Source organism: Microtus oregoni, unplaced genomic scaffold (genome assembly GCF_018167655.1).
Source record: "Microtus oregoni isolate MIOR12 unplaced genomic scaffold, Mior012 000018F_ref0000195, whole genome shotgun sequence".
Classification (NCBI taxonomy): domain Eukaryota; kingdom Metazoa; phylum Chordata; class Mammalia; order Rodentia; family Cricetidae; genus Microtus; species Microtus oregoni.
This window is the reverse complement of record NW_024543077.1, coordinates 13,712,731-13,784,819: the sequence shown is the minus strand read 5'-3', so window position 1 is coordinate 13,784,819 and position 72,089 is coordinate 13,712,731.

Genomic DNA, 72,089 nt, shown 5'->3' with positions numbered 1-72,089 from the left:
AGAGGGTGTTCTCTGTGGGTGGTTAACAACCCATAGAGAAAACGCTTGCTGCATGAAGAGCAAGTGAATTCAGTAACATGCGTGTACTCTCCAATTCCAGAAAGAGTGCCCACTGTTACCATCAAGCTTTAATAAGTTCCTTTGTGGCTTTTGACAGCTGCCGGCCACATCTGAGTTTACGTCATATTCCCAGGCAATTTCTCACACAGTTTTATCTTCTGGAGTTCCTGGGGAAGAACAAACCTGCATCTTTGTAAGCACAACCGTTCTTTATCCCCTTCCCCATGTTTTCGAGAGCATTCTATTTTTGGAAAGCCAATGAACATTTTACTCTGTTTTCAAGTCATTACTACCCATTTGAACCCGGACTTCAGTAAAACTTCTAATGCTAACAGCTTCTAATTGTTTCTCATTACTTTTCACTCAAACTATCAAATTTAATATTTATTCTAAAAAGTTATCCCTTCCTTATTTCCATTTTGGGGATAAATACTGCCTCCTTGCTGCACTGTGTCATTTGTTCCACTCTGGATTGATTGTGGTTGACTTCCAACGTTCTGAAGTCCAAGCTAACATTACCATTGTACACTCTTAGGTAACCCTCCCAATTTGCAACATACACAAGATCCCTATCTGATGCTTTGTCTCATAAAGTGTTTCTCTTGTAGCTTCATAATAGTTCATATATTTGCCTGCAATCAGAAACATTGTTTTGCCACAGACTTTTGAAGGATTGTTCTAATTGTTGACTCATATTTAATATTGCTGGCTAAAATTCACAGGGAGGTTATTTCACTATTCTTTGAAAGTGATCCATTCATTTTTATCAGTGGTGGTTGACTTCTGAAAATTTTGTGCTATTCTTGGTGGTCTAAAAGTTTACAATAATATGTTCTGATGACCTTAAAAACAGAGTCTAGTTGAAACTCAGAATCCTGAAACTTCACAGTCCTTATTTCTTTTACTCTATAATGTCTTATCTTTCTTTCTTTAATTTTCTTAAGATATTTTTCTCATTTTGTCTTTCTGGAAGTATTGGTAATTGGACAACTGAACTATTAGATCAATTGGCCAGATCTCCAATATATATTCTCAATATTCATATATATATATATATATATCTACATATATAAATGTATTATATTACTTTATATTCACATATTCATATATAATATATATTATTTCATACGTGAAAATAGCTGTATTTATTTCTCAACTGGGTGTTTCATGGAGGGTTTATTAGCTGAGCTAATCAGGAATGTTAGCTTGGCCGCTTCTCAGGACCATGTTAGTTGCTGTAACTGCTCAGATAATTCCTGCTGTCCTTGGCATGTATACGTGTTCCTACCTGTGGAGGTTAGAAGTCAATGTCACATGTGTTTCAATTGCTTTCCACCTCAAGTTTTTGAGAAAGGGTTTCTCACTTAACTTGGAGCTCATGGATTGGTTAGAGCAGCTGACAACTGAGTTTTGGGGATCCATCTGTTGTTCTCCACACTTGCCTCACCCCCATGCTAGATTTGCAGATATGTGCACCATGAGTGGCTTTTACATGGGTGTTGGGCCTCCAAACTCAGGTCTTTACACTTGCAACAACAATTTTCCCAGAAACCTCATGTCTCCAATCTTTCATCATACATTTTGAGATTAGCCTACTACTATATATGTGGTGTGATGATATTTCTCCCATTGTCATTTGACCTTACAAAATATAGACTGTTTCTTTCAGTACACAGAAGGCATGGTAATATGAGCTCATGTTTTGCTTTTGGTTTTGTTTCTGATGCTGTTAGAGTTGTATATGTGAAACAGTTGTCAAGGACAATGCCTGGAAGATTTTTCATTTATGTTTTCTTCTTGAAAGCTTATAGTTTCAGGTCTTACATTAAAGACTTTGGTCCATTTTGAATTCATTTTGTTCTGCTTTTGGATGCCGCATTAGTTAGAGATTATTATTTATCCATTATTTGCTCTTGACAGGCTTTTCAAAGACCAATTGACCATATGTGAACTTATTTTGGTGCTCTCTCCTTTGCTTTCTTCATCTCTGTACATATGGAATGGCTGGCCTTGCTCCTGTGACTGCTGAGACAGCTCATGAGGCCTGAGAATACAGACATGTACCGTTATGCAAAGCTTGGATATACGTTTCTATCAAGTTGGATCCTTTCAGTTGCTGTTGTTCTCAGGGTTAAGGTCTCTTGTAGTTCTGTATTTTCTTAGATTAATCAGGCTGCTACAGCAAATGCCTCTACATGGGTACCTTAAGAAAACCATGAGTTGAGTTTTCAAAGTTATAGAGGCTAGAAATTGTTTGGTGGGGACTTGTCTGTTGCTTTAGAAGGGTGTGTTCCTGCTTCATCTAAAGATGCTGGGAGAGACAAGAGAGCTTTGCACCTCTTTTATGATATTGACTTATGTGTAAATGTCTACTTCCTGATCTAGCCATTTCCCCAAAGGCCCCACTTCCCAAATCCTTTACACTGGTAACTAGTATTAACATGAACTATGGGAGGACACAGACATTCAAACAAAAGCACATTTGATAGTGCTTTTTCTCTTTTTGCTTTCATATAAAATGTAACAGGGATTTTGACAGGAATTTCATGGATTCTGTCTGTTGCTTCAGAAGTGGGGACATTTTGGCAATATCAAATTTTTAAATTCATTAGTATGAAGTTTCTTTCCATTTGCTTTTTAAATTCTTTTTTATTTTTTGAGGTAAGACTATAAATGTATAATTTCTCTCTTCCCTTGCTTCACTTCAATCCTCTCATGTAACCACCTACCTCACTCTTGTCCAAATTCAAAGCCTCTTTTACTTTAATTATTGTTATAATTTTCATCAATGTTTTGTAATTTTTATAAGTTGCATGGCATCCCTTATCTGAAAATATAAATTTAAACTCATACACTCATATACACACAGAGAAATTGAATGTAAGCAGAGTACAACTTTTGAATATTTTCAGACTATGTAAAAAAGCAAATGTGAATAATAGATTTCTTACTTGTAATTGACATTCAACCCTAAGATAATCCATGATTGACATATAAATACTCTAAAATTCAGAAAATTTTAAAGCATTTCATGCATTTCAAACAAAGAATACTCACCATTATATTTCATATTAGTAGTTTCTAGTATTTTGTTTTATTTTTTTTGAAAATTGGATAGTTTTCTTCATTTTTTTTCCAGCTAGTTTATTGATACCTCGTGAAAACATATTTAACTTTCAAATGCCGACATTGCATCCTCTGCTGTGGTGAGTGATTCTTCAGAACTGTTTCTTAAAACTGCTCAAAGGAGATCCCATCTGTAAAGAAGATGATTTAACAAACATTTATAAACAATATTTGGAATTGTGGCTGTAGTTCTCTTCAAACTTCTTACTGCTTTTTTTTTTGGGTGAAGTAATTTTTTGAGGGGTGTTCAAGGCAACCTTTCAGGGGCTCTTGTTCCATCAAACCACATTAGCCTGGAATGAATCCACAGGTTCTCATCCTCTCTGGAAACAAAAGAAGAACCTCTTTTCCAAAGCAACATATCCTTAGATCCATATTTTGAAATCAAGATATATTTAACGTATATATGTTGAATTAGTTTAGCAATCCCCAGAATCAAATGTCTCTCTTCAGTCAAAAAATTCAAAGAAAACACAGTAATGTACATAATACAGACTTTCTTTGTATGTTCCAACTTTACATAGATTTTCTTACTCTATTACTTTTTAATATTTATTATCTTTACTCCTTTATTCTATGACTGTTTACTTCTTTTTATAACTCTCTATACTCCTTTTCTTCTCTCTTTCAAGCCTAAGTACATTTTTAAAACACACTGTGTCTCATTTAGAGGTCTTTTCATCTGAATTTGTCTTTATTGTGTATCTGTAATTATTTTCTGACCAGAAGTACTTCTTAAAATGCTAAGCCCTTCTTATAAATTTAAGCAGTGCAATTGCTAGGGGAATTATGGCACTGCCTGCTTGCCTCTCCCAATATAGCATGGCGGAGCTGTTTGTTGCCTCTGAGAGCCATGCTCACAGCCCAATTTTTAGGCCCACAGCCAATCTATGTTGCCATTAAGCAAGTTGTAGCTCTCTGTCCATAAAACTCATTTCAATGCTTGGCCTCCTGAAAGAGCTAGAGGTTGCACTGCAGCATAACCCAGAAAGCCAGCATTTCAATGGTGCAGCTTTTTTCTTCTATTACTGAATCAGGAAGACCTATCTTAAATGCAACATGATGTCAGCAAAAAAAAAAAAAAAAGCCCATCCAAAAAAAAAAAATGTGGCTAAACTGTTTTTTTTTTTTTTGTGTGTGTGTCTAGAATTTTTTTCATGTCCTCTCAGGTTTTACATGGATTTAGTCCACTACATTGGCATGCTGATTTGTTGTAAGAGACTTCTTGTTTGTTCCCAACTTCACAGCAGCTCAGACCAAAAATAATTACAGAGAAACTATATTACTTATATCACTGCTTGGCCCATTCGCTCTAGCTTCTTATTGGCTAACTTTTACATCTTAATTTAATCCATTTCTAGTAACTGTGTATCACCACAATGTAAAGCTCCGGCATCTGTGTCTGGTGGCTCCATGGCTTCTCCTGACTCTGCCTCCTTTCTCCCAGCATTCAGCGTTGTTTTCCCCTGCCTACCTAAGTTTTGCCCTATCAGAAGGCCAAGGAAGTTTCTTTATTAACCAATGTTATTCACAGCATACAGAGGGAAATCCCACATCATGTAATTTCTTTTTAAAATAAGGAAGCTCCCTGGAAATAAAATCAGTAGGAAATAATGTAGTTTAAAAATCCTATTTATAAAACCAGTCTCAGAAGATCTTTGTAGTAATTTACTCTATATCTAGTTCATACTTGTATATATTGAGCACATTAACCTTCTTTAGTATCAGATTCATAAACGTATCTTGGAGGCTACTTTGGGACTTTCAGATAGTCAACATAGCCTTCTAGTCTCATAGCTTAATCTCAAATGCATCTAACATTCTAGCTTAAGTATTATACCCTTCAAACATCATGTTACTATTATTAGAATTTGTAAATTTTCACAGGATTGTATTATACATCTTTAATTTTTTTAGGTTTAATTATTTTCAAGAATTTAATTTCTTTTGTTAACTAGACTTAAAACTGAGTTGATTTACTTAACACCATTGCTGCAATGTATTTATCAAAGCATTTTATTGTACTAATAAACTTCATATATGTATGCATATGTCTGCTCAAAATTCCTTATTTTCACTTGTAGAACTGCTCTTGTTATTTTAACATGAAATATTATAAAAGTAATGAATTTTCTGTTTTTTTTTGGAATGTAGAAATCTGTTGTATTTTTAATTTTGAAGGAATACTTTCCTGTTTGTAGTATTCTTGGTATGCAATGATTTTCCGTGAACACTTTGTTCATATCTAACACAATATTTCTGGAGATAAAACAGTGTTAATCTTATTGACATTTCCTTGAATATGAAAATCCCCCTCTCTTGATTCATTCAAATTACCCATTCTTCGTCTTTGGCTCAATGTGATGATAGTGTGCCTTAGTATGAATCTCTTTGAGTCCTTATTAACTGGGCTCTTCTATGCTTCTTGATTCTTTACACTTATTTTAGAGGAGGCAGATAATATTTCTTGCACATACATGCACATATACACGCACTCATACACACACATGGGCTCATACAGATGTTAACACTGTCATAGATGAATGTGTTTTTATATATGGCATGTAGGAGCCTTTCAATTGATTTCTAACATTGCTGCTAAACTAGTTTACATGTAAGGAGATAAAAGATACTGGGCTGCTTTCTCCACCATCGTGATCATGTGCAAAACATATTTTTTCAACCATACTGTAGATATCATTGGCTTCATTACAAAGTATTATTATTTGCCTTCTCTGTTGAGGCTCACGGGAGTACTGAATGCTTTTTAGACTTATCTTTTTGTGGATTATATATCCATTTCCTTCTGGAGCAATTTTCTTGCTCACTTAGCTTGTTGTCTGTTTCACGTCAAATACTCACCCCCATACCTTGAGATTCTTTTCTAGTTAAGGAATGTGTGAGTGAATAATGAGCTTTGTGTAGGTGGAAAATTTTGTGAAAAGGTAAGTTTTGCTTTATAATGTATTGTCTGTGGGATTCCTAAGCACTTAATATAGGGGGTGTCATTTAGGGATGAGATGCAGATGCATCACCCCTTTTTGATTTAATAATGTCCATCTATTTTTTTTTCATTTATCCAGGTGATGCAAAAATGACACAAATACATAAAGGTTACGACTTTAACAAAACAAAGTGTGTATAGGACATTTATGCAACATAAAAAAATTAGAGGCCATTATCTACAATTCTTAGGTTTTAGGCATAACCCATCAGTATCTTGTCTTTACACAAAGAATATACTTGCTCTCACACTAAGAGTTTCTAGTATAAGTGCAAGCTACCTTGGGAAACATGGTAAATGCATTTGAGTATTTATACCCCACTGGTAAGCATTATGGAGATTCTAATAGGGTTATGTTTATGTACCTGCAAATTGATCTATCTGCATAGCAAAGAACTCCCTGAACATGGCATCTCACCTTAACAATTGTTTTTATTTTTTGCTTTTTGATATGTTTTTTTTTTGCCTTGGTTGTTACTTTTTCTTCATCGTAGTTTTTCAGACTTCTGTTGAAACATCTGAATATTGGTAAACCAATGGTTATTAATTCATCTATTATATTTTAAATAGACCTATGAAGTTAGAAAAAATTGTGAATAATTCTTTTCATCTATATTTAGAATAGGAAATTGGTCTTTTTTCATAAAGGCATTTTATAATTTTGTATGTTGGTTTTATTTAGTAATAGAGAGAATTATATAGAAAAAAGTGAAATCTGCTTTAGAAGGCGATGCTGAATTCCTTCCTTCCTTCCTTCCTTCCTTCCTTTTTATTTTTGAGACAGAGTTTCTTTGTATAACCCTGGCTGTTCAGGAACTTGCTCTGTAGATGAGCCTGGCCCAAGCTCACTGAGATCCATCTGCCTCTGCCTACTGAGTGCTGGTACTAAAGGGGTGGACCATCACGTCCTGGGCTGATGATGAATTTTTAAAACTAAACGTTAAAATTCTTTTAGCGGTTCAGTAAGTTCCGTGTTTTAAAGTGTCATTTCTATTTCTTTGCAATCTTAGGATATGTTATATGTATTATTTTAGGCAGAGATCAAGAATCTAGTCAGGCTAGCCTTTAGTTGAATATATCATTATTTTAATTCAAAAAAGGGTGTAATTCAATTTCCAAAAACATGAGATTTACAAAAACAAGCATTTAGAGTAAAAACTTGCTGTTACAGTTCATTGAGTAAATTGATAATTAACCGAATTGCAAAATTATTCTAAATGAAAAATGATTGCTGCAATAGGCTGCCTAAGCAGAAATCACATTTATTTTATTTACTATGGAGCATCCTGACATTTGAAACTCATTATTAATTCATAAGAATCATAGCACTGCCAATGTATTTGAATTAGTGGTTCTTCAGATGAAACAATCTATATGTCCTTAAACTGACCTACATATTTTAAGAGTTCAATAAAGTTTACAATTGTTAAGGATTCACTGAGATTTTACTTTTTAAAGGTTTTACTCTTTTGCTTGATTGTATATTAAATAGACCTTAGTGAAAAAATACTATTTTATTGTTTTCATTAATGCAAGATATGAGGTGTCCTGGAAAAAACACAGTTATACTCTAGAGGTGACCAGTTTTTAAGACTTAAGTTTGCCACTTAAGCTGTTTTAGCTACTTTGTTCTGCTCATTTTAGATTGCATTCACACAGAGAGACCATCTGTATTCCATACCAGGCTCTAAATATTTAACAAAGGTTTCAATGTACTACTTAAAATGAAAAGCTGTATTTCTGTACAGATTTAGCTCATGATTGCTTTAGTCTTTTTTAATTACCTGAAATTCAGAAAGTGTTTTTGGAAAGAAATATCTGGCGTTGGGAATAATGGCTCACACTTGTCATCCTAGCAGGTAGAGATAGGCGACTTCAAATCTGAAGGTTGGTGGAATTCATAGGGAATCTATCTCTCCAAAGATAGATCTATATCTATACCTGTCCATCACAGCATCCAAGACTATAACAATAAAATATAGGGACACTCCTCTTTGTATAGATCTTGCAACAAACACAAGTTGTTATGCTTGGTGATGGAGAGATATTTTGGGGGTTAAGAGCACTTTGCAGCTCTTTCATAGGCACCAGGTCAGTTCCCAGCATTCAAGTCCTGTGGCTCAGAATTATCAATAACTCTGGGGGATCAAACTATTCTGGTCTCTGAAGGCACTGTTCTCATGTGTCACACAAACATACATAGCTTAAATACATAAATTAAAAAAATAAACCTTAAAACTTGCATTCTTGACAAACTATGTAGTAATAGTAAGAAGAGTGAAAATATATTTAAGCCAGTTCAAGTTCCTCTGGATATAAATTAGATGCAGAGTAATTAGTTTGCTTATGATAGTGTAGACAAAAATCAGTTCCATTTCTTAAAGGAAAATCTTTTTTAAAAAATATTTATTTATTTACTATGTAAACAATATTCTGTCTGTGTGTATGCCTGCAGGCCAGAAGAGGAGGTCACCAGACCTCATTACAGATGGTTGTGAGCCACCATGTGGTTGCTGGGAATTGAACTTAGGACCTTTGGTTGTGAGCCACCATGTGGTTGCTGGGAATTGAACTCAGGACCTTTGGAAGAACAGGCAATGTTCTTAACCTCTGAGCCATCTTTCCAGCCCCCTTAAAGGAAAATCTTCACAGAGCTCCTGACTCTAATTCTGTCACCTTGACAGTTTTGGTTTCTTATAGTCACCTAGTCCGGTGTGCACTAATAGGAACTTCGTATCCAACAGAGGCATCTCTTTTGAGGAAAAAGAGATTGCCAATGTACTGGTGGGTACCACCTTCGTAGGGATACTCCACAGGATTCATGGGCACACCCGTATACATGGCCAGAAGTTCTTTGTTATTTATAGTATTCAGGTCAGTCTTTAAAAACAAGTAAATATAATTTTATACTTCTTGAGTTTTTATGGGTACTTTTTTATTTTTTAACTTTTTATGTATATGAGTATTTTACCTGCATCTCTGGCTGTGTGTCATGTTCACACAGGGCCCATGGAAACCAGAAGAGGGCATTAGATCCCCTGGAACTAGAATTAGAGGCAGTTGTAAACTTCAGTGCTGGTCCTGGAATCAAACCTGGGTCTTCTGAAAGAACAGCAAGTGCTCTTTCCCACTGAGCCATCTCTCCATGCCCAACTTTCTGATATTTTTAAGGCTTATCTTATGCAAAATAGCTATCTTTTCACTATAAAATTAGCTTGATAATACTATTTTTATGGTTTTTTATTTGCTATAACTTAAACAAATTCATATTTTTGCATATTTATCTTCTTTTGCTTTTCAAACTTTTGTCAGGATATAATCCTTGTAATAAACCTGAAAATTTTAAAGTGGACAATATAATATATTATGACTTATGTTACTCCTGTGCCATCGTGATTACAATTAAAATATAGAATTCTGTTTACTAGACAGTTCTGCCATCTTAGCTTTAGCTTTTGTCTCCCACATTTTGTTGCTAACAACATCCTCAGGTAGCAATTGAACTTCTTTGGTCATTATAGATTGTTTTACATTTTATAGAAGTTTAATAAATGCCATTAGTCAGTATTTGATCCATTCTAATTTCTTCTTTTACCTGGATAACCAATTTAAGATAATTTTTATTTTTTATTGTCCTAATATTTTATTAATTTATGGGATATATAGTATGACAATTTTAAACAATATATAATGATCAACTAAAACATCAAACATTCTTCAAATATAATTTTATCTATTATAAAGTGCTACTTGGAAATGAAAAATTAATCGCTAATTACATGTTGATGATATGTTTCTTTTTTGAAAACAAAAGTTCATTTATTGATATAACATGTTTTGCTTATTTGTTTGTTTGTTTTGAAATCCACTCACACAATTTCATAATTTCATACATTTGAGTTACTTTCAGTTTTGATCCTTACAGATGCAATAGATAGAAACATTTGCTGCAGGTAATTGAATAAACATGTGTCTAGATTCTTTGAATCAACACTAGTTATAAATGTGATGTCTGGGCCTTACTGTGGATGAATATACTAATGTCTTTTATTTTTTATTGAAAATAGATTCTTTTCTCATACAATACAACCTGATCACAATTTCCCCCTCCTTCATTCCTCCCAGCTCCGTCAATCCCCAACTTCCTTCTTTCCCACATTCATTTCCCATCTGTTTCCCTTCAGAGAAAACCAGGTTTCCTGCAAAACAAGATTCAGTAAGAAAGGCAAAAGCCACTGTGTTTGTACCTTTGATAGCACTTAATATGCTCATTTGGCGGAAATATGTGTGGTGGTATATCATTTTGGTCTTATTTGAACGTCCCTACTCACTTATAAAGTTAAGCAAATTTTCATGTACTTACACGATGCTCAAATATCCTTCCTCTAAAAGTAAGCAAGCATTTTAGGAGTAGCTGTTATTTTTAACCAAAATGTTTGGTAGGATATTGACTGAGGGGTACAGCATCTTAGCTCAGTATTGGGGAAAGGTGAGTGGTAGTTATATATAAATGTACTTCATTTTTATCTAGCTACTCACCCTGCTTTGTTTGACTAGCTCTTACCCACAGACCACAGGATTTTCAATATAGATAATCAACCCTTTGTTAGTATTGACAGCTGTACTTTGTAGCAGCATTTCTAATCTGGATTATATTTTCTTAATTTTATACAAAGCAAGCTTTATCTTTTTGTTCATAATCTTAAAGAGGAAGGCTTATTCCTGATGGTTGGTATGATGTAAGTGTATGACGTAAGCAATATTTTTAAAAATATATTTCCCGATGGAGGAAATTTTCTTTTACTTCTAGTGCACAGGACTTTTTTCAAGACAGCTTCTAAGTTTTTGCCTAAAACTTTGTCTGTAATTTTTGAGATTATGACATGAATTTTTTTCTTTAAATTTGTTGATATGGTGAACCACATATTGATTAATTTCTAAATGAGACCAACTTTTCATTCCTTCATTCGTTATGGTAAATTGTTTTGTAATGTAGGTTTTAGAATTCCACATATGTACGCTGTATATACTTCACTTTCTCCTTCTTCCTCAAAATTCTGCATGCCAATTTAAGCCTCAGTTTTCCCATTAGTTTCCGTATTTCTATGTCAACTGCTTCAGATAATAACTGAAGGGAACAGCTTATTCTGGCTCCCAGGTCTGGAGGTTTTAGCTCATGGTTGGACTTGTGACAAGGTAGTATGTCCCAAATATGTAGCAGAGCCGACTGACTTCATGAACAATTTGTATATGAGTTTGAAGTGGCGACTGATCTCCCACAGGCCTTTTTAAAGTATGCTATCAATGACTTGAAGTCTTCAACTAGGCCCTAGCTATTAATGTTTCTGTTATTTCTGGGGAAACACATGGATATATCCCAAAATTTGAAAAAGAAATATGTTTGCTTAGAAAGGGTAGATTACTCCTTCCTGGGAAGCAAGCTTTTCCAATAAAGACCTTGAGGAATATTTAAAGTCTGTATTGTACTATGTATTACTGTGGCCAAAATACCTAATGCAACACCATAAAGGAGAAAGATTTATTTTTGCTCATTTTTTAGGAGGGCTCAGCCCATGGTTGCTTGGCCTTAACATACTCGACCAGAACATCATGGAGACAGTTGCTTGTGACAGAAAAGGGTCTCCTCAGAGGGCAGAAAGCAGAGTTGCAGGGAGGACTGGATCTGGAACAAGATGACTCCAAAGATTCTCTGCACCATCCTCTGCTGATCTCCTCGGAAAAGAGCCACACTAAAGTGGAGCCAACCTCCAGCGTATAAGCTATTTTCTGGTCACTTCACGTGTAAATCATATCAAGATCCAAACGAAACCATATGAAAATAATTGGTGTTAGTTTTGGGGTTAGTTTCCAGTGACTCACTATTTTCCTCATAAAGGGTCAAATATTTTGTTTTTGTTTTTTGTTTGTTTTTTTTTTTTTCACTGAACGGCAGGGATTTATAGAGTTCACTTTTTAGAGGGTATGTTCGTTAACATTATTGATGTTAATGAGCAAGGTTATGTTAACCGGGATGGGAAGACCAGGTTTGCAGTAAATGTGGGTAACATTGCATGTGCTCTGGTTTTGTGCTGAATATAGAAGAAAAGGCGATTTAAGCACTTTACTTTCATTTCTCTCTGCCATTTTCAGGTGGATTGAGGGTGTGATTAGCCACTCAAAGGTTCTACAGCTATTATTTCTTGCTACAATGGACTGTGTGTTTGAACTCTAAGCCAAAATAAACTCTACTTCACTAATCTGATTTTGTCAGATATTTTGTGACAGCAGCTCATGAAGTCACAAATAAAGGGGCATTTTTAATATTCAGAAGCACTTTGGATCTTTATTTTGGGGTAGAATTCTTTGTACACAGGTTGATCTATCGAAATCTATTTTTTTGATTGACATAATTTCCATATAATATTTTCTGATCATGGTTTCCTCTCACTCAACTTCTCCCAGATATCTCCCACCTCCCTATACACCTAACTCCATGCTCTTTCTTTCTCTCTCTCTCCAGAAAGCAAACAGACAAGGAAACAAACAAAAACCAGACCAGAATATTTTTAAAAAGAAAAACATAACACACATACACACACTCACTATTAAAACACAAATCAGAAGCCACAGTGTTCAAGCAAAAGACCAATAAGACCTTTAAAATAAGCCCCCCAAAAGTGATATGAATGAAAAAAGTGTATAAAAATACCGGTGTTTTCATTTTGTATTGGCCAACTAGAGCTGGGCATGAGACCTATTCTTAAATGAAGTTAATATTCCCAAGTGAGGTTCTATTGTAGAAAGCTAATTCTTTCTTTTCCAGAGGATGTCAAGTTCAGATAGACTCTTAGATGTGGGAGCTGGTGTCCTTGTCCACCTCTCAGTGCTGAGACTCCATGTGGCTTGAACCTCTGAAGGCTCTGTGCAACAGAGTCTCTTTGAGTTTCTATGTGTATCAGTCCTGTTGTGTTGGAAGACACAGTTTCGTTGGAGTTATAAATCCCACCCCACCTCTAGGTCTTACAATCTCTCTGCCTCCTCTCCTGCATAGCTCCCTGAATTCTGAGAGGGACATAGGTTTGATGGAATTATTCCATTTAAGACTACGTTTTCCAAAGTCCATTATTGCCTGCACATTGTCCAGTTGGGTTCTCTGTGTTAGTTCCCATTTACTGTGAAAGGAAGGTTTTGCAGCAGCTGAGCGAGGCACTGATGTATGGCTAGAGCAGAATGTTGTTGGAAGAGTCATTTCATTGCTATAGTCTGTACAATAGCAGAACAATAGTACTTGGGTTTTCCCTAGGCCAGTAGTTCTCAAGTAGTGGGTCATAACTCCTTTGGAAAACCTCTATCTCCAAAAAATAGTTACATGATGATTCATAACAGTAGCAAAATTACAGTTATGAAGTAGTAATTAAAATAATTTTATGGTTGGGAGACTGACAGAGCCATAACTGATGGGGATGGCAAAAGCCATAAAGCCAGCACAGCTGCTTGGCAAGGATCCACAAAGCTGAGCCGCAAGGTATCCATTGTGCTACCTTCGGTTTTCATCTCTACCTGTCGCATATTCGGGGGGGCTTTTAGTATTTGTATGATTTGGAGATAATGGATTGCTAAAAAATTCTTATGAAACATTTATGCCTTCTCCCAGGAATGGTGCTTCTAAGCTTCCCCAGGACAGTCCTGAACATATTATTCCCCCTACTTTAGGGAGATTTCCTTATCAACTTGAAGGTCTTCCTTATGCCTTTGAGGTTGTGACACACATAGAGAAGCCAGAGGTTTCTTTATGAGGCTATGGGACATTCTTGATACATTTATCTCTGTACTTATACAGGATCAAGATAATCAAAATAAAGCAAACCTAAGAAGGTCAGCAAGATTCGGTGGGCTTGAGGAGTTGACTGCAAGCCTCTCTCCACTATGCCCTCAGGCAATTATGTGGTATATACATCAGCAAAGTTAGATGAGCTGACATTACCTCTGTCCTACACAGGAACATATATTTATGAGCAAAGTAAGGACTAGAAAGATGATAAAAGAATGAGATGTTGGGACCTCCCTTTCTATTTATTTATTTACTTATTTGTTTATTATGTATACAATATTCTTTCTGCGTTATGCCTGAAGGCCAGAAGAGGGCACCAGACCTCATTACAGATGGTTGTGAGCCACCATGTGGTTGCTGGGAATTGAACTCAGGACCTTAAGAGCAGACAATGCTCTTAACCTCTGAGTCATCTCTCCAGCCCTTGGCCCTCCCTTTCTTAGAAAAGTCAGCACATGCAGACCCAGTGTGGTGTCATATGACCAAGGAACAACAGAATGCCAGGATTAGACATAGACACATTCTATAAAAATATAAAATATAAACATTGTATTATGCCAGAATTTCAGTAGTAACTGCAGCAGCTTTGGTCTGAGGATTTTTTCCCTGGCACTCTGACCATTAAGAGTTAATAATACACTGCTTGGGGACATGGCACTATGCCCGGACTGGCTTGAAGATTTTGTTTTACTCTTGTGTCCTTGAAGAAACCAGAGTTACCAGCCTGAGAACAGGCTATCATATGCCTCTAGATGTTTAAAAATTGGATTATGGGGTTAATGAGTAAGAATGATTATTAAAAGATGACTCTGTTTATCAATGTTGTCAAAACATGAGGGAAAATGATGATTGGAAACAATAACTCTGTTCTGTCACTGTTTATTAAGGATGACTAAAAGATGACCAAAAAGAATTGAAACACATATTCAAAAACAAAAATGACATGATCTATGTTTTGGAACAACATTAATGCATACCTGCTTACTAAATTCTGTATAAGTAAAGAAGTACTCTGGCTGTTAATCAGGCAGGCTGCAAGATTCTCCTGACCATCATGGCCTGGGTCATTTCTTTCCTGTGCCTACTCCTTATATCCTCTGATGAGACCTGTATTACCACCAGGGATGTGCTTCCTCTCTGTCCATCTGTCCTAAAACAAAACTAATAAGTGCCCTGTATTTTATTCCTCCCATCTCTGCTCTTGCATCTTCTCATCTTCAGACTCTTCTCTCATCCGGAGCTGGACTCCAGCAGGGGTCACTACATTGTGAGATATTCTGTTGGAGAGTCGCAGCGTGGGGAGAGTTGAGAACCACTGCCCTAGGCCCATAGCCTATCCAGTGTAAGATTCATGAACAACAGATAATGTTAGGCATGGATTTCACCTTGTGGCGTGGCCTTAAATACATTCAGAGTGGTTGGTCACTTCCACAATATTTATGTTACTATTGCACCAGTATGTCTTGCAAGCAGATTACAACTGTAGATCACAGGGTTTGAAGCTGCGTTGGTGTTGACATTTTATTGACCTGTGCAGATCTTGTCTGCTAGACCTGGGATCTGAGGACCTGAAAGAATAGGGCAGACTACAGTCTAGTGCTGCAGAGAACCTTCTTTCAGTCTCAGTGGACTTTTACACATGAATGAAACAAAGGAAGCAATGATCCACGGAAGGTTGTTTGAGTTCAGAAAAGTATGGCCAGGAAGATAGCATCAGAAAACCATGTAAATAAACACCAGCAAGCACATACTACATATTAACACAGCAGCCCTTTCCAAGAACTCAGTTCAGACCAATTTAAATACAATTGCCTGACTCACACTAGAGATTATATCTGGGAAGTTGAGAGCAAGGCAGAAGACCATCTCCAGATTCAGGATACACTGATCAGATTGGGTTCTATAGCTATGTCCTGACATCTAACAACAATAAACAAGTCATACAAACTGAATGTACATGTTTGTCCCAGGAAGCATGAAATCATGTCTAAGAACAATCCAGGGAATAAAAGATACGCACTTGAGGTATAAGGCCCTCTGCCTTTGTTTCCTGGAGACTCTCTCACAGTTTCCCAAGGTATTGTTCACCATGCATCTTTCCTTTGACCAAGTTCTGATAGATTGATGTTTATCTTTTTCCTCTGGTAGCACACAGAGTACATTCTAGTACCACACCAGCCAGTAGGGTGGGGGCTCTAGCTAAATAAGCACCAACTCAGCTTCTCTGTGTTCAGTGAGATATTGAAGTGTTGTCTTCAACAAAAGGAACTTGGTATTAGTTTGTGGATACAACCTTAGCAATATCCTGATATGTTTAGGGGTTTCTATGGGGCACCTTTGGTCAATGAATAGATGTAAGTCATTCCTGGCACTGGATGCTTGAGTTGGTGTCAAAAGACGTTTACTTGGGTCACTGGCTACCCGGTTGTTTGGTGAATCCATTTAGGTTTCTTCCCTACACGTACACATTTTAGTGAGCTTCTTTAGTATTAGGTTTCATTATGGACCCTCAAATAGTCCTTAGTGTTACTTGACCTTCACCATATTTCATAATTTACCTGTCTTATTCATCCCCTCTCCCCATTTAAGCCTCCCATTTCAGTCTTTCCTGTCTCTCCATAACTATATCTTCTACTTCCCATTGCTTAGGGAATCCTCATATACCACCCCTAGTACTTACTTATACCTAAACTGATACATGTGGACTTTAATATGCTTATCAAAAGCTGAAAAGTTACCATTCATACATAAGAGAAATCTTTTGATATTTGTTGTTTGGGGTCGGGATTATTTCATTCGGGATGATTTTTTTGTATCATTATCCATTTACCTGCAAATTTTACAAATTTCAAATTTTATCAGCTGACCTACTACTGACTATTAAAACCCTGCCTTAAATATTCTTAGGTAAAACTCTAAGCATCAATCTAAGGTTATTTTTCCTTTACTACAGAAATAAAACCTCTGATAATGCTATGTGTGTTGTTCCATGAAATGCTCTACTCTGTTGAGAACAGACATGATTTTCAGGTCCAGGGGTTTGCCAAGCAGCCATTTGCTGAATCCCTTTCAGGTGACTCTGGTTTCCTCCCCGCAGTCTACCCAACTCATCAGCACATCTTCAGGGCTCACTCCCTGAAGCCCTTTCCTCCTTATTATTATCATTCTGATCTGCAAACTCTACCCTCACTGATGGTACAGGACTCTAAGCTCTGTCTTTGGCACACTGTCAGATGATACTGGGCTTTCCTTCCAAGAATCATACAACGGAAAGTTACTGTGGGCAGGTTGGACCCCCCCACCCCCAACTCTCAGTGCTTTGCTTCCTTCTTAGTGTCTAATGTTTTGAAAATTTTTTCTTTATATATTTTTTTAGATTCTTTTTTTTTTAGATTCTTTTTTAATGCTGTGATTTGGTCATTTTTTTGTTGACTAAAAGCAAAATTTTTCCCTCCTTTAATATTTTAAAAATGTAGCTGTAGTACTTATGAAAAATTTTACTAAATATTGAATGACAAACTTTTAATCCGATTATTAATTGGTGAATAAAAATTGGATGGCTATATTTTAAAAATGACAATATGAAATTCATTTTTAAAATTTTCTCTTTTTTTGAGATTATAATTACATCATTTCCCCCTTTCCTTTCCTCTCTCCAAATTCTCCCATGTACCTATGTACTTTATCCTCTGGACCTCTTTCAAATTCGTGCCCTTTCTCCTTTCATTGTTGTTGTACACACAATCACACACACACACACATACACACTCACACACACACATGAATACACAAGTATACACACACTTCTAAATGATACTGTCAAGACAGCAAATTTTAACTATATTAACTTCATGTAAGAACTATAAAACCTTAAAGTGACAATTAAGAAATTATTAAGGTAATGTTTTAATGCCTTTCTCACAATTCTGAAGTCAGAAGAAACTATAACCAGGTATAAATGTTGTTATTTATTGAATTGCTTTAAAATTCATTCGCTTAAAATGCTTGAGCTCTAGTTATTGGGTGGCAATAACACACTCAGTGTTTGTTGAAAATGATATATAATATGAAAATTACATTGAGTAGTCATTTTATGTTTTATGTTAAATTCTGTATCTTTAATGAGTTCTCTTTTAAAATTTAAATTAAAACAAACAGAAGATACATTTTATATGAGACAAAATCACAATGACCTCCATAACTGTTCCAATCCTACATTTATTTGTGGGTATAATAATAATAATAGTAAAAAACCCCTTCAACACCAGAGGTTGACATGTACTTACTGGAAATAATAAACCCAATTTAGTATATCTATGGAAGTAGGTGTCATTTACTTAAAATTATTGTTTTTTCAATTGTCAGGAAATTTCATGGTGTAGGTAAACATTGTGTTTGTGAAGTTCTTTCCTTTTTGCACAAGGACACATTATACATAAGAGATCTTCTCACATGTACTGATAGTATGTAATAATAACTTCCACTTGGAATTCTTATTGATAATTTAAGGCAATATCAGAATTAAGCAGTAAGGAGGTTTGTTTGGTTAAAGATGTGCCCTTTCTCTAGAGAAACTTGGCAAGAAGGTGCGAGCCCAGGAGAAATGCTGCTGCCATGAGCCACACTTTATGATGGAAATGGTTCCCAGCCCCATGCTTCTCAACATAGAAACAATAGAGAAGAATTCTGAAGCTAAGTCTGCCTAACAGTTTTGTATTTCAGGTGAGTAACACCAATTTTGTTCAGTTTGCTGGAAGGGGGGAAAAAAAGTATAATACAAAATTTAAAACACATGATTTGTTTATAAAAGGAGTATTTCCACTTACTTGAAGTGTCATTAAAAGCTGTCAGCAGTACTTTATCATAATAACTATATACAAGCTTTATAGTGAATTTTGTTAAGTTTATCCATGAATGGTTTTGATTCTATCTTAAAATTTCAGTTCATTTCTATATAAATATAGAATATATAGTATATAAGTTACAGTTTGTATTTGTCTACTGCAGTCTACATCCTGCATGGTTCTGATAGTCAACCACTTCTTTAAGATTCTCCTTTCATTGTTGTTGTACACACAATCACACACACACACACATACACACTCACACTTCTTTAAGATTCATTCTCCACTTCTTTAAGATTCATTTGCATGTATGCTTTCTATGCCCATAATCCCACAGATGTGAACAATATTTCTCTATTTTTCAGCCATCTTTGCCTTTTCAGCTCCTCTTTAACTGGCAAAGAATATAATGCCACATTTGACAGCGGTGTCTAGATCAGACAGACTGCTCTCTAGATCCTAGAAATTTTACTTTTAGCAAGAAAAATGTAAATAGCCTTAGAATAATATTTGCAACAGTAACTCAAAACTTAGCTATTAACATTGCTGTTTTAGAAAAAAATTTCTAGAGCTGAAAATACAGCAAAAGAATTTAGGTAGGTGGGGATGGGAAACTTTCTGGGCTGTGGACCTTTTACACCTTTAAGCTGATCCACCTGGTAGGTATGGAGTTCGACCCCACATTGGGTGCCAGATGAAGAAGGACACTAAAGGAAATCCCACAGTAGCTCAGAATCAAGTATAATAAAAGGTTATTTACTTAGGAGTAGACTCACAGATCCCAATCCTATACTGAATTGGGGAACAAAAACTGAATCCCGCAGCCGAGAAAAAGAGGCTTGACATACACTTTACATTAGCATATATAGTATAAGAGGCCACACCCAAGTGGGCAAATCACTTAAAGGCTACTGGTGGTAGGAATTCCTACAGAAAAAGAGTCTTTATATAATATAAGCACATTAACTCTACATGTTTTTACCTGGATAGGAAAAGGAAACAAACATCACATTTTTATGGTGGTATTTTTTTCTTTGTGTCTTTTTGCTTTTCCAAGTACTCTGCTTTGAATTTTTAATTACGCGAAAATCCTATAATGTTCTGTTAAGAAGGAATTGTCAAGGACAACAAGAAATGTTGCATATAGCACAGAATGGAACACTAAGAAGTCCTCTGTCCTTGGAGGCTTGGCAAGTCTCTTGGGAAACTCCATGTCTATGTTGCCATTTAATTGGGGCTTCCTATCCTCCTTCTTCCCTACTTAATGAGGCATGGTAACTAGAGAAGAGTTAAGCTGTGAAATACACAGATGTCACACAATGTAATCATAAGTAAATCAAAATAGAAAAAGCCAATTATAATTGGAAGTGTCATTAAATTTTACAATGGTGATGAAAAGGATGGTTTATGTTTTGCAGGTGGTATTTTCTGTTTCCCAGACACAATAGGATACTTTGTGCTGGAGAACCAGGAACTAGAATTGTTGAATTGATGAGCAGAAATAAATTATTTTGGCTTGAGGCAAGTTGACTTGCCAGAGGAATGGAAACAAACAGAGGGTGTGTTCCACACCATACTTCATTTTCTATTTTTATCTGTACACATGTACAGTTCCTTAAGAAGTAATGTTCTATTGTGCACTTTATAGTCAACCATTATCATGAGAAATTGGAATTTAGTATTGATGACAGTAAGTTAGCTGTATTCTTTTGGATAAAATATATCAAAAAAATCCAGAAAATGATTCACATTTGAATGAGATATGCTAAGATACTTATCTTAATATACTCTGATATTTTGCATTTCCAGAATGTTACTTAGTACTTGATAGCCATTACAGGATGAGATATGATTCAATTAATACTTAAGTAGTGGTACAGCTTCTTTTCATATTAGGAGTAAATTAGAAACACTTATATTACAACAGAAAAAGAATTTATAGGAGAACTTAAATATGCACATAGCCCCTTCCACACACACAATTTGGCATTGCGTTATACCCTTATCAACATTAATGAATATTTTAAAAACACATTTTAAATGGAAACACAATATTCCTCTGAAGGAGAATACTCTCGCTCCCCCAACAGCAAATGTGTTGCCAATACATTCTTTGTCCCAGAATGGCCTAATATCATTAAGGTAATAAACTTCAAAAATAGGTTTATAGGCTCCAATTTAAGTGATTACACCATCAAGTTACAGCAGAAATAAATTTCTATGAAAATTCTATTTTCTTTTTAACTGAATATTGTGCCATTTAAATAACAGCATTTTAATTCTTATTTGCTAGAAGGTTAAAATATCATTGTAACCTGCCTCTCAAAGTTCTATTAATTTTTCTACAGGTAGCTCTGATGTTTGTAAAGCTAACTGAGCTTTCCTTACTTATGTTTCTTTGGAGATATGTTTGTGGGGAAAGTTACTATATAAATAAAACATGAGGATCACAACTATAAAATTATCAACCAGGAGGGAAATTCCCTGGCTGCTTTATCTCTAAAGTTTGGATAATTTTTCCCATGTTTTGGGATAGGGCCATAATCAGGTTTAAATTAGCTAATTTTTCTATTACAGTTGCCATGAAGAGGCCGGGGATGTAAGGTGTTTTTCTTTGAAGATAAATCCAGTAGGTACACATAAATTCCATTTTTCTTTAGATAACATGTTTATTTTAAGGAAGGACATTCTGAAATCAGTGTTTCACCTGTATTGACATTTTCTGTTGAGTCTGGATGTTTGTAAAATATATAACAGTCAGCAAGGAATCAGAAAATATTTAGTTCAAAATTATGTTGCATTTAGGAAATGGTAGGCTTGGACACACATACACAAATATGAATTTTACTATTAAGATATTTATATTAAAGGGACAGTAATACATGTTTAATGGTGTTTTGGCTTAGATCAGGAATTTCCTCCCAAGGTTCAGGTATTAAAGATTAGGGGAGATTCGGCCTAGTAGGATGTCTTCATGTTATTGGGGCACACTTGGGAATGTATAATGGGACCCTGATCCCTTTTGCCTTTTCTGTTTTTGCTTTTGGGCTATGATATGCATAATTTTGCTCTTCCAAGAGCTTGTCCTTCTCCAGGTATGAAACAGTGGAGTAACCGCCACAGAATGAAATCACTAAAATTGTGAGCAAGAAGGAATCTTTTTTTTTTTTCTTTTTTGTAAGCTGACTAGCTCAGCTGCCTGTGACAGGACTGCACATCTAATAAGGTGGTTTCCTTGCAATGCATTTACTGTGGAACTGTTTTGAGTATTCTCAGCTTTTAGACATGACAGATGGATCGTTTCTCAGCTATTCGGCCACGCAAACTGAGTGAACCTGGGGGGCTATGTGAAAGTTACAAATGAAAACGAAACCACAAAGAATACAATCTGTGAAGGGTAAAGTATGATGATAGTAAGGAATAAAGCAAAATTGCTCAAATACATCACATGCTTATTTCACTTTCGGCTGTAAATCCATGACGTGCTGGTGATGTGCTCCTGGGATTGGGCAGAAGAAATTCCTTCTGTACCAATTTTCTCAGGAATTTCAGGTTATGGGAGTAAATTATCCAAAGGCTATTCTTTCTGAAGTTTGATAAGGCTGTACACCGGTGAATGTGTACCTCATCAAAACCTGATACTAACAGACACAAATGGCAGACCAGAAAAAGGACTTTATTTAAGAAAACCTATAATTAATTAAACCTCACTGATTACTCATGAATAGTGTCCACCATTGGTCACTTTTGGAAAGGGTTTTAGGGATCATTTAAGGACCTTAATTTGGAATAAGAGCTTTTACATATACTTCAATGTGAAGAGACTGCTCAACAGAATATTTTACTAGATGTTAGGCATTTTTTGAGAACAAGTGAGTATTATAATTAAACAATAGCATCTACTAGGTGCAATGTAGCAATGCCATTTTAAATTATAAAGTTCATGTCAAGTATTAGTTTTCAATCTTTGAGGTAGTCACACATTAAAGTTTAGTCTTTTACTCATAACACAGACTAAAAAAGAAATGAAGCCACCAGTAGTGAATACACAAGTATTATGTAAGTCCTTATAATTTCACCTATATGCTTGGCAATCATCCTGATGCGAGTTCCTTGCTAATGCGCTACTGTATCTCTGCGTGTTTTCTTCCTACTAGGAATGGTGGTACATGAGGAATGACTAACTCTGGTTAAGGAAGACTCTAACTAATGGATATGCAGACAAACGAGGTAGCTGCATGAGGAAATATAGCATATAAGTTCTCAAGTGTTGCTTCGGATCGTTTCAGTTAGTTCTGTGATGTGGTATGAATCAAATATATAATAACACTTCTCTTCAGTCAGGTCTCTTTCCCTGCAGGTTACCACAAACAAACTATACACACAAATACTGTTACATATCTCCACAAATACAACATTAAGTGTAATCATAATTTCTTCAAAGGCCTTTCTTTATAGATATGAACTGTGGCATTTTTCATGATTAAGAATTTGAAAAGACACCTAGGTTTAAGTGTATTATAAAATTAGTAAATTCTATTCTCCAAACAGTGAGCTGTTCTTGGTTATTAATGAAAGAGTTTGCAATCTCATGAACACTTAACAGAAAGCTAAATATTCTTTAAAATATTTTATGCTTAAAAACTTTATTTAAAGTAAGCCCTGTTTATCTTTTAGCACACATTTGTGAGGTTTGTGGGATCATTGCTTTCTCTGAAGCAAAAGAGAGATGCATCTGTTTCTCTGTGGTGGGCTTTAGTCTGAGCTTGCAGATTCCTGAAAACCTTAAATAGCTCCAAGCACAAACTGCCGAATCCAAACCTGGGGACACTGGCAAAAGGCCTTCTGATTTAGAACTCTTAGACACACACATTTTCAGTTCCAAAGTAATGTCTGTAATCTGTGAGTGAAAGCTTTCAGAAATGATTGGGCCCATTAATCTTCCTCTTGGATTACCTCAACCCTGTCCTGCTCTCTCTCAGGGCTTTGCTCATTTTGGAAGTTTGGTTTTTATAGAACACTGATATATGTATGATGATATCTTGTATTGGTAGATACAAGAAAAATGTGTGATAAGTAGGCATATAATTCATAGTGTGTGGTTTTAATTTCTATGAGGAATTGGGTTGTAAATATTGTTTCTTCCTGAAATTACAAAAGAAACCCGCTGTCATATAAGTTAAGCCAAAATTTCTACGAATTTTCTTGTAATATATTTGAAAAGCAAGACCATGAAAAATGTCACTCCTAATGCATCCACCTCTAGTATTGCCAAAGAGTAGAGTCCTGTCTTTCAAGACTTTTATCTGCCTTTGTCATGTAGCTATGGCAGAGTGGTCAGAAACTGTCATCTTCAGTGACAAGTGAACAAAGTTAGAATTAGTGGAACCATTGTTAGAACAGGAAAACTCCTAGGGAATACTGGAATGCATCTTTGAGACAGGTTCCCATGTTGCCTAGGCTTGTCTCCATCTTTAGTGTAGCCAAGGGTGACCTTGAGCTTTTAATACTTCAACATCCTCATCCCAAAGTGATGGCTGTGTGCAATGCTGGGCCTTGAGCTCAGGACTTCAGACATTGTTAAGTTCTTGGCTTCACTGTGAAACTATAAACTCTGAGAATTTCACAATTGGCCCAAAAGCTATTTAACTAGAAGTTCCTATCGGCTATGTTTATTTGTAGAAGGTAATTAATTGGCAAAGGTCCACCTGATCTCAGATAAAATGTTCCATCAAATTATCTATTCCTCTCTGTTTTGACTCTCTAAGCTTCATAATTAATATGGCATTATAAATTTTAAATGATGAAAAGTTTATAGTTAATTTAGTATTCCAGATGTTTTTATTCTGAGACTGATGTGCTCTAATCTTAAAGGTTACCAGCCAGGGACTAATCAAATCTCTCCTGCAACTTATTTTTGTATATTTTATGAGATGAACTAAGAAATAGTTTTCACATGTTCAAATGGTTAAAAATTAAAGCAATAACATGTAAAATTTAAATTTCATCAAGCACACAAACACAGCATTCCACCCACAAGGGTTCTTTATTTGATGCTCTTATGCTGTAAAATGTGAAACTGAGCAGTTGTAATAGAGATCATATGATCTGCACAGTATTTGCTCTAATGTTTTACTGAAATATTGGCTGCTTTTTGCTGTAGTTTATCGCCTGTAATCTGTGAGTGTTCAGAAATGACTCCTTATCATCTTCTCCTGGAAATGGGACAGAAAATTGATAATGCAACATCTATAAGGTGAAAATTGCACGGGGAATAAATAGAGATAATAAACTGGTATAGAAGGGCAAAGTGCCACTATCTCCAGTGCTCTGAATTAGTTTTTGCTTTGTGACACCCTGACTGATTTAACCAGTACTAGACAACTCTTTCATCATCTAAAAACATTGCAACTCTACATTGTGAAATACAATTTTATTTCTATGAACTTAAAGTAGTAAGTTTTCTCAAATATGATATTGAAATATTAGCATTCGGCACATCCATAAGACATCACATGTGAGAACGTCTATGTCTAGTAAATAAAAATTTTGTTCCTAAAACTCAATTGAGGGAATGAGATAGTCGAGATGGAGGAAGGACAGAGAAGAGAGGAGGAAAAAGATATCTTGATTGAGGGAGCCATTATAGGGTTATCAGAAACCTGGCTCTAGAGAAATTACAAGGATGACCCCAGCTAAGACCCTAAGGAAGAGAGGAGAGGGGGCCTGATCTTGACTTGCCCTGTAGTCAGACTGATGGTTATCTTAAATATCACCGTAGATCCTTCATCCAACAACTGATGGAAACAGAGGCAGAGACCCACATTGGAGCACCATACTGAGCTCCCAAAGTCCAGTTGACGAGTGGGAAGATTGAGAATATGAGCAAAGAGGTCAAGACCATGATGGGTTCATCCAATGAAACAGTCTACCTGAGCTAATGGGAGCTTACCGACTCCAGATGGACTTGGAAGGAACAGGCATAGGACCAAACTAGTCCCTCTGAATGTGGTTGACAGTTGCATGGCTGGGGCAGACTGAGGGACCACTGGAAGTGGCACCAGGATTTATCCCTACTGCTTGTACTGGATTTTTGGGAACCTATTCTCTTTGGATGTATAACTTGTTCAGCCTAGATATAGTAGAGAGGGCCTTGGACCTTCCCCAAAGCATTGTGCCTTACTCTCTCTGATGAAGGTGGGGTGCGAGGGTATGTGGAGGGATTGGGATAAGGGGAGGGAGTAGGAACTTGGATTGGTATGTATAATGAAAAGAGATGGTTTGTTTTATTTTAAATAAATTTAGAAAATTATACACACACACACACAAACACAAATTCATTCTTTCATTTTCCATAGTGAGGAATAAATTCCCAGGCATCCATACTATCAGGTTTACCACTCTGAAAAATAAAATGATACCTAAAATTAAAGCTGGAGACCCCATTCCCCGAACTCCATACTAGTGCCCAAATACTGGGAGCTTTATTGGAGCTCAAGCTGGTCCTAGTGACCTACACAATTTAGAATTTCTATTGCTCTGAAGGGACACTATGATATAGCAACTCTTATAAGGGGAATATTTAATTGGGGTGGCTCACCTGCACTTTCAAAGGTTTAGCCCATTAACTTCAAAGTGGGTAGCATGGCACCATGTAGGTAGAAATGGTGCTGGCTACATGACAATCAAAAGACAGCAGGCAATAGACTGAGGTACTGGGCATGGCTTGGGCATATATGAGACCTCAATACCACCACCATGATGAAATGAATAAAATCCCTTAAAGGAATTGAGGAAAAGACAAAACAAAAACTTGGATAAAGCCAATAACTCCCCAAACAAATGCCAAGAAAGCCAAGAAAGAACAAACAGGTGAAAAAAATAGTTCAAGACCTGAAAATGTAAATAGAAGCAATAAAGAAAACATAAATTGAGGGAATCATGAAAGTGGAAAATCTAGCTAAGTGAATAAGAACCACAGATGCAAGCATCACCAGCAGAATACAAGAGAAAGAAAGGGGAATCTTGGTCATTAAAGTCACAATAGAGGAAATAAATTCATCAGCCAAAGAAAATTGTAAATCTAAAAAACCCTAACACAAAATATCCAGGATATCTGGGACACTATGAAATGACCAAAGAGAAGAATAATAGGACTAGAAGAAGGAGAAGAAACCCAGGTCAAAAACCAAGAGAATATATTTAACCAAATTACAGAAGAAAACTTTACCAACTTAAAGAATGACATGCCTATAAAAATACAAGAAACTTACAGAACACCAAATAGATTGGATCAGAAAAGAAAATCACCTCACCTTATAATAATCAAAACACTAAACATATGGAACAAAGAAAGAATATTAAAAGTAAGAAGGAAAAGGACCAAGTAACATATAAAGGCAGACCTATTAGAATCATGTCTGACATTTTATCTGAGATCCTGAAATCAAACTGAGCCTATAGTGATGTTCTACAGACTCTAAGAGACTCTGAATGCTATCCCAGACTGCTATACCCAGCAAAAACTGTCAATCACCATAGATGGGGAAAACAAGATATTTCATGACAAAGTCAAATTTAAACAATATATAAAAAATATAGCTCTATAGAAGGTACTAGAAGGAAGACTCCAACCCCAGGAAGTTAACTACACCCACCAAAACACAGACAACAGATAATCTCACACCAGCAAACTCCAAAGAAGGAAAACACCCCCCACTCCCACCCACCCACTATTACCACCACCCTCCACAACAACAACAAAATAACAGTAATTAACAATAATTGATTTTTAATTCTCTTCAATATCCATTGTCTCAATTCCCCATTAAAAAGATAAAGACTAACAGAATGGATACAAATATAGAAGCCATCACTCTGCTACCTACAAGAAAAACACTTCAACATCAAATATAGACGTTGTCTCAGAGTAAAATATTGGAAAAAAGATTTTCCAACCAAGCATACCTTAGAAGCAAGCTGGTGTAGCTGTTCTGATATCTAACAAAATAAACTTTCAACCAAAATTGATCAAAAGAGATAAAGGCATTTCGGGTACATCAAAGGAAATATCCACCAAAGTGATATCTCAGTTTTGAACATCTATTCCCAAAATGTAAAAGAAACACATTTGTAAATTGGTCTCCACTCTGATATGAGAATGATTTATGTCAGGGCTGGTCCCTGACAGTAAATAAGCATTGCTAAAGCTTAAATCACACACTAAACTCCATGCAATAATAGTGGGAGATTTAAACATCCCACTCTCACCAAATGAACAGATATTCCAGACAGAAGCTAAACAGACAAAAAAATGCAACTAACAGAAGTTATGACAGAAATGGACCTAATAGATACTACAGAATGTTTCTTCCAAATACAAAAGAACATTCTTTTTCAGCACCTCATGGAATCTTCTCCAAAACTGACCATATACTTGGTCACAAAGCAAGTGTCAAGAGATACAAGAAAATTGAAATAAGCTCCAGTATTTTATCTGATCACTGTGGATTAAAGCTGAATTTTAACAATTCAGAAAGCCTACAAACTCATGGAAACTAAGCAAATTTCTATTGAGTTACCACTGGGACAAGGAAGAAATAAAGAAATTGAAGACTTCCTATATTCCAATGAAAATGAATGTACAACATATCCAAACTTATGGGACACAAGTGCTAAGAGGAATATATATAGTACTAAGTGCCTTCATGAAGAATTTGGATAAATCTCATACTACTCAACTTAACAGCAGACCTAAAGCTCAAGAACAATAAGAAAACACACCCAAAAAGAATAGATGGCAAGAACTATTTGAACTGAGAATTAAAATCAATAAAATAGAAATAAAGAAAACCATACAAAGATTTAATGAAAAAAAGCTTATTCTTCAAGAAAATCAGCAAAATAGATAAACCCTAATGTAAACTAACTAAAAGGCAGAAAGAAAATATCCAAATTAACAAATTCAGAAAAGAAAAGTGGCATATAGCAACAAACTCCAAGGAAATCCAGCAAATCACTAGGTCATGCTTCAATAACTTGTATTGAAATGGACAAGTTTCTTGATAGATACCAATTACCAAAGCTAAATCAAGGTCATATAAACAATTTTGATAGACCTACAACCCTCAAGGTTAAAATTTTCCTAGCCAAAAAAGTCTAGGACCAGACAGTTTTAGCACAGAATTCTATCAAACTTTCAGAGAAGGCTAATATTAATATCAATACGCTTCTACTTATTTCACAAAACAGAAGAAACATTGCCAATTAATTTTATTAGACCACATTCACTCTAATACCCAAGCCACACAAGGCTCAATAAAGAGACGTACATACCAATTGTACTCATGAGCATTGATGCAAAAATACTCAACAAAATACTGGCAAATCAAATTCAAGAACACATCAAAAATGTCATCCATAAGGTCAAGTGGCTTTATTCTAGAGAGGTAGCAATGGTTCAAATATGAAAATCTGTCAATATAATTAGCAATAAACCACATAAACTGAAAAAACCCACATGACCATCTCATTAAATACTGAAAAGATCTTTGACAAAATCCAATACCCCTTCGTGATAAAAGTTTTGGAGATATCAGAGACACAAGTAGCATACTTAAACATAACAAAATCATTATTCTGCAAGTCAATTGCCAACATCAAATTAAATGAATAGAAACTCAAAGTAATTCCACTAAAATCAGGAACAAGACAAGGTTGTCCACTCTCTCCATACCTCTTCAGTATAGTATGTGAAGTTCTAGCTAGAGCAATAAGACAACTAAAAGAAAACAGGGAATATAAATAGGAAAAAAGAAGTCAAAGTATCATTATTTCTAGATGATATGATAATATACCAACCCCTAAAATTTCTACCAGGGAACTCCTATAACTGATAAACTTCTTTAGTCAAATGGATAGGTACAAGATTAACTCAAAAAATAAATAGCCATCATTTATACAAATGATAAATGGGTTGAGAAAGAAATCATGGACTCAGCGCTCTTTACAATAGCCTCAAGTAATATAAAATGCATTTAATAAAGCAAATAAAAGACCTGTATAATAATAACTTCAAATCTTTGTAGAAAGAAATTGGAGAAAGTATTAGACGATGGAAAAATCTCTCATGCTCATGGATTAGTAAGATTACTATAGTAAAAATAGCCAATTTACCAAAATTTATCTACAGATTAAATGCAATCCCCATTAAAATTCCAGCACAATTCTTTACAAACCCTGAAAGAACAATACTCAATTTCATTTGGAAAACCCCAGGACATCTAGAACAATTCTGTACAATTAAAGAACTTATGGAGGTACCACTGTCCCTGATTTCAAGCTCTACTATAGGGCTATAGTTACAAAAACCACATGGTATTGCCATAAAATCAGACAAGTGGATCAATAGAATCAAATCAAAGACTTAAATGAAAATCCACACCCATAGACACCTTTATATACCTGATTTTCAGCAAAGATACCAAAATTATACAATGGAAAAAAAAGCATCTTTAGCAAATTATGTTGGTCTAACTCAATGTTCACATGTAGAAGAATGCAAATAGATCCATATTTATCACCCTGCACAAAACCTAAGTCCAAGTGGATCAAAGACCTCAACATAAATCTAGATACACTGAACCCTATAAAAATGGGAAATAGCTTTGAATGTATTGGCACAGGAGACAACTTCTTTAACAGGACACTAATAGCACAGAGACTAAGATCAACAATTAATAAATGGGACCTCATGAAATTGAAAAGTTTCTGTAAGGCAAAGGAAACCCTCAATATAACAAAATGGCAGACTACAGATGGGAGGGCTGATTTTCAAAATATATAAAGAACTCAAGAAATTAGACATCAACAAACCGAACAATCCAACTAAAAATGGGGTCTAACAACAAATCTAAACAGAGAATTCTCAAATGGCTAAGAAACACTTAAAGGAATATTCAGTATCCTTAGTCATCAGGGAAATGAAAATGAAAATGACTCTGAGATTCTATCTGAGATTCTGCACCTGTCAGAATGGCTAAAATCAAAAGCATGAGTGACTACTCATGCTGGAGAGGATGTGGATTAAGGGGAACACCCCTCCTGCTACACTCCTCTACTGCTGGTGGGAGTGCAAACTTGTACAACCAGTTTGGAAATCAGTATGGCATTTTCTTAGAAAACTTGCAATCAATCTATCTCAAGACCAAGCTATACCACTCTTGGGTGTACCCAAAGGATGCTCAATCAAATCACAAGGACACTTGCTCAACTATGTTCAAAGCAATGTTATTCATAATATCCAGAAATTGGAAGCAGCCTAGATGCCTCTCATCCAAAGAATAAAGAAAAAGTGGTATATTTATATATTGGAGTATTATTCAGCTGTTAAAAACAAGGGCACCAGATAATAAAGGAAAATTGATAGAACTAGAAAAAAATAATCCTTATTGTGGTAATCCATCCAGAAGACATACAGGGTATGTACTCACTCATAATTGAATATTAGCTGTAAAATAAAGGATAACTATGCTATAATCCACAAACCCAGAGAGACTAGGTAACAAGGAACATTCAAGGAGTGACACCTAGATCTCCCTGGAAGGGGAAATAGATGAGAGTTCATGAGTTGACTGTGAGCAGATGGGGATGGGAACAGGAGAGATCAGGTTGGGGGCAGTTGGAAAAGAGAGTAACGGAAAGGGTCTTCATCTCAGTGTTAGGTAAAATTCTGGTGCAAGGGAATCTACAAGGGATCTACAAGGATGACCTTAGCTAAGACTCCTAGGAAAATGGATACATGGACTGAACTGGCCATCCCTTGTGACCAGGCAAAATATCAAGCAGAGGGAATAGGTAACCAACCCACACACATATCCTTTGAGCTAGCCGGGCGGTGGTGGCGCATGCCTTTAATCCCAGCACTCGGGAGGCAGAGGCAGGTGGATCTCTGTGAGTTCGAGGCCAGCCTGGCCTACAAGAGCTAGTTCCAGGACAGGAACCAAAAGCTACGGAGAAACCCTGTCTCAAAAATCAAAACCAAAACAAAACAAACAAACAAAAAAAAAACCCATAACCTTTGAGCTATAGTCTGTCTTGCATGTATGATGTACTGGGGAAAGGCTTACCTAGAGGTTGATGGAGTGGCCAATCAATGACTGTTCTGGCCTAAAACCCATGGCAGGAGAGTAAGAGTAAGGCCACCCAGATACTACCTATAACACCAGGACTCACAGGCTGGATGACCCAGACACCTAGCTTAGAATCAAACATGACTGGAGGAAAAAGTCAAAGTAATGATGCCTAACGATATTCTGCTATACTCTTAGATAGATTAGTGCCTAGCCCAATTATCATCAGAGAGGCATCCTCCAACTAATGGAACAGATGCAGAGACCTACAGTCAGATATTATGTAGGACAGAGAGAATCTTGCCGAAGGAGGGAGGAAGGACTGTAGGAGGCAAAGAGTTCATGAACACAACAAGAAAACCCACAAATCAACTGAATCGGTCTCAATGGAGCTTGTAGATTGAACCAACAACCAGGGATTCTGGGTCCTGCAATGCAGCTCACTGAAAATAGAATGGAAAGTGGTATGAGTCAGAGAACACTTTTTTTTTTTTTATTTTCTGCCAGAAACAGACATGGTGTTTTGCTACTCTGAGGCAAAAGAGCATCAAAGAGACAAAAAATAAATAAACAAAATAAAACCAACCAGCGATATATGAGGGTTTGCTATTGATATAATCAATTGCAGATGGAAAAAATGCAAATGAAATCATTATGTAGATACTGCTTTTGTGACTAAATTGTTGAGATTCCACGAGGATCTTTTCTTCATTAGGAATTGATGGGAGAGGATCCATCCCACTGTGGTTGGGGCCACACACGGGCTCTTGGTCCTAGGTTTTATAAAAAAGCTGGCTGAGCAAGCCAGGGGGAACAGGTCAGTAAGCAGCATTCTTTGATGGCCTCTGCATCAGGTCCATTCTCTAGCTCCCTGCCCTGTTTGAGCTCTTGTCCCTGACTTTTTTTTTTTATGATGAATGGTAATATGGAAGTGTAAGCTAAATAAGCTTGGTCATGATGTTTCATCAAACCAACAGTAATCTTTTCTTTTTTTTTGGATTTTTCGAGACAGGGTTTCTCCGTAGTTTTTGGTTCCTGTCACCAACAGTAATCTCAACTAGGACAAATGTTATACAGATTTCAACAGAGAAGATAGTGACAAATATGAATATGAAGAAATAGCAGAAGTAAATATATTTGTTTATTACAAAATGCATACTATGTCTTACTAAATTAGTAGTATCTATTATTTGTTATGGTGTAGATAAATACATTTTTTCCTCTTACACTTTGAATATTTGTGATGATGAAAGAATGGCATATAGAGGTTTCCTACCCATGGAATCATATATATTTTTGTCATCACATAATTTCTTATAATATGTATTCATTATTTAGAACTTTTATTTGAAATAAAACAATCTTATTTATATAATTATTAATATTTCTGAAATAAGTTTTTTAAACTGAAACCCAGGAATCCTTATAGCAGAAAGATATACTTCTATCTATCATTGAAATATGAGCTAAGAGTCAAATTTTTTTTCTTCAAAATGATTATATAAGTATTAAAATGTGATCTGTACCCAACGACGCTTTGTAAACAAGTATCTTTTACTTGTTTTGATAGTAATTATCAAGGAATCGCTGGTATAATGTTAGAACTGAATTCTGAACCGAAAGCTTATGGGTATGTGTATGGGTTCAAGGCCTTAAGGTTCCACATCCGGAGAAGTAGAAACATTTGACTCTAGGCCGAAATGGACAGAGACGTGGGACTCTAGGTGTTGTGTTTGGCAGCTCTAGCTTCGGTTGCTATCGGCCAAGCCCTCGGTAGACAGTATAATCCTTCCCTTTCAGCAGCCAGTGTCATCAGCAGTCGTCACCCCGTAGTGATGGCATGAAAGCCTTGGGTTGAAGGACCCAGCTGTGTAACAGCAACTGCTGTGAGAGCTCTGACATCTCAGGTGAAAAAGAACCGCTGGAGTAACATCATTGCTCTTGTCGTGTGTTTTAGGACCCTTGGCCCTGAAGGCTCTGGATAGTCTAGCTGCTCTTTTAATGACCAAAGCTCATAGTCTTACTGTTTGCTCTTTTTGCCATGGCTATAAGCTAGAACCCCTCAGTAAGCCTCTTGCCAAGCTGAGTGCTATCATTGCTATTGTCATAATCACAAGGTGGTAGTTTCCATTCCACAGTTTTCTTTTTGTTGTAACCCTAATATATTTATGATAAAACTTCAAAGGTAAGCAAAGAAAAGACCACGAGACAACCCTTCCATTAGGCAGAATATAGTAGCACAAGTAGGCGACACAGGAGGGTGTGTTTGACTTACTTGAAGGTGAGCTGAGGAGCTTGCTGACACACCCAGCGAAGCATTGCAAGTACTGGCACAAACCACCACACAATCCTTTCTATAAATGAATGGCCGTGTTTGTACTAACCATAGACCCTCTGCTGCATCAAAGGAGTCAGGTGTGAGAGGATAACTCTTCCTCGGGCTCGGATGAAAATAGCTCCAGTCAGTTAAGTTTCTCCTTGGCTTGTCTTCTTAGAGTCCTGATTTTTAAGCCGGAGTCCAGAATGGTAGCAAGTGCAGTGTATTTTCAGCTGAGGTTCTTGAGTGCCCAGTACAGGTGGGTGATTGCCAAGTGTGCCAAACTCCTGGCCTGTGATCTGGATAGTCTAGCTGGCTGCTGGTAAGGGGTGGCTTGGCTAATAGTTCCCTTACTCAAAACAGCCACGCATAAAGAGAAAAACCTGTCAAACAGCCCACTCTTGACAATTTTAGTCATTCAGAGGCAGCATTAAAATGGCATTTCTAATGAAAACTCAGTGCAGAGCTGTCAATGTCCTCATATTTTAGCACTGAAAAATCTGAGATAGCATTTAACCCCTTGTCGCTGATTTTTGAGCTGTCATTGCTCTTCTTTGAGCTCACTGATTACATGCATAGGGAATATTTTTTCATTTTTTATTGATTTTATTGAGCTATACATTTTTCTCTGCTCCCCTTCCTTCCTCTCCCATTGTCTCCATGCTCCCAATTTACTCAGGATATCTTGTCTTTTTTCTATTTTCCATGTAGATTAGATCCAAGTATGTCTCTTTTAGGGTCCTCATTGTTGTCTAGATTCTCTGTGAATTGTAGGCTGGTTTTCTTTGGTTTATGTCTAAAAGCCACTTATGAATGAGTACACATGATATTTGTCTTTCTGAGTCTGGGTTACCTTACTCAATATGATGTTTTCTATATTGATTATTTTGCCTGAGGATTTCAAGATGTCATTATTTATTTCTGCTATGTAGTACTCCATTATGTAAATGTACCACATTTTCCTTATCCATTCTTTTGTTGAGGGGCATTTAGGTTGTTTCCAGGTTCAGGTTATGACAAACAATGCTTGTATGAACAGAGCTGAACACATGTCCTTGTGGCACAATTGAACATTCTTTGGGTATTTACCCAAAAGTGGTATTGCTGGGTCTTCAGGAAGGTTGTTTCCTAATTTTCCGAGAAATCACCATACTGATATCCAAAGAGGCTGTACCAGGTTGCATTCCCACCAGCAATGCAGGAGTGTTCCCTCTACCCCACAACCTCTCCAGCATAAGTTTTCATCAGTATTTTGATCTTGGCCACTCTTGCATGTATAAGATGGAATCTCAGAGTTGTTATACTTTGCATTTCTCTGCTGGCTAATGATGTTGAATATTTCCTTTAGTGTCTTTCAGTCATTTTAGATTCCTCTGTTAGAATTCTCTGTTTAGGTCTGAACTCTATTTTTAATTGGATTTTTTTTGTTCCTTTGATGACTTATTTCTTGAGTTTGCTGTTTATTTTGGAGATCGGCCTTCTGCCTGATGCGGGGTTGGTGAAGATCTTTTCCCATTCTGTAGGCTGCCGTTTCCTCTTGTTGTCTTTTGCTTCACAGAAGCTTTTCAGTTTCAGGAAGTCTCATTTATTAATTGTTTTTCTCAGTGTCTGTGCTGCTGGGAGGAAGCGGCCTCTTGTGCCAATTTGTTCAAGTGTAGTTTCCACTTTCTCTTCTATGAGGTTCAAAGTGGTTGGGTTTATGTTGAGGTCTTTGAGTAAATTTAGACTTTAGCTTTGTGCATGGTGATAGACATGGATCTATTTTCATTCTTCTACATGTTTATATTCAGTTATGCCAGCACCATTTGTTAAGTTTGCTTTTCTTTTTCATTTTATAGATTTTCTTCTTTGTCAAGAATCAGGTGTTTGTAGATGTCTGGATTAATATCTACATCTTTAATTAGGTTTTATTGGTTTTCCTGTCTACTTTTATGCCAATACCAGGCTGTTTTCAATACTGTAGCTATGTAGTAGAATTTGAAGTCAGGGATTGTTGTACAGGAATGTTTTGGCTATCCTGGGTTTTCTTATTTTCCATATGATGTCGAGTATGGTTCTTTTGAGGTCTGTGAAGAATTTTGTTGGGATTTTGATGGTCATTGCATTGAATACGTAGATTGCTTTTGGTAAGATTGACTTTTTTACTTATGTAAAATGGGAGATCCTTCCACTTTCTGGTGTCTTCTTCAATTTCTTTTTTCAAACATTTAAAATTCTTGTCCTACAGGTCTTCCACTTGTTTAGTTAGAGTTACTCCGAGATATATTATTCTATTTGTGGCTATTGTGCAGGGTGATTTTTCTCTGACTTCTTTCTCAGCCCATTTATCATCTGTGTAAAGGAGGGCTACTGATTTTTTTTATTTAATCTTGTATCCTGCTATATTACTGAAAGTGTTTATGAGTTATAGAAGTTCCTTGGTAGAATTTTTGGGGTCGTTTATATAAACTATCATATCATCAGCAAATAGTGGGAGTTTGACTTCTTCTTTTTCGATTTGTATCACATTGATCTCCTTGTGTTGTCTTATTGCTCTAGCTAAGACCTCAAGAACTACATTAAATAGATATGGAGAGAGTGGACAACCTTGCCTTGTTCCTGATTTCAGTAAGATCACTGTGAGTTTCTCTTCCATTTAAATTGATGTGGGTTGTTGGCTTGCTGTATATTGCCTTTATTATGTTTAGGTATGTTCCTTGTATCCTTGCTCTCTCTAAGACCTTTATCATGAAGGAATGTTGTATTTTGTCTAAAGCTTTTTCAGCATCTAATGAGATGATCTTGTGCTTTTTATTTTTTAATTTTTTATATGGTGGATTATATGGACAGATACTCATGTGTTGAACCATCCCTGCATCTCTGGGATGAAGCCAACTCGATTATGGTTGATAATTTTTCTGATGTGTTCTTGGATTTGATTTGTCAATATTTTATTGAGTATTTTTCATCAAAGTTCATGAGTGAGATTGGTCTATAATTCTCTTTCTTAGTAATATCTTCATGTGGTTTGGTGTCAGGATAATTGTAGCCTCATTGGATTTTAGGAAGTCTTTAATTTCTTCCTTCATTTCTTCCTTGACCTATTGATGATTCAGGTGAGCATTGTTTAATTTCCATATGTTTGTGAGCATTCTGGAATTAGTGTTGCTGTTGAAGTCTAATTTTAATCCATGAGGATCCGATAAAATACATGTGGTTATCCAATTTTTTGTATCTGTTGAGGTTTGTTTTGCTACCTAGTATGTAGTCAGTTTTTGAGAAGGTTCCATGAGGTACTGAGAAGAAGTAGTAATATTTTATGTTTATATAGAATGTTCTATGAATGTCCGTTAAGTCCATTTGAGTCACAATATCTTTTAGTTCTCTTATTTCTCTGTTAAATTTTTTGCCTGACAGACATGTCCAAGGGTGAGAATGGAGTGTTGAAGTCTCCCATTATTAGTGTGTGGGGTTTAATGTGTGATTTAAGGTTTAGAAGTGTTTCCTTTACATATGAGGGTGCCCTTGTATTCAGGGCATAGATGTTCAGAATTGAGATTTCCTCTTAATGAGTTTTTCTGTGATTAATATGAAATGTCCTTCTAGGTCTTTTCTGATTGATTTTAGCTTAAAGTCTATTTTGTTAGATATTAGGATAGCTACACCAGCTTGTTTCTTAGGTCCATTAGATTGGACAATTTTTTTTCCCCAACCCTTTCCTCTGAGGCAACGTCTGTCTTTGAGGTTGAGGTGTGTTTCTTGTATGCAGCAGAAGAATCCATTCTGTTTTCATATCCAGTCTGTTAGCCTGTGTCTCTTTATAGGTGAGCTTAGCTCACTTATATTAAGGGATATTAATGACCAGTGATTACTATCTCCTATTATTTTAGTTTTCGTTGTTGGTGATGTTATTTTGTGCCTTTTCCTCTTAGTTGGGATTAGCTGCTGTGAGATTATCTGTTGTCTGTGTTTTTGTTGATTTATCCAACTTCCTTGGGTTGGAGTTTTTCTTCTAGTACTTTGTGTAGTACTGGGTTTGTGACTATGTATTGGTTAAATCTGGTTCTGTCATGGAATATTTTGTTTTGTCCTTCTATGGTAATTGAAAGTTTTGCTGGGTATAGTAGTCTGGGCTGGCAACTGTAATTTCTTAATATCTGCATACTGCTTGACCTGGATCTTCTGATTTTCATTGTTTCCATTGAGAAGTCAGGTGTAATTCTGATAGGTTTGCCTTTATATGTTACTTGGCATTTTCCTTTGAAGCTCTTAATATCCTTTCTTTATTCTGTATGTTTAGTGTTTTGATTATTATTTGACAAGGGAAAATTTTTTTGGATCCAGTCTATTTGGTGTTCTGTAAGCTTTTTCTATCTTCATAAAAATATCTTTCTTTAGGTTGGGAAAGTTTTCTTCTATGATTTTAAGTATATTTTCTGCACTTTTGAATTGGACTTCTTCTCTACCTATTATTATTAGATTTGATATTTTCATGGTGTTCCATATTTCATGGATATTTTGTGTTAGGCTTTTGTCAGATTTAATGTTTTCCTTGACTGATGAGTCTATTTCCTCTATTGTATCTTTAACACTTAAGATTTTTCTCTTCCATTTCTTGTAATCTGCTTCTGCTGTTTATACTTGAATTTGTGGTTCCCGATAGTTTTCTCATGATTTCTGTTTCTATAATTCCCTTGGCTTGTGTTTTTTTTTTATTGTCTCCATTTTAGTTTTCAAGTCTTGAATAGTTTCTTTAATATGTTTGTTTGCTTTTTCTTGATTTTCTTTAAGGGATTTGATGTCGAAGTCTTCCATTTTTTTGTTTGTCTTTTCCTCCATTTATCTGAGGGAGTTTTTCATTTTCTCTTTAAGGGTCTCAAACATTCTCCTAAAGTTAATTTTTATGTTATTTTCTTCTGGTTCATTTATATTTGTTTGTTCAAGTCTTGCTGTTGTAAGGCCATTAGTTTTTACTGGTGTTGTGTTTCTCTTTGTGGTGTTGTGTGTGTTCTTACCTTGTCTACCCATCTCCTCCTCTAATTGGTCTAGTTAAGGCTGTCTGTGATCCTGGTGAGCAATCTTCCAGGTTCCTGTTGAATCCAAGGCTCAGATGGTTGTTCCTTGTGGTACAGTCAAGTCCAAGGTTCCAGTCAGCCTGTTGGTCACTTCATTTTCCTGGAGGTAGTTGGGTACTCACAAGGTTTGCTCTGCAATACCAGGGATCATAAGGGCCTTCTCCTACAGAAATTGCTTGCTTGGGGCTCTTTCTGCTGAGGTTGCTGCCTTGGGCCTGCTCTGGTAGAGGTCCTGGCTCAAGCCTACTCCCTCAAAGGTTTCAGATTCTCACCTTGGACCCGTAGATCTCTAGTTCCAGCCTACTTCCTCGGTGGTCCCAGACTCACACGCAGACCAGCAGAGTTCCTAGCTCAGGCCTACTTCCTTAGAAGACCTGGTTCAGGTCTAGTTCCTTGGGAGGTCCCAGACTCACTCCCGGACCCGCAGAGGTCTCTGGTTTCTGCCTGCTCCCTCAGAGGTCCCAGACTCGTGCCTGGACCCACAGAGATCCTGGCTCAAAACTACTCCTGCAGAGGTCTCTTAGGAATATTGTTTTAAAGTTGTAGATGAAATACTACTCAATTTCCTAAAGAAGATAATTTAATTGTAATTAAATTAATATGACTATACAATAAAGAGTATGTGACATTTTTGAATTCTGAATGAGAGTTATTAATTTAAAAATTATTTCCAAGGGCTAGTGGAAAGTATGCAAAATGAAAATAAAAGTGGGGCACATGGGAGTCAGAGGATAATTGGGGATTTATCAAGGAGGTGGGGGAGACAGCTAGGTGGTTGGGGAAATCAAGGTTAGGAATGTATTGAAAAACCAAAAGGATACTTGATAACGGTAAGCAAATCAAAAAATAAAGTTTCTTTGAAAAATAATTTCATCTATAACAACTTCAGTAAGAACCGGTATATTTTCTATACCAAGCTGCCATTATTTATATTCTATACATTATTCAATCTTTAGACTAGCTTTGCAACTTTTGTTTCATCAACATGGGCCTCAGGGGATCGCGAAGCACCATCCTTGTTGAGTATTGCTGTGAAGCGGCAGATCCTGGGATCTACCACTCCCAGCTAGCCATTATGTTAAAACCACCTCTTTATTTAGTCTCATCTGAGGAAAAACAGGATTTCCCCAAATTCTGCATCTTTCTCAAACATACGCATTTTCAATTCTTTAGTCTTCATTTTTGTCATATCATTTTCACCGTTTTATCTGTCAGATAATTGTCAGTGTTTTCTTTCTTAGGTCTGCAGAGGAAGCTTTTCTGTTCTTTTCTTTTGGGGAAGCTGAAGTGCCTCTCGTCTTCTGTTGTGTCAAAAGCCACTTGAAAATTTTCAGCAGTGCCTGTCTGCTAATTGCTTAGCAGCGTGTACTGGGGAAAGTGGAAGCAAAACAAAACAAACCTGTCTTAGGAGTGACAACCATCTGTACTTAGAGCTCTGCCTCCCCTGAGTCCTACTGTCCCCTGAAGAATTTCTTTTCTGTTTGTGATGTGGTGTGTATCCTCATTTTCTGTACATTTTTAAGAAAAACCTATTCTAACTTGTTGATCTCTGCAAACCTTCTTTTAATGTTCTTTATCTTTCCTCCTGGGATTCTTTTTCTTCACTTTGGCTTTATTTCTCAATTACTACAAACAAAAAATTTTCAAGTGCATCTTTACATGACATACAATACTTCTGCATAGTTATTAGGTAAACGCTGATAATTTGATATGCACTTAAAGTCAGGAAAGGGCCAAATATTAGATGAGCATTTCCAACTTTTCAAACATTGACAGCTTATGCTTGGCATCTGCAAAAATCTTCCAATTCATTTTTCAAAAAATATCTTTATTAGCCCTTTGACAATTTTCTACAATAGTTTTATTTGTTCACTGCCTCTACCAAATGTTCCTACCTCCCCATTCCCTATGTTATATTATTTTTTTAAATCACCAAAAGCAATTTGTGCTGCCCAATATTCTTGAATATGTGGTATCATGTTAGAACATGATTGACTTATAAAAGGCTAGAGTCTTAGCAGAAAACTGACTATTCCTCTTTAAGCAGCTAATAATTGCCAATACATGTACAACTAAAGATGAGACTTTGTGCCTCACTCCCCTCTCCATTCTGGGATTTTGTGTGGTTTGGGCTTGCATAAGTCTTGTGTATGCTGTCCCCACTGCTGTGTCCAAAGGACACTGTTTCCTCATAGTTGTTACTGCCCCTGGCTTTTACACTCTTTCTGCAATGCTTCTACAATGATCTCCAAGCCTTGGTGGCAGAAAGTCATTACACAATTTTCATTTAGGATCAAACATCCTGTGATCTCTTATTCTTTTATTCTTTGCACTTCGGCCAGTTTTGAGTCTCTTTGTAATTCACTACCTACCAAAATTATAAGCTTCTCTGATGACGACTGAGCGATGCATAATCTATGCTTATAACAACACATTAATAGGAGTGAGATTAATACTATGTTCATTCAGGAGCATAACCTTAGCAGGTTGTCTGTCCCCTGTGGAGCCACAGGTTCTTGACCTATAATGGTGACAGGTCTGGGTTTCATCTTGGGAAGCAGTACTTAAATCCAATCAGAGTTTTTGTTACCATCACATTAGTGGCTGTGTCTTGGCAGGCCAGTTGTTTTGTAGTTCACAGGGTTCATAGCTTTTCTCCACTTGTAGTGAGTATAGCACTGGAAAACATCATAAAAACTAACCAAAAGGGAAGAAACTCCCAGGTCAGTACCAGCTTGATTTCCTATGTTTTATGACTCAAGAGCACGGGCAATCGCCTGTGACATTGGGTAGTTTGGGAGATTGGGAGTTGCTCATAGACAAACAGTTCCAAAAGAAGTAGCTCATTTCTGGCACGGAGCTTTTGTTTGTCTATTGTGCACAATAAAGACATTGCTGCTCTCTCTCCCCCCTCTCTCTCTGTCTCTCCCTGTCTCTCTCTCTCTTAGTGTGTGTGTGTGTGTGTGTGTGTGTGTGTGTGTGTGTGTTGCATGTTTGGAAAATTTTTAATACAGACAATTCTCAAAAAATGAAATACAAATAGCTGAGAAACATTTAAAAATATCCTTAGCATTCAGTAGTCTTGGCCATCAGGAAAATATAAACTAAAACTAGTTTGAGATTTCATCTGACCCTAGTTAGAGTGAGTAAGTTAAAAAAAAAAAGATGATAAATGATGGCATATATGTGAGGGAAGGGGTATACTTATTCACTTCTCTTGGGAGTGAACATTAATACATCTACTTCTAAAATCAATTCCTTAAAATCCTAGAAATATAGCTGCCATATGATTCAGCTATTCTATGCTTAGACATTATTGATGTGGGATTCCCTTCTCTATACTGTGAATATCATTGGTAAATAAAGAAACTGCCTTGGCCTGTTGATAGGGTAGAACTTAGGTAGGCAGGGAAAACTAAACTGAATGCTGGGAGAAAAGAGGCAGAGTGAAGAGAAGCCATGGAACTGCCACCAGAGACAGACATGCTGAAACCTTGCTGGTAGGCCATGAGACTCATGGTAAAATATAAAATAATGGAGATGGGTTAATTCAAGATGTAAGAGCTAGCTAGAAATATGCTTGAGCAATTGGCCAAGCTATGATTTAATTAATACAGTTTCTATGTGGTTATTTTGGGAGTCTGGGCAGCAGGGAAATGAACAAGTGGCCTCCTTACTACACACATACTCAAAGTTTCCATGTCTTATTATTTATTTATCCATATTTATTGTTGCTCTATTTAAAATACTCAGAAATTGGAAACAATCTAGATGTTCACAAACTAATAATGGATAATGAAAATGCGGTACAACTATACAATAGAATATTATTCAGATATTTAAAAAACGAAATTACAAAATTTGTTGGCAATTGGGAGGAACCGGAAACAATCATTCTGCGTTAGGTAACCCAGACCTAGAAAGTTAAATATCAATATCAAATGTACTCTCTAATTTGTGAACGTTAGCTTTAAATATTCATATATATGTCTTTCATTTGGAAATGTTCATAAAGATCAGAAAATTAATAAGAGGAAATCAGAGAAGTTATTATGACAAGGGTGACAACATAAACTCGTATAAAGAGTTAAAAGGGGATATGGAACAACAAAGGTGAAATTAGGGTTGAGGGCTCAAGGCGGAGGTGGAAATACAATGAAGGATAAAGAATACTGAAGACCTTTTGTAAAAGTCATGTGGAGGGCCTGGAGAGATGGCTCAAAGGTTAAGTACACTGACTGTTCTTCCAAAGGTCCTGAGTTCAATTCCCAACAACCACATGGTAGCTCACAACCATCTGTAATGAGATCTGGTGCCCTCTTCTGGCAAGTGAGCAAACATGGAAGAAATGTTAAATAATAAATAATAAATAAATAAATCTTATTTAAAAAAAATGTCATGTGGAAACCCACTACTGAGTCTTCCTCTTCCAGTTTATTTTAATTCATAAGATAAGGGTTTGTGAACCATAAACTGCAGAACACTGATTTTTAATTTTTATATCTAGTTTTATTTTATAATTCATATCCAATTTCCTTCTGACCATCTCCCGCTCTAATAACCATGTCTAAACTACTTTCTATAAGATAGATTTTAGATCTGCACATGAATGTGAACATATGATTCAGATTGATGAAAATTTCATCTATTTTCTTGTTTGCTGCGCATCATTTATTTTACTTTCCATTTTTATTTTATTTTATTTTCTGGTATTCCTCTTCTTGTTTTCTCCCTAGCCCAGGTGAGTGCACCCAGAGCCTGACAGATACTAGATATGCACTTTTCCTGTGATCTAGAGCCTGGTAACATGCTACTTCTTCCTTTAGAGCCCTCCTCTCACCTGTCTAGGTTCCGATTTTTCTCTTTGCACCTCTTTATTTACTATGTCATTTTTGTTTTCTTCTTTATGTTTTTAAAAGAAGTTGTTTCTCTTGCCTTCCTTCTTCCATTATGTTTGTAATAATATTGCTTAATATTTTTGATAACTAAGCTTCGAGAATGAAACTCAGATGTGACAATAAATCATCTAGAAAATTTAGTCAAATCACATGTGTGTAACTTACAGAAACATGACAAAGATACTTCCCCCCTTTTCTCTATATTTCCGTGGATGCTTTGAAGAAAATATTTACTTTTGAAATGGTTTTTTTTCATTTTTTTCTGCTTTCCTCATCATGTAATGTTATCTTTGGTGATATAATTTATACTAAGAAAAATCTTAAATATTACCCACTCATTAAATTTGATTGTAGCAATGGTGTGCTGAGATTTTATATTTTCAGTATTATTCAGGAGTAAGTAGCTACAATGAGAACGAGAGATGTTTTATTATTATTAACATTTTATTTTGAAGATATGTGGAAGAGGAGTGACTCTCCTTCACCAATCTGGAAGTTTTCAAACTTCCAGAGTGGAGCAGAAATTCCACAACTATGTGTTGTTTCCATTTATCTTTCTTACATGGACCCCAGAGTCCTTACTAGGATGTGTCCTTAAGCTTCTGTGTTCTTCCCTGCTTATCCCATATGCCAGAAACAGAATTTGTAAGTCAAAGATAATATCTGCATCTTTCTCCACACCCATATGTATCTGCGTATTTATATCTATGTCATGTATCTCTCTATCTCTATGCCTATAATCTCTCTCTCTCTCTCTCTCTCTATATATATATATATATATATATATATATATATATATATATATATGCCATACGCCATCTATCTGCAGAGTGAAAACATCATCCAATTTTGTAATTATGATAGAAATTAATGGGGTAAGATATAGTATCCTTATACAGTTTTGGAGAAAGCTGAAATAGTAACATTTAGAATAACAACACTACGGATGATAATAAACCTAGTATCAACAGAAAGCCTATTTTTAAAACAAGGATGAAGAGAAAATAGCAACAGTAATGAAATCTGCTTTTTAAGGTATGCTATTAACCAGGTTGTGTGTTAAGGTTTTTTTTTTGTGTGTGTGTTATTCTTACTTTTCTTTATTAAAAGTTGTAGGCAAATGAATGGAGATAGAAAACATATTGAGTGAGGTAACGCAGATCCAGAAAGACAATTATCACATGTACTCACTTGTAAGTGGTTTTTAAAGATAAAGCAAAGAAACCCAGCCTACAAATTCACAATCCCAGAGAACCTAGACAACGAGGACCCTAAGAAAGAGATACATAGATGTAATCTACATGGGAAGTAGTAAAAGACAAGATCTCTTGAGTAAACTATGAGCATGAGGACCATAGAAGAGGCTTGAAAGGGAGGGGAGCAGAGAAAAAATGTATAGCTCAATAAAATGAATAAAAACAGAAAAAAACTAATGGATTGGAATTTTTTTTAAAAGAGATTATCTACAGCTAAGTAATTTGCTTAATGTCACAGAGTGGGCAAATGCATGGTGTAACTTGTATATCCATATGTTCTCACCCCCAGACACTACGTTTCTCCATTCCTTAATCAACATTTTACCTGCTGTTGGTAACCATATGTCAGCATTGCAAGATGCATTAACTCCCTTTCCAAAACCATGTGGTTATGGTGTCCCCTATCTTGTAACGTATTTCCATTATTAAATGAGAAGAAATGTATAAATTAAATACAAAAGGAAAAGAAAATATTACAGGCCATGAACAAACTTTCCAAATTCACCGCTGGTACACCCTTCCTTCCGCGTCTGCAGTGTAACATCCTCAGGAACTCAAACAGAAGATCTTCTTTTTGTCGCTTCCACATTTAAAGGATAGTATTGTCATTAAATTAAAAGGCTTGTAGTCTCTTCGTTTCAATGCTATCTTTTCCATTACTTGATTACATGTAAGTTATCATAACGTTTTTCATCTAAGAAATGAATTGCTGTTGCTGCTGCTGGCGGGAAATAACAAGTTCGAGAATTATGCAGAAACAATGTAATAGCTCCATAGAGCATGGAGAAAACAAACAAACCAGGACAGGACAATTAATTTTCCGTTTCAGAGAATGAATAGTGTTCTATAAATACGAACTCCTTCCTATTAGCATGCTGTAAGTGAAATGATTCACTTGGTAGGTTTTTCTACTCAATGTGCTTTCGGCATTAGAACTAGTAAAAGGTAATAACACTGCTCAGTTCATTTTCATAAAACCAATTTAATTGTATCATGGCTTATTGATACAAACCAAGCAATAAATGGAGAGAAAATGCCATGAAGTTTTAATTCAGTATAACATAAAATTACTAACCTCTGACAGGGAACAAGCTAGTAAAATGCATGAAAGTAATCATATTTGAACAACAAAACAAAAAAAAATGAGTGGGGAAACTTTTCTGTTTCTTACCAGCTAGTATCAGCAGCTCCTGAATTATAATAATCATATTAATGAATTTAACTACATTGTGTATATGTGCGTTCATACACAGGGAGGATTTATTATTATAGCAATTTTAGAGTCATTAAAACTGGCATGAAAGTTACAATGGTTACTCATACAGTCCCTGCCACCACACTGGGCTTGCTATTATATCATTGCACAGTGTTATTAACATCCCTTATAAGTTTGGAACAATTATTATAATTGATAAAATACATTACTCTTAAAGTCCATAGTTTATCTTTTAGTCTGTATTCCTATAGTTTGTCTTATAGTTCATTATTGGTATTGTATATTGTTTGTACAAATATGATATAGTCACTCATAATACTGTAGACAATAATTTTACAGCCTTCAAATTCATCTGTGTTGCCTATTCATTCTGTTTATTTTCCTGGTTCTTAGAAACTATTACTTTTCTTTAAAGCCTCCATAGATTTGTTCTTTCTAGACTAAAAACAATTTGTAATCATACAGTGTATATGGCTCCTTCATGATAATATGCACTAACATTTCATTGGATTATAAGCTATTTTTCCAATGTGGAATAGCAGCCACAGTTTATCAGTTCATCCACTAAAGCATGTTGCTGCCTTCACGTTTTCTTAATTATGAATGATAATAGCATAAGCATTTATATGAAAGTTTTTGTGTAGACATAGGATTTCAAACCCCATTGGATAAAATCTTGCAGTGTCATTTTTGTATTATTTGTAAGAATATATGTAGTGTGGTAAGAAACTGCCAACCTGTCTTGCAAATTGGCTTATTTTACATCCTCATAAGCAAAGCACAGAAATCCTCTTGATCATATTTCTGTGAACATTTACTTCCTTTGAGACTGTTAAAATGATACCCCTTTGACCTTTAATTCTGTTAATTTTTGTTCTTTATCTCTTTATTTTTCTCAGATTTTCGACGCATTTATCTATCTCATTTGGTTGGTTGACTTGATGTGTTGTTCTTTCATTTTCTATTTCATTAGCTTACCCCAACCTTAATTAGTTCTAGCTGTACACTAGATTTAGGATTGGCTGCTTAATGTTATGAAGAGCCTCGGAGTGCACCATTCGGTGATTTATTTGATGCATCTTAGCTCTTTTTGTTTTTCTTTTATAAAAAATAGTTTCGCCTCTCATACAGTATGTCCTGATTATACTTTTCCTGCCCTCTAATCCTCCAAGTTCCTTCCCACTTCCCTTTCCTGCCAGAACATTCCTTCTTTGTCTCTCATTACAAATAAATAGAATCCTAAGAGGTAACAACCAAACATAATAAAATAAAATATAAGATAGGAAAAACCGTCATATTAAAGTTGGACATGGCAACCCAACAGGAGAAAGAGTCCCAAGAGCAGGTGAAGAGTCAGAAGTCCCATAAAAATACAAAGCTAATGGCCATCACATTTCAGCAGAGTGACTTGTGCAGACCCCTGTGGGCCCTGTGCTTGGTTCTTCAGTCTCTTAAGAGCTCATCTGTGCCTGAATTAGTTGATTCAGAGAGTTTTGTTCTCCTGATATCCTCCATTATCCCTGGCTCTTACAATATTTCTTTTTTTCTCTTCTGCATGATTCTCTGAGCTCCGAGAGCAGAATTTTACGTATTTTAAAATTACATTAATCATTGTTTTTATTCAAAGTTTTTCTTAACATCTGAAGTAAATACTCAAATAGCGCTTGTTTTTAGTGCAATTAATTCTAATTATAGTTTTGCTCTTATTTTTCCTGCGCTTTTCTTATTATTGAAGGATAAAATAACTAGTTCTAATTGTCCATTGAATAAAGTTATATGGCTTTGGGAAAAAAACAATTTAAGATTTCATTCATAGTCAAAGTATATTTAGAAAAGTTTTACATGGGTATTTGGAAATATATGTGCTAACTTAGTGGGTATTTGGAAATATATGTGCTAACTTAGTGGGTATGTGGAAATATATGTGCTAACTTAGCTTTCAGACAGAAAAAGCACTGGCATCTTATTACCCATGACCTCAGAGTACTCTGTTTTCCATATGTAAAATGGAAGAAACCTTTGAACAATTAAAATATGCAAAAATGCAGCATTGATAATTTTAAAAACAAATAGTTTATTGCGCAGTGACCTACAAAGAGACAGTCTGTTTCATATATTGGTTATTTATTGCTATGCCGTAACGGAGTTCATTGTGATCTTTTAATACCTGCATTAATTATACTTCACCACATCTCTTCACCCCTGACCTTCCAACTCCAGCACACTTATCAGTTCCATCCATAAGTTGATGAACACCTGGTTGGTTTCATATCTTGGCTTTTGTGAAAAGTGTCACAATAAACTTGGCTGTGCAGCTCTTTTTTATATATCTTTATTTTAATTTATTTTTTTGGATATCTTCCCAGGAGTTTAATACCTTGATTACATGATAGCTATAGTTTTTGCTTTTTGAGGAACTTTGACAATAATTTCAATACTGGGTAGATGAAATTACATTCCCACCTGTGATGAATAAAGATATTTGGCGACATATTTTTCTAAAGGGTATTCTAACTTATATGAGATGGGGTCTCGATTTAGTTTTTTTTTTTAACATTTCCCTGATTGCTAAAGATATTGATTATTTCATGTGTGTGTGTGTTTTATGTTTTCTCTAAGATGAGCATATTTGTAGCTGGCAAATGTCACAACAGATAAAGGTACCTCCTGCCGTACCTGACCACTTGAGTTTGATCTGTTTGATGCACAAGGTACAAGACTCCTACATGTTGTCTGACTTCCCAGGTGTGCTGTGGAGAATGCAGATATATAAACACACACACACACACACACACACACACACACACACACACACACAGAGAGAGAGAGAGAGAGAGAGAGAGAGAGAGAGAGAGAGAGATTCACACACACCCACACACATTTAATGAAGTAATGAAAAATTTAAGAAAAAAGACATTTAATTAGATTACGTGTTTCCTTTAGATTTTCCTGTGATAGTTTTTAAAATACCAGGTTTGACATTAATGTACTTGATGAACTTTGAGAAGTGTTTGGCACAAACTGAGAGATACAGTGTGTGTGTGTGTGTGTGTGTGTGTGTGTGTGTGTATCCCTCTCCTTCAAATTCATGCATTTAATACATGGGTTATTCAAGGTAAGTGGACATTTTCTCAACATTTGTCCTACTAGTCCATGAGCATAAATGGGGGGGGCATCTTTTTCATTTTGTGGTATTGTTTTCAGTTTTCTCCTTCAGTGTCTTTCTTATGTTTCCATTGCACAAATCTTTCATTCCATTGGTTAAATTTACTCCAGGATATCTTAATGCTTTTGAAGCTATTGTGAATGTACTGATTCCTTGACTTTTTTCTGTTTGTTTATTGATTGTACATAAGGCTACAGATATATGAGGGCTACTGAGTATTAATTTTGTATCCTGTTATTTTGCAGATTGTATTCATTATCTGCAGAAGTTTTTGGTAGAGTCTTTGGGTCTTTTATATAGAGACTTATATATCATCTGTAAATAATGGTACCTTAACTTCTTCCTTTTTTGGTTGTCCAGTTTATCTCTTTCCCTTGGAATACAGGAGAGAAACCTCAGCATAATAAAGGCAACATGCAACAAGCCAAAGCCTGCAAACATGCTAGAGAGAAAACTCAAAGCAGTTCCACTTCCGGTAATATGAGGAAGCAGACCACCATGACTGTTCTCATCACTTCTGGTCATCACAGTGCTTGGAGTCTTAACTAGAGGAGTCAGAAGCTATGGGATTAAGAATATTGATTCTATTATCATGCTACTTTACCAGATTTATTTATGAATTCTATTCATCTTTTGGCTGAATCTGTAGATTATTTGCTTATCAAATCATCTTATAGTCAAACAAGGACAATTTGCATACTTCCTTTCATATTCATGTCTTTTATTTCTTTCTCATTCTTACTTTGACTATAATTATTAAAGCTGTATTTAATAAGAATAGTGACAATGCACAACTTTCTATTCCTGTTGGTTTTAGTAGAAATGCTTCCAGTCTTTTTGCATTCACTATTGTGTTTAGTGTGGCTTTATTAGAGCCAGCCTTCATGATGTTGCGGTGTGATTATTCTATATTTGTTTTGCTCAAGACATTTATCACAAAAGAATATTGACATTTTTGGAGATTCTTTTTGCTGTGTCCATTGAGAAGATAACATTGTTTGCATCTTTTCTGTATTATGGACTTTAGTTTGCTGATTGTGAAGGTGTTTTTGTCATGTTTTCCTAATAGGATAATATTAGCATCATAGATAAATTCTGTTAAATTCCTATCTTTTAATATTGCTAAATAGCTTGAGAATTATGGGTGTTAATTCTTCACTAAAAATCTGATAAAAGTACCAGTGATGCCCTCTAACCAAGAATATTCCTTGTTAGAAAACTCTGTGTCACTGATTTAATTTCTTTGTTTATTATTATTCTGTTAGCTTTTTTTTAGTTTTGAGGTTATAATGTAGTTAAATATTTCTCGCTTTACTTTTTTCTCTCCAAATTCTCCCACATACTTCTCCTTGCTTTCTTGGTCCAAATTTGATGGGATATATTTCCTTAAATAGCACCAATAGTTTTAGAGTTTTCTAATTTATAGCATATTGTAGAAGTGTCATTAGGTTTTTCAATGGAAATATTTCAACTGTTTGATGGTGACAAGCAGTTCACATGATTTTTTAGTGCTGCTAAAAGTTTTATTTTTTTGTATTTTAATTTTTTTTCAAATAATATTTCAATTTCTTTTTTATTTCAACAACCTAGTATTTGTTCAAATTTTTGCTCTTTGGTTTCTACATGTTAGTATAGTTTAAAAAGCTCAACTGCAGCTGACATCAAGTTTCATTTTACTATGATCTATTAGGAGGCAAGAATTTATTTCAATAATTTAGGATTTTTAAAGCATATATATTCTCATACTTAAAATAATTTTTTCTCCATTTCTCTTTTGAGACAGGATCTCATTATGAATCCCTAGCTGTCTAGGAAATCACTAAATAGACTCAAACTCACCGAAATTTCATTTGCTTCCCAAAAGATGGTATTAAAGGCATGCACTACCCACTAAAATTTTGAAATACTTAAAATATGCTTTTTGTGTAATATGTGGTCTGTTATAAAGTCCTATGTGCCTTTATAAAAGGAAAAACCATTTGTATCCTAAGAAAAGAATGTATATTCTACAACTATTGAATCAAAGACTCAGTAATTGTTTAAGTTAATTGAGCATTAACATGGTTAACTCTGCCCCATATTGGGTGCCAATATGTAGTCCAAGTTCTAATAAATCTTAATAACACAGCCTGGAGTCAAATATTGGGAAGAAATGGTGAGAGATGAGAGAAGCAAAGGAACAAAATCACAGACACCTTACTTCTCAATTTCCTAGCTGAAAAGAAAGTGAGTTCCTGTCTCCTCCTGCCTTATCACTTCCTTTCTCTGCCCAAATACATTACTTCCTGTGTGTCTGTACAGACCTCCAAACCTATATGATTTACTAATGGCTAGCTCTGCCCTCTGATTTTCAGGCAAGCTTTATTTGTACAAACAAGATATGAACACACTCTGATGTTGCTCTGTAGTTGTTTTTCTATTCTGGGTAATATATTCATGATAAGAGTAAGGTACAGAAATTACACATTAGTAGTATACTGGTGTGTACTTTCCCACCTTAGGTCTAATGAACAGGGTGTTTAATATTAGATTCACCCATATTCGTAATAATCATTTTTATCTTGCTTATTAATTTCTTTATTATTACACAGTAGCATTATTGTCAATTTTCAGTTTTACTTCAAAGTTCAGTGTTTTCGTATGTACATTTAGCTAGCCTATAAATAAATAGAATATAAACTTTTTTATTCCATATTTCATTTCTATCTCTGTGTATCTTAATGCTAAAGTGAGTTTCTTACAGATAGAATATCAGATGTTTTGCTTATCCACTTAGCCAATCTTTGTATTTTAATTGGACAATTTGGTCTATCTATATTCAGTGTCATTATTAAAGGGCATAGAATTTTGATTTATTTTGGTTATTCTTGTGATTGTTTGAATGTTATTTTCTTTAATTTGTGTTCATGTTTACAGTTTCACTGAATTGTCAAATCTGATTCTATTGAAATATCTTTTTTGCATGTACTGTTTTAGAATTTTAATTTTTATATTATATCAAAATTACTATTTACTTTCAGTTATGGTTGTAGAACTTTCTTAATTATCTTTTGTATGAGTCTTTTTGTGATCATGAGTCATCCCAAACTTTGGCTATCTCTGAGAGATATTATTCTTTATCTCTGGAGAATAACTTGGATAGGTATAGCAATAATGATTGGCAATTATTTTACTTCAGAGTATGAATACATTAAATATTGTAATGTAAAGTTCTGGCTAAGAAATCTGTTGTTAATCTAATGTTTTCCTGGAGGTCTCTTTCCTACACCGCCATTCCTGAATAACCACTCAGAGTCTTAATATTAATTATAAATCTTTGACTGATAGCTCAAGCTTATTACTAGCTAGTTCTTACATTTAAATTAATCCATTTCTATTGACTTAAGTATTGTCATGAGGCCATGGTGTTACTGGTTTGCTGCTATGTTATTCTTTGGGTGGCTGGATGATGTTTCTCAGACTCCACCCTTCTTCTCTATCACTGCTTAGATTTCCTGCCTTGCTCTATTCTGCCTTGCCATAGCCAAAGCAGCATTATTTATTAACAAAGGAGAGCAAAACATACTCACAGTGTACAGAAAAATATCCCACAGTCTGTTCAAACTTCAAATTGATTTTCAATTTATCTTATGGAATGCCATGGATAATCTCCACTGTTAGTTTAACTTGATTCAGAATTATCTGGAAAATTCAGACATACCTTTAAGTGTATTTAATAAGCACATTTCCAAAAGTGTTTAGTAATGGGTGAATGTGAGTGGCATCACTTCTTTAGCTAAAGATGCCAAACTGAGTGAAATGGAAAGGAACGCCTACTGCTCTGTTTCCTACCCAACTTGGTATGGATTGCTTTGATCAGCATGCCCTCCTTGCTACTATAGGCTGAATTTTTTGAAATCATAGGCCCAAAGAAATCCTTCCTCCCTTTTCTTGTTTCCATCAGCTATTTAATTACAATGATGAAAGTTTGATTAGTATGCTGAACATTTTATTTCCTGGATTTTTGTTTTCCAAAATAAACTGAGTATTTAATGAATTTTTATTTGTATCCTACTGTGCTTCTAATTTCATTTAATCATTTATTTATGTTCATTTTGATCTCATTGAGATTATTAAAATAATTCTTTGGAATTCATTAGCAGGTATCCCATTCATTCTGACTTCTTTTTCTCTGGCTGCTAGAGAGTTGTTGTCTTTGACGGTATCATTGCCTTCTTTGCTTTTATAGTCTCCCAGTGAAAGATGCACGCATTGGGCACCACTGTCACTTTTATAAGATTGTCTTCATAGTAAATAGTTTTCTCCCAAAGATAGCTGATGCTTTTATTTTCTACTGGAATGTTTAATTTATCTGCAGTGTTGCAGTGAAATGTATCCTCTTTGTCTATGATTAGTGATGTTAAGCATAATACATATCATGTCAGAATTGGTGAGATCCACAATCTTTGCAGTTTTAGCAAGAGTTAAGAAACAAGCAGTTCAAACGCTTGCATTATAAACAGAAGAGAGAATGTGGTGCGGTAGTGTGGCTAATTTTGCAGCAGAAGTGAGAGCCCCAATCAGCTGATCGTGGTTCCCTTGGGCATTGGTAATGCTGGTCTAATATTTGAAGTACTGGCTGCATCTGTAGTGGTGAGTGGACAGACTGAAGTACTTTTCTTCAAAGGGCTGTGGTGTTGGTTTAGATGTTACACAAATAGAGGCAGAAACGGAAGCAGTGCATCATGGAAATCAGACACAATTCTTCTAGAATATATGACCAGATGAGGTGTGGATGTGTCCAGTGATGGAATTGCATAGGGTCGGTGAGGTCACAAGTCATAATGTCCCTTTATGTTCCCAGTGTGGGTATATTTATTTAGGGGTGGAACCTTCAGCCCATGGAGGCCAAATGTGCCTGTCGGTGTTGGGAAAACTAGTAATTTCTTCCCCACAAAGACTCTCTGTTAAAATGCAAATGGAGCAAGAGAACATATATTGTCAGCACTAGGTGTGGAAGGCAACCTTGTCAGAGTGGAGCCAAGGGGCACACGAAGTCACACCATGAAACAGAACTCAGGTGAGGGAGTTACTGGGGGAGATGCATGGGTGGCATCTGAGGAAGAGCAGAAGGAAAGAGAGAGGGGCAGCAAAGGTTTGCCTTTTAGAAGGAGATGTAGTGCATGTACACAGGGAGAGTGCTCTACTTGGTGGGTGCCCTACATAGAGTGTCATGTCTTGGCTGCTGCTGCTGCTGTGTCCTGCTAGGTACCAGAGAGTGGGCCAGTGGAAGTTCCTGACAATAGGCATAGTTTTCTTTGGACAGATTTAAAGTACACACAAAAAGAAAGGCAATTGTTGGAACTATGACATTAAACAGTGCTGCCTCAAAGCGCTCCTGTAAGCAGGCCAGAATTGGACCATGGAGGTCTTTTTCTGGACTGCAACAGATTGTGTTGTGCTTGAGGGAGGGATACTGTGACCCGCAGGGTGAGTGCTTCCGGTTCTGGCATCAGCAGAAATCCACAGATAATTATGCTAATCTCAGAGGACTGGCACCCTGATTTTTGGATTCTGTCCAACAATGTCACCCACACTGCCCATGAGATAACAGCTTTCCTATAACACAGGGTACTCAGTGAATTGGAGTTGCAGAGTAGCTCTACTTAACCAAGTTTTGTTAACAAGGTAGCTTCCCGTTGAGTCAGTGCAATAAAGGTTTCTAGCAAATTCTAAATTCAGATCTTAGGAGAGTGCAATGCCAAGCAAAATTGCTTGGAGGTAATATGCAGCATCCTTTCCAGTGTAACCATGCTCTAGATTTTAAGTTAATCATAAAGGTAGGCCGAACGCCGTCAGGGTTTTGAAATGTTCTACTAGGTAGCATTCGCAGTATCCACAGTGGTAGAATATATCGCCACTCTCACTTCATGTTTAACCCTATAGAAAAGAGACTCCTTGCCCTAGCTTCCCAGCTGGGAAAAGCAGCAGAATGTAATATTTTCTATGTCGTTGCCTCATTTTTTTCCTTGTGTTGGTTTCCAGTGTTTTGTTGTTATCATCCTCAAAAAGTAGCTGTGCACTGGGAATTGGTCTGCCTCAAGACTCAACTATTCTACTCCTGGGCATACACCCAAGGGATGTTTCATCTTATCAAAGGCATTTGTTCAACTATGTTTATAACAACTTCACTCATAATAGCCAGAAACAGAAAATAACCTAGATATCATAATTTGGTGAATGGATAAAGAAAATGTGGTACATTTATTTACCCAATGGATTATTGTACAAAAACAATGACCTCATGAAATTCATTGGCAAATGTATGGAACTTGGAAAAAAAATCATCCTGAGTGAGATAACACAAACCCAGAAAGAGAAAGATGTTATGCACTCGCTTATATGTTAGCTGTCAAGTAGAGGATAGGCATACTACGATCCATGACCCAGAGTTGGAAAGAATTTCCCTGAGAACGGGAAATAGAATAGATTTCTATTTTCTACACTCAGGGTGAACTGAATGTATATAGGTGGGGTTTGAGAACAAGATTGAGTGGATGGGTGAGAAAGTACTGGGAGAAATGAATGGCTGAAATTGGGGGCAGTTTAGGGGTGATATAGAAACTGAGTACCATGAAAACACCATGAAATCTATAAAAGTAACCCTAGTGAAGACTCCTAGTATTGATGGATACAGAGCCTGAACCAGCTATCTTCTATAGCCAGGCAAGGCCCCAAGTGGAGGGATTTGGTTATCAACCCAGCCAGAGAACCTTTGGCCTACAGATTGTCCTGCCTGGAAAGTGTTCTGGGACCAGAGCCTAGCAGAATTGTGATTGAAGAGACCAGAGAGATTTCATCCAGCAACTGATGGGAGCAGATGAAGAGTCCCACAACCAAACTATAATGGAGGTCGGGAAGTCTTGCAGAGGAGGAGAAGAAGGAATGGAGGAACCAGAGAGGTCAGGGACACCACAAGAACACATCCCACAGAATGTGGTTGGGATGTAATATATGAAAGAAGAATAAAAATTTAAAAATAGCAAAAAGTGCTGGGCAATGTGTATTCACCTCAGTGGGCTGACGTTTGCACCGTCCAGATGATAGAGTGGGCCTGTATCTTCCATCAGACACAACAATGCCCATGGAGCATGGATGAGGAGGCAGAACAGACAAGAAGGAAGTTTCCAATGAGATTAAATACTCCTAACCTGAGAGACTGGGAGGGCAGCTTCTTCTCCTCATACAATGATAGTTTGAATTATATATGTCCCCTATAGACTAAGGTATTAACACTTGGTTCCGAGTTGGTGGCACTGTGTAAGAAAGGTTATAGGGCCCTTAGGAGATAGTCTTGCTGGGGGAAGTATGTTATTTGGGTGAGCTTTGAGGTTTTATGTCTTGGTCTTATTTTCTGATTTCTCTTTCTGTTTCCTGTGTGCGAGTGAAATGTGATTCCTCTGCTTTCTGAATGCCAGACTGGCCTGGTACTGCTGGTGCCATGCTTCCCTGACATGGATGACTCTATCTCTTTGTAACCATAAGCCAAAACAAACTCTTTAATGTTCTGGAAAAAAGGAAAAAGAAAAAAAAGGGTAGCTGGACATCATTTGTTGCTTTAGGAGGGAGCAGCTGGGCTATGGCTGTCTTCTTTAAGATCTCTCTCCCTCTCTCTCCCCATCTCTATTTATAATTGTAGATGGAGAAAGATGTGCACAATTTATTAGAAGATGAAAGAGATAAAAATAATACAGACAGTATGATTTCATTTCTAATGTAATTACCTTGTTTAGAGAAAGATCAAGGGCTATGTACCAATGTGTCAACAGTGGATACTTTGGATAGTGCAATTAAAAGGAATTTTTTTTCATTTCTAATTTTTCAGTAGTTTTGAGCTACTTGTAAACAATATGATGCATTATTAAAAAGGTGTTTAAAGAAAGACATTTGAAAGGCCTTATTTGAACTGGCCTAATTTTGCATTGCTTTCATTTAGATTAGTGTTATTTTCACTGTTTCTATTTTCATAAAAACGACAGGATATCTTACAATTACTATATAATGTCCAAACAATACAGGGACCATCCAAGAGAAATAAAATGGCTCTGAATAAATGAGGATGATGATGGATGTGTGGTGGAGTAGATTTGGTAGGATGTTAGTAAGTAGACCTGAGTCTAAGCCTTCCATGAGCAAATCTTTGGGTACCTTGCTTATATCTCAGTTCAGATACAGTTTTGGAAAGCTTAGAGGGGAAGATAGTTTCCTTTAAAAAACTTGTGTAAAAACTGTTCATTTGATGGAGTACCATGATAATTTGATATGTTTACACATTGTGTATGTTTATATTAGAGTAAAGATTTATACAAATTTATGTTTCACAAATGTATTTCATATTTCTTTGTGCTGAAAAAAATTCACAATCTTTTGTTGCAGCTTTTCTGAGTGTACAGCACATAAGCACATAACTGCTCTTTATACTAGCCCCAACAAGATGACTTTATACTAAAGGAAAATCAAGTTAGGAACTTAAATAATGGGAATGTTTGTAAGGATAAAACTTGCTAATAATTAAGTTAGTTCCTTTATGTAAAGCACATACCTCTCAAACGTCCATGTAAGCTATGTTTTTCCTCTCAACATAGAAAGTCAAGGCACAGATCCAGATAATGTAAATAATACATATTGACCCCCATGAAACACAGTGGAGATGCTTTCAAACGTGTGTGGAATATCACATTGTGTCCTTAATGCTACCAGTCTGTTTCTGATTCTTTGGCTTTGACTTCTCAGAAAAGATAAAAAACATGAAGAGCCATCTAAGTTGATACGTCTTAGTCTTGTGAAGGAAGCCTTGAATAAAATTTCAAGTCGAAATGAAGCGTATTTTCATCCACTTTGCTGGAAATTTGTATTTTAATATGGACCTGTTGTTGTTGTTGCTGCTGCTGCTGTTTGCTCTTTGCTCTTTTTGACTCTTGGGATCCCGCCCCCCTGCAACCAAATACTGAGGCTTATTGTTACTTATGAGCACCCGGCCTTAGCTTGGCTTGTTTCTTGCCAGTTTTTCTTAACTTAAATTATCCCATCTACCTTTTGCTTCTGGGCTTTGATCTTTCTCTATTTTTGTATATGTTTACTTCTTATCCTGTGTCTGGTTGGGTGGCTTGGTGACGGCACCAACCATCCTCTCTCCTCCTTTTCTTGCTCCTTCCTTTTCCCCATATTTTCCTATCTATACTCTGCCTGCCAGTCCTATCTATCCTGTCTCTTGCCTCAATATTGGCTGTTTAGCTCTTTATTAGACTATCAGTTGTTTTAGACAGACAAATAATCAGCTTCACAGAGTTAAACAAGCACTGCATAAAGAAAAGCATCACACCTTAAAATAATATTCCATAACATGTACCCATGTAAAGTTTCTATGTAGAGACTGTGTGGAAGACATAGAACTCGTCTTCTCTCACCCAGAGGAGTATACAAAAATAAGGGAGGGCCACCATAGGTGGTATAACAGCCTTGATATGACTCTGTCTGTGATATAACTGTGCCTTTATCCTTCTTGAGATTTAGTGGGTTATTTATTTTTATAATTGTTACCCTTTTAACTGTAATCTGTTAGAAAATTTATTTTATAATTAGCACAAGGTGAGTTACTCTCCTCTGAGCTTGAGTTTGAGCTACCTGTATCTGAATATTATACATTTGGCAACTGAAAGCTTTGTGAGTTTACAAATACAATTCTAAGAGCAGAGTAGCATCAGTCAATGGGCTTTGAGTCATAAGCATTCCTGAGTAAGGTCTTTTGAAAGAAAATCTGTATCTCAGTAAATTAGCACTGTGAGCTCCTCAATATCCCTATAACATCAAATATGTGAATCCATTGCACATTTGATAACAATATATAATAGATGAGAAAACACTGTCAGTTTTGCTATTAAGGGAGCATAAGTGTAATTCAGCATTTCAGATCATGTAATTTCAATATGATTTAAATATAGCAGCTGAAGTTTAAGGCATTAAATGCATTTTCCTGATATTTATGCTTTCTCGGGAATATGTCAAACCTAGAATTTTAGTGTATGTAGTCCATGAATGTGTGTGCATGTGTGTGTGTGCACACACACATTCATGGACTAAACACAGAGAGAGAACATGAATTATCAATGGGGAACAGTGGCAGAACAAAGAGATAGAAATTGCAGTTCTCCGATTCTTTTTCTGTTTCCTCTTGACAGAGCTTAAATTTGTAGGTTACTCTGTGAGATACAGCTGGGGGCTTGTTTCTGCCCTCTAAGAAATTATAGTCTGTGACTTCCCCTTTCCAGTCAGTGTTTTCTAAACTCCACGAGGCTAGAACTGTAGAGAATAATCAAGTCAGCAATGACTATTTCTTCAGTGCCTTCTGAGGTCCTGAGAGCTGAAACAGAGAAAATGAAGAGCTATAGATGCTCTGGCTTTGTGAAACAATTTCTCGATTGTGTTTCCAATGGGACACTTACATATTTTCCCCATGTATAGAAGAGAAAAGATTTAGCCAGACCATTAGCACATCTTTAATATCCAATGTATTATTTCAAAATTAGACATATTAAAACATAATTTGCATATTGTATAACTCACTCTTCTAAGTCTACTGGCTGAATTTGATAAACCTATAGTCATGTTGTCCCTACAGTCAAGATACAGAATATTCCCCCCCCCCATCAGCATCTTGACCCACTTCCCTCCTCCCTACAGTCGGCACTGGACCTGGATCGAGTTCTCCTCCTCCACCTCCTGCTTTTCCTCCCTTTGTTTTGTAGTGTCAGACACTGAACTCAGGGCCTCACATGTGCTGCATCTCCTAACCAAACATACATGGTGTAGCACACACGGTGTAGCTTTGGGAGTCAGGCTTCATTCACATGCTATAATGTACTTGCCATTAATCCATGCTACTACATGAGTTGAAAGTTCAGTTGTGAGGTGGAGAGATGGCTCAGCAGAAGAAGGTGCTGACATTGCTGGTTTCTGGGGGAGGAATCAATGTGTGTAGTATCTGAGTATAGTCTGTGTATGTTGCATGTACATGTCTGGGTAGTGTGTATATTGCATGTGTGTAATGTGTGTATGTGTGTTTGTATTGGTGTATGTATGCACAGTGTGTATAGTGTGTACATGTGTAGTGTGTGTGAAATATGTTTCATTTGTGTGCCTACATGAATGTAGTGGGCATGTGTATGTAGTGCTTGAGAATAGTGTAAGGTGTATGTATGTGTGTAGCATGTGTATGTAATGTGTGTTTATGTGTATGTATATTTTTGTGTAATGTGTACATGTATGTAGTGTGTGTAATATGTAGTTTATATATGTGTGTTTGTGTAATGTGTAGATGTGTATGTAGTGTGTACGTGTAGTGGTTATGTGTGTGTATTTTTGTGTAGTACATGAATGTAGTATGCATGTGTATATAGAGTGTATATGTAGTGTGTACATGGTATGTAGTATGAGAGTGTAGTGTACATGTAATGTGTTTCAGTGTGTAAGGTATGTATGTGTGTATAGTGTGTATATGTGTATGTAGTGTGTATAATATATATATATTATAATGGGTTTGTGTATGTGTATGGTGTTTGTGTAATGTGTGTCAAGTGTCTATGTAGTGTGGTAAGTATGTATGTAGTTTGTATGTGTGTGTAATATGTATGTGTATATGTATATATGTAGTATGTGTTGTGTATGTATGGTAGGTATATGTGTGTAGTAAGCACACGTAGAACGCATGTGGTATGTGTGTAGTATATGAATGCAGTGTGTAAATGTGTTTGTAGTATGTGTTGTGTTATATGTAGTGTGTATGTGTGCATACATATTTTGTGTGTTTAAAGTGTGTATATGTAGTGTGTATATAGAGTGCATATGTGTAATGTATGAGTATAGTGTATGAATATAATGCGTGTAGATCATATTGTTTATGTAGTATGTATATGTTTTCATATATGTGTACTTTGTGTGTGTCATATGTACGTGTGTGTGTAGGTGTGTATATAGTATGTGTAGAGTATATGTGTGTATTTGTGTGGGCAGTATATATGTGTGTGAATGTGAAGATGTGTAGGTACTGTTTAAATATAGTGTGCATGTTTATGTAGTGTGTGTGTAGTCTGTGTGTGTTTTTAGTGTGTGTGGTGTGTATGTACGTGTACATAGTGTGTATTTGTGTGTATATGTATATATGTATGAAGTTTTTATTTTTCTTGCCAAATACTTACAAGTTAATTTTGGAATTTTATGTCAAATTATCTCAAAATTTATAAAAAATTATTTCTAATTTAATTCCAATTTGGAATGCATTATAGATTATGATAAATCCACATTCTTGTCATAAATTTTCATCACTATTTTTAATTTTTGTAAGTTTTGTTTTATAGTAAATAGTCATTGTAGTTTAATTTTCTTTTTTTATTCTAATAATGTCATACTTGTCATGTAATTATATATTGTCTGTGTCTCATGTTTAGTGAAACTAGCATTCTCACTGGACTCTTTTTGATACACACACACACACACACACACACACACACACACACACTCAGATGTAAGGCTTTATATGTCTCATATATAAGAGATCTTTTCTTCCAATCTATCTTTGCTGTCTACTTGGTGGTTTTCTTGTTTGTTTGTTTTTTGTTTTTCAAGACAGGGTTTCTCTGTAGCTTTGGAGCCTGTCCTGAAACTAGCTCTTGTAGACTAGGCTGGCCTTGATCTCATAGAGATCCACCTGCCTCTGCCACCCGAGTACTGAGATTAAAGGCGTGAGCCACCACTGCCTGGCGCCATCTACTTGTTTTTCACATATTTCTCTCAGGCATATTTTAATGTTAGTGTATCCCAGAGTTGTCTATCTTAAATAAACTGTTACTTTTGTGTCATCATTAAAAACATTGCTGTTCTCTAGATTAAAATTTCCCTATGTAATTATTATTGCTTTTAATTTGCAATGTATATTACATTTAAATTTGTTTCTCAAATATAGATTCTGCATCAAGATTCATTTATTTTATCATTTTAATATTCTTCTCAACCTAGGTTTAATCTGAGTTACTAAAACCTCTTGTCTCAGCCTCATATGCTGGGTTACAAGTGTCTATAATCATATCTACATATTTTGTTTTCAATATGATTATGTTGTAAATGGGACACTTTTACTGATGTTTTCTTGGTAGGTTCGTTATTAGTATACAGACATGACGATGATTTTACATGCTGATCTCATCTCCAGCTCTTTTGTCAAACATATTCATCAAATTAAAAAGCTTGCTGTGATATCTGCCTTTGAATCTGCAAATCTGTTCTTGCACATCTTCTCTCGGTTTCTCTTGGTGAGTCTGTCAAAAGGCCTGCCATCCTTATAAATATTTTCAAAGGATTATGTCTTTATTTGTCACATTATTTTAGATTTTTATTGCAATGATTTCATCTCTAATGTTTATTATATCTTACCTTTCAATGACTCTGGATTTGGTTTATTCATGCTTTAAGTAGACTTCAAAAGTTATCATTGGGCTATGTATTTCAGAGCTCTTGAATTTTTTACCTGCCGAGTGTTGAATTCCAGGGTCTTGTAGCAAGCAGTGCAGCAGCGAGTGACATCCCCAGTCTGTGATTTGTTTTGACTCGTGGCAATCATAGCTGTAAATTCTCCTATAAGACTTGAACTTGGTATATTGTATTATGATATGCTGAGCTTTATTCATTTTCATGTTATAAAATGTATGCCTTAATTTATAAGTGCTCCAATAATCAGTACAAAGTACACAGTTTATTTTCCATATTTTTATAATTTCAGAAAGTATTTATAATTTCAGAATGCGATTTATTTCTAGTTTTGTTCTTTGTGATCTGACATGATACCAATTGTTTCGTTTCGGGGTACTCTCTAAAACTTGCTTTGTGACACATGCATATTCCGGTTTGGGGTAGTACATTCTGTTTATTATCTCTATTCAGCCTATGGTATAGTAAACTGAAGTTCTTTGTTGATTTTTATCTTGTGAGTATATGGCGTATCTGTGACAAAAGAGAGTATGTAGGTCACCCCTGCTTTTGTAGTGTGACCTATTTATCTGTCTATTTCAGGCAGTGTTTGTTTTATGCAGTAGAGCAGTATTATCTTCTGTATGTGCTACTGACTCATCAGCACACACTGGCTTTTCTGCCTTTTCTGTATCAGATTTACTCACTGCTTATAAATATAGCTGCTCTTGCTTATTTCTGGTTTCCAGTTGCTTAGATCATCATTTTTTAGATTTCCATGTTCAGACTTCATGTCTTAGCTACCCAGGTGTGTTTCTTACACTCAGTAATTAATTGCATCTCACTTTTAATCAAATTAGCCAGCCTGTATTTTTTACTTGGGGAATTAAGGTCATTTACATTCACAGTTATTATTGAAAATAATTCGTCATTTTGCTGTTTGTAATGTTTAGTGCTTTCTTGGCTTTCATTTGCTCCTCTCTTCACAGCCTCTATTTACTCCTCTACTCTTGGAGTTGTGTGATCTTCTGTTGCTGAGATAACACATTGTGACCAAGAGGGAGGGTGTGGTGAGAAATCAAGCTGAAAACATGGAAGAACACTGCTTACTGGATTACTCTCTGACAGACAGTCAGCTTCCAGCCTATGTCTAACCTCCTAGGGATGGTACCATCCACTGTATGCTGGGTCCTTTTAAATCAACCACCAATCAAGCCAGTCTCTTACAGACACATCCCAGTCCAACATCATCATGCCATTCCCCATTGCAGCTCCCTCTTCCCAGGTGAGAGGAAGTGTATCATCTTCTTCTTTGTATTAGATTAGTTTAAGGAGGTTCAGCTGGGCGGTGGTGGCGCACGCCTTTAATCCCAGCACTCGGGAGGCAGAGGCAGGCGGAGCTCTGTGAGTTTGAGGCCAGCCTTGTCTACAAGAGCTAGTTCCAGGACAGACTCCATAGCTACAGAGAAACCCTGTCTCAAAAAACAAAAACAAAAACAAAACAAAACTTAGAGTTTCTAAAATTTTAAGTTAGTTGTGTAGTTATGATGCTTTTCTTAGAACACATTATTTTCCTTTGATGCTGAAGCCTAACTTTACTGAAATAGCACTCTCAGTTGGCAGACATTTTCTTTCAGGACTGGAATAACTTATCTCACACTTTCATTGCTTTTAGAGCTTCGGTTGAGAAATCTTGCTGTTCCTCTCATGGTCTTGCCTTAATATGTAAGCTGACATTTCTGTTTTATAGCTTTCAATACTTTTGTTCTGTTATATATTCTTGGAATTTTAGATATAATAAGGCATGGGGAAAGTTTGAACTATACCTATCTTTGACTATAAGGAAAAAAAAAAATATTTAGAACGTAATTAGGGATTGTATGTCTTTAGTAAGTAGCAGGTGTAGGTGTTCTACTAGCCCTAAATACTTTATCTGATTTCCAGGACCAGGTATTTTTCTCTTGATTGGACTCTGAATCCAGTTGGAGAATTGTTAGCTGTATTTCTGCTCTATATCTGTTTTTTGCCCACTTTTCTGCTATATCCTTCTGTCTTTCTCTCTCTTTTAGCTATACTTCAGTCGTGGTACCAGGCCGCCACAGTCTCAGGGCCAGCAAGTTCTTCTTAATCCTCTCTTGTGAAAGCACAAGTCTCTTGTAGGTTCCCGTAGTCAACCTAGGTTGGTGCTTTCATTCACCTACCTCTCTGAAAAGTTTTCTGAGATGCTTGTATTCTGAGTCTTGGAAATGGGCTGTAATGTGCTACTTGCTTGTCATTTATAATACTAAGCCTTGTTCTAGCTCAATCTTTTTGCTATGACTAAACAACCAGACCAAAAGCTACATGGGGAGGGGAAGAAAGGCATATAATCCCATTGGATAAATCATCATTTTGGAGAAGTTAAGAGTTAGTCATTTCACATCCATAGAAAGCTCAAAAAAAAATAGACATATTCTTGTTTGCTTGCTCTTTTTTCCACTCATTTAGTTCAGGCTCCAGCTCAGGGAATGGTGCTTCCTACACTGGACTTGGTCTTCCTATATCAATTAACAATTGAAACAACCTTCCACATACAGGCTATAAACCAACCTATTCTACATAATTCTTCAATTTAGATTCCCAAGTGGTTCTACATTGTGTCAAGATGACAGTTCAAACTAATCAGCACAAGCTTCCTAATTTAAATATTCTCTCTAGGAGTCTACAGAAATGTGTCCATTTTTACGATCTAATGGAGAGGGTAGAAAAGTGTACGATAACTGAATAAGATGGTCCAACGTATCTTTTTTAGAAACCAATCTGCGTGTTTGGGGCTGACCTGTGTGGCCGCCACACATATTGGGTCCAGGTTCAGATCCTTGTGTGTTTGCTCGGGGTTAGGAGGAAAGTGAGCGAGAGCGTAACTGCCACTCAGCACTCCCACACTGGAAAGCAGCTGGATTGGGTCTGCTACCCATGCACACGCAGCACAGGAAAGCATGGCAGATTCCCATTGCCGTACACAGAGACCCTTTCCACGCTACGCAGCACACTGCATGGGAGATTTAGCTTTTACTCAGACAAAAAAGGGTTTATGTGCTGCACAGCGCTTTCCAGAGTTGAGGTGTGAATATGGTTCTCACCCATCAGTCCCAGGATGGTGGTAAATGTACATCTGCTATGTTAAAAAACCAAGAGAGATGGAGCCAGCATCCAGGGTTACCCCGACCACACTGCTTACCATTTTAAAATGCTCATTGTCAGAAAAGGATTTCAGATACACAATAAGACAGATTCAGACATAAAATACCTCTAAATGAGATACGGTGTATATAAAAAAAATGTATGTAGGCTTGGGAAAGAGGGGGAAAGGGTATAGATTGTTATAGAAGAAGCAACTAGTCTTAAAAAATAAAACAGTTTTTAAAGAGACAGCAAAAGTCATATAAAAGAGTACATAGAGTAAAGAGGTAAAAAATCCACATAAAGATGGAATATACACAGAAGGCCTGGATTATGTACACTATTGTGTTTTCTTTGACTTTTTGACTGTAGAGAGATATTTAATTCCAGGAGCTGCGAAGCTAAACTAACATATATATTTTAAAGCTATCTTTACTTCAAAATTTGAGTCTGAGGATATGTTAATTTGGAAAAAAGGTTTTGCTTTTCTTTCCACAGAAGATGAGAGCCTATGGATTACTTCCAGGCTAATGTGCTTTGATGAAGCAAGACCCCTGTATGGTCTCCAAGAACCCGAAAAAAGTACATCACCCAACAAATAGCAGAAAACAGTTTGGAGAAAACTATACCCAAATTCACAAAATGATTGTTTATAAATGTTTAATTTTAAAATGGTTGATTACAAGTGATTAATGGTCACAGTCAATTTCTAACAAGAAATAAGCGCATATGGGATGGATCTTGGTCTATTGATAGAAATTTAAGGTTTATTTCGTTACACTATATATATGTATATATATATATATATATTTCCATTCTTATTTAAGGTATTATGTTTGTGCAGTTCATTTAAAAATGTTATATATAATTTAAAGTTACTGATTAATAATCATTTATAATGGTCAAACTTATAGTCATGTTAGGTTTTCTAGATATACAGAGATATATTTCAATTAGATATTAACACTTCAAGACCTATAAAACATTACATTTAAAATACTTTAAGAACTTAGACTTTTCTAAACAGTGAGACATGTCTGATTCTGGAGGCACCAATTACTTCAGAGAGGTTGATGGGCATTATTATTATGGAATTTATTTTCAATGTGACAAGGCTAGCCATTTTGGAAATAAACTGCTCTTGCCTAGACTGTTTAATGGTATGCTGTATGAACGGAACATGCAGGAAAAGTAAATGTTGAACTTTCCAAAAGACAGGATGGTCTTTTAGGGCTCCTGCTTCACAGAAGAAACTGCCAGATATTCTGCAGTCCACAGAAGAAAGCAACTTTTCTATTACAATGCAGAGCAGAGCTACAAATTTCCTGCTCCCTGGAAAAGTCTTCTGAATACTATAGGCCTGTAGGTTGAAGATGGAAACCCCAACATTACAGAGGAAGTTTGGGTGACTATCCAGGCAGTGAGAAGTCTCTGTCAATCTAGAACTTTGGAAGTTGATTACAATGCACTTTCTGTTTACTTTGAAAACAGGTCTTTAAAAGGTTGAAGACAGTTATAGTTTTCCTTAGTTATGATAAAAGATAAATTAGATATAAAACTTTAGAGTCATAAATATAGGATAGATGATAGAGTATTTTCCTTAATTTGTCAAATATGTAAATTGCCCAATATTGTAACCATAATTCTTGCTTGATACCTGTTTTGTTATATGTATTTTCATTATGTTATTGTTTAATGAAAAGGTTGTTCCACCCAAAGACTTAGCAGAGCAGATGGGAAAGCAGAGCAGAGATAGAAAAAGAGAGTAGGAGAGTCAAGAAGATGCCATGTAGAAGCCAAAGGACTGGACACTTACCAATAAGCCACAGCCTCATGCTGATACACAGTTTAATAGAAATGGATTAATTTAAGGTATAAGAGTTAGTTAACAGGCCAAGCAGTGTTGTAATTAATATAGTTTCTGTGTGATTATTTGGGTCTGGGTAGCTGGGAAATGAATGAGCACTTTGTATTTCTAGGATTGAACAGAGAAAATTATAAGACTTACCCAAAATTAATGGATTCTGAGGACAAAAAACACAAATATCAAAACTTGAGCATATCATAGTTAGAAAGTTTATGTGTAAAGCAGATAATTTTCAATTTCTAAAAGAAAATTAATAAATTTAAAGTCTTGATGAAGAGTCCAGCAATCCCATTGAGAAATCTGCATTGGTAACTGATAACTGAGAAGAAAGGCTGAAGTAGCATGAGGCATCTGACCCCTAGAAGACTGGTGTTAAATGTTGGCTCTGTCCTATACTCAGAGTCTCTTGAAAATGCAAACATCCAGCTCTTTCTTTACATATTAAGTGAGTAGATTATGAAAGCCTGAGAAACATCAGCATCTTTAAGGGTCCTCATTTGATTAGGATGTGCAGCAAATTTGGAAAACCTTTTAAAAAGATCTACTACTACACTTTATTTCCTTACATTAGGTTAGAGTAACAAAACATTGTCATCGGAAGCATAGTAACAGGAATGGCCTCTGCCCCTTTAAATTTGATCTTGAGTGACATTGGCAAGACCAGGAACAAGAATTCTTGGTGTAATATTAGAGGCGTGTGCTCTTTATGTTGTGCTTCTCCCATCTATTAGCAGAGTATTTGGGGGTATATTGCCTGTCAACAATCATGCCATAAAATGTGACCCATGAGTCATTTGCTATGCAAAAATTCAGAGGTGGCAAAGTACACCAGTACTGTCCACATGGCACCTTTCCCAGAACACCTACGCCACAAGAAAACATTGCTGTGCAGTCCTACGTTGCTCTGTGAATTCGCTGGAAGAAGTACCTTAACACTCTTTTTATTGAACCTAGAATCTACATTTATTTATTTTTATACCCAAATAGAACCAATTGTTCTTCTGTCATCTGATAGGCCAAGCCAAACCCGAATGCTCATGTAGTTAGGCTTATGTGCTAGCAATGCTATTTTGGGGTAAACAAAACAAAGCACATGTTTTTCTTTGTAATTAATGTATTTGCACTAAAAGTACTATATTTCAAAACAACAACTGGAGATTAAAGCAATTTTTGTACTGTGAACAGTTAACATATGTTACAAGGAATAATATTCAGTATTTGTAAAATAAAAAATATTTGTTACCCACCTACATATTTAATATTTACTGGGAGACATGAATATACTCAGAACAGATTTTTTTCTTTTTTTAAATATAAGGAGTTTGCAATGTATTTAAGTAAGTTTTTTCTTTAAAAAAGATATACTTACTTTTATTTTATATGTATTGGCTTTTTTCCTGCATGTATATATGCACACCATATTCATGTTTGGTGCCCACTGAGGTCATAAAAGAGTGTAAGATTCCTATGGAACCAGAGTGACAATAATTTTGAGCCACTATGAACATACCCTGGAAATGGAACTCAGGTTTTCTGGAAGAGTACCTAGTACTCTTAACCACTGAACCATATCCCCATCCCTTTAAGTCAGTTTCTTGATTTAGGAGTTTTCAGTATGTTGATGAATTAGACAGCATTTTCAGTGGGATCCTGGTGTGGGACAATGGTCTGTATTCTTTCAATTATACTTTAAATAAATGCTAATAGGCTAGTAGTTAGGCAGGAAGTATAGGCAGGACAACCAGATAGGAAGTAGAGGCAGGTCAATAAGAACAGGAGAATTCTGGGAAGAAGGAAGTCCATTCCTCTGGAGTCCTGACCTGACCACAGAAGAAGCAAGATGTGACTGCCTTGCTCAATAAGGTACTGAGGCATGTGACTATCGTAGACAAGAATAATGTGCTAATATAAGTTATAAGAGTTAATAAGAAACCTGAGCTAATGGGTTAATCAGTTTATAACTAATGTAGACCTCTGTGTGATTTCTTTGGGACTTAACACATGCAGGAACCAGTTAGGACAGATAGCTCAGACAACAGGATCCCAATATACACCTGTAGAATATAATTTTTGGGGAAACAAGGATTGTTTCACTATAGTTGGAGAGGAGTCATTTGCCTTTTAAAATTTCTTTTGCTATTATAAGAAACTATGTAATAACATAGTCCAGAGCAGAGGCATCAAAATCACCCGGGAAGGATATGATTAATATGAGAAACTTTCAGATATCTTTCTGTATCTAAACAGCCGGGAAGGCTATGGAAGAAAGAATACCTTCAATTAAGGACCAATAAAACTAAAAGAAATAAAGCTCATTAAGCTTCTCTCAGTTACTCCTGTGTTCTATCCTTCAACACAGAGAAAGATGCAATGACCTCTTCTATGCCCAGATGTCTCTCTTCAGTATGTTGAGTTCCTTGTTAACAGGGGTGGCAGGTTGCTCATCTCAACCCCTCTAAACGGGCCCTAGTGCTCTGTATATGAAATGAAAAAAAAACATGAGAGTGACAAAACTCACCTTGTCTTGAGGTAAAAGACAGGGAAGCATTGGTTAAGGCATGTTTCTGTTTTATTCTAACTTCTTTCAAGATTGATACTTTCCATCTTTGAGGGAAACTTCCTGAGACAGGATGTCTTCAGGGAAGTGAAACAGAAGAATATTTAAGAGGAGGTGAAATATTTCAGGGAAGTCTCTTAAAACAGAAAGTAAACAATTAAAAACACCTCCGGGAAGTTCCAGAAATTGAATACATTCATTAATCCTCTAATAGAGGATGGACAAACAAAGCAGTTTGCGAAGGCATCCTGGGAGATATGGACAAATGTTTACTTACTCCAGAGAAGGACCAACTGTCTTCCTACTGGCTTGCCTCAACCAACCATGGTATAATGGTTTGCCTCGTCTTACTGTAACTTGTTATGTTATGTTTTCTTGCTATCCTTGGGATGCTTGTTGTTTTTCGAAGGGAAAATACATACTCATAAAAACGAAATTCAAAGACTGAATTAACTCTAATGTAGTAGTGGATTATATCTAGTTAGAGATGAAGATCCCCCCTTTTCTGTTGTAAATTCAATTTTTGAGTATACTTTAATTTTTGCAAACATCTGTCTGCAGGTAAAAACTGTACATCTTAAATGAAAAATTAAGGTAACTGTGAGCCCCTTGAGACATGCAAGTGGCCAGGCCCCTCTCACAAACTACTCTAACAGCCCCTGAAGACACAGGAGGCCAGGTTCCGTCCCACAGAGACAAAAAGAAATCTAAGATCAGGTCACAGAATCCCTCTAATCCCTGATCTTGAAATCCCATCAATTCCTGAATCTGACCCAAGATCAGGCCACAAAATCCCATCAATCCCAGGCCACCCTGGAAAGTTTCCAAGAAACCCCATATAAAGCCTTCCTCCTATGCAGTTCTTTGCTGATTCTTTTTTGAGCAGAGGCATCTACCCTCTTGTGTCTCTCCCAATAAGTCTCTCATGTGAGGTTTTTGTATGGTGTGACTTTGTGGTATTTCTTGATTTCCAACTGCCAGGATACCTTTCTCCTCAGAGTTGAAACCCAGTATTCCCCAGTTTTGTAATTATCATGGATTTTACTGTTTTTTAAAAGACCTACAACTGTGATATACATACTCGATTGTCTACTTATATTAGAA